The 72,089-nt window shown below is 46.4% G+C and overlaps 1 pseudogene; it reads right to left on the bottom strand.

The window, feature by feature from the left end:
- Positions 1–44,701: 44,701 nt before the first annotated feature.
- Positions 44,702–46,798, bottom strand: LOC128062541 (endogenous retrovirus group K member 113 Env polyprotein-like; annotated as a pseudogene).
- Between the last annotated feature and the right edge of the window lie 25,291 nt (positions 46,799–72,089).

The raw sequence follows: 72,089 nt of genomic DNA, 5'->3' as shown, positions 1-72,089 counted from the left end.
GCATTGGGGTGGTCGCTTTAAATCAGAAAGTGGTGGATAAATTTTTAAAGGTTTGTGTAGAGTGGGAGGGGGCTCGCCAGGGCACCCAGCCGCTGTGTCCTGTAAGCCCTCTCCTTCCTCAGGAGGTAGAGCACGGTCTCCCTCCTTTTCTTCATCAGTGGAAGAAAATATGATCTGCTTAGAAGGTGGAGAGCCACCATCATCCACCGCTATAGCCTCTCCCATAGGATATCTAACAGCCTCATGACAGGAGTCCAGAACACTTCTTATATTCCACAGAGCAAAAGCATCTAGAGGCCCATGCAAAGTATAATAAGTTTTCAGCTGTTTTCCTAGCTTCATCCAAGAATCTAAATTAACAGTGCCCTCTTTTGGAAACCAAGAATATTGTTCTTATACAAATGTAAAAAGGGATTGAATATTGGCTTTCTTAACTTTAATTCTATTTGGGCGCCACTTGCCAGGTCCAGCCCCAGTGGAACTAGGGTAATTTGAAACGGGGACAGAGTCGATGTCTAGAGGAAAATTGTTTAATTAAAGATATGGAGAAAGATTAGGGAAGAATAGTGTAGTAGGAAAATTAGTGGAGAAAAGATGCTGAATAACTTGGTATACACAGAGAACCAATAAAACCCTGGGATAAGGGGTTTGCACCACCTATGTAGGCCACAGGCATCTTCTCGGGCTCCCGGAGGAGTGGAGACACAACGTGCCTCCCCGTTCCGATCTTAGAAGCCCAGGTAAAATTAGTAGGCTCTGCGAGCTTCCACCCTCCAGATGGGAATTCAGCCAGAAAAGAAGAGAGCGAGAAAACATGACACGGGGGAAACCAGTCATTCCAGGAACTGGTCCTGTTTCTTTATTTTCCAGGGCCGCTTGTATACTTTAAGACATACATAGAGATAAATGGGAAATACAAAGTCACGTGGAGTCAGCATTCCTGACCCTTAATGAAACCACACTTTCTTTCTTCATTCCTTCTGATATACAAAGTTCTCAGGTGATTTACATCATCTTCTGGCCAAGAGGCCTGCCAACATTTTATGACCCTTTCTGATGATGATTAGTCAACCAGAAAACTTATTTTCTCCAAAGGTGATTTTTCTTAAGTCAGGCACCACCCTCCAAAGGCACCAGATAAAGTTGCATTCCTAAAGGGCAAAGGTGCAGTAGGCTATAATCAAGAAAATAATTTACTCAGACGAAAATTAGAGATACCAAGGGAACATTTCATGCAAAGATGGGCTCGATAAAGGACAGAAATGGTATGGACCTAACAGAAGCAGAAGATATTAAGAAGAGGTGGAAAGAATACATGGAAGAACTGTACAAAAAAGGTCTTCAGGACCCAGATAATCATGAAGATGTGATCACTAATCTAGAGCCAGACATCTTGGAAGGTGAAGTCAGATGGGCCTTAGAAAGCATCACTATGAACAAAGCTAGTGGAGGTGATGGAATTCCAGTTGAGCTGTTTCAAATCCTGAAAGATGATGCTGTGAAAGTGCTGCACTCAATAAGCCAGCAAATTTGGAAAACTCAGCAGTGGCCACAGGACTGGAAAAGGTCAGTTTTCACTCCAATCCCAAAGAAAGGCAATGCCAAAGAATGCTCAAACTACCGCACAATTGCACTCATCTCACACAGTAGTAAAGTAATGCTCAAAATTCTGCAAGCCAGTCTTCAGCAATTTGTGAACTGTGAACTCCCTGATGTTCAAGCTGGTTTTAGAAAAGGCAGAGGAACCAGAGATCAAATTGCCAACATCTGCTGGATCATGGCAAAAGCAAGAGAGTTCCAGAAAAAATCTATTTCTGCTTTATTGACTATGCCAAAGCCTTTGACTGTGTGGATCACAATAAACTGTGGAAAATTCTGAAAGAGATGGGAATATCAGACCACCTGACGTGCCTCGTGAAAAATCTGTATGCAGGTCAGGAAGCAACAGTTAGAACTGAACATGGAACAACAGACTGGTTCCAAATAGGAAAAGGAGTACGCCAAGGCTGTATATTGTCACCCGGCTAATTTAACTTCTATGGAGAGTACATCATGAGAAACGCTGGACTGGAAGAAATACAAGCTGGAATCAAGATTGCCGGGAGAAATATCAATAACCTCAGATATGCAGATGACACCACCCTTATGGCAGAAAGTGAAGAGGAGCTAAAAAGCCTCTTGATGAAAGTGAAAGAGGAGAGTGAAAAAGTTGACTTAAAGCTCAACATTCAGAAAACAAAGATCATGGCATCCGGTCCCATCACTTCATGGGGAATAGATGGGGAAGCAGTGGATACAGTGTCAGACTTTATTTTTTTTGGCTCCAGAATCACTGCAGATGGTGACTGCAGCCATGAAATTAAAAGACGCTTACTCCTTGGAAGAAAAGTTATGACCAACCTAGAGAGTATATTCAAAAACAGAGACATTACTTTGCTGACTAAGGTCTGTCTAGTGAATGCTATGGTTTTTCCAGTAGTCGTATATGGATGTCAGAGTTGGACTGTGAAGAAGGTTGAGAGCCGAAGAATTGATGCTTTTGAAGTGTGGTGTTGGCGAAGACTCTCGAGAGTCCCTTGGACTGCAAGGAGATCCAACCAGTTCATTCTGAAGGTGATGAACCCTGGGATTTCTTTGGAAGGAATGATGCTAAAGCTGAAACTCCAGTACTTTGGCCACCTCATGAGAAGAATTGACTAATTGGAAAAGACTCTGATGCTGGGAGGGATTGGGGGCAGGAGGAGAAGGGGACGGCCGAGGATGAGATGGTTGGATGGCATCACCGGCTCGATGGACGTGAGTCTGAGTGAACTCTTGGAGATAATGATCAACAGGGAGGCCTGGAGTGCTGCGATTCATGGGGTTGCAAAGAGTCGGACACGACCGAGCGGCTGAACTGAATTGAAGGTCTAACGTGATTAATATCAAGGTTAATACTTATTTCTCCTATATGCTAGTTATATCAATTGGTGTGTATAAGGGGCAAGGGATATGGAGGCTTAGCAGCAAATGTTGGCTCAACAATGAAACCCTCCACCGGTATAATTTCTAACTAACTTGCTAATACTGTTCTTATAATTTTCTGACTTTTCAAAAGAATCTGTAATTAGAAAGTTTATAGCATCTCGTGCCTCTCACAGTTGGGAGGCTATGAACAATCACATGTGGCCAGATAACCTGTCAAGTAGGCTAGAGAGCCATCAGAGGAGCTTGTGGACAGAAACACTCTTGTTACACCCAGGAGATTTATTAACTGGAGCTCTATGTTAGCTCCTTTTCAGAGAGAGGTGATGGGGGATAGCCCCCAGTAATGTCAGAAATGTAGGTGAAAGCATAATGCAGTAAGGTAGGCAGACTCTGGTTTGGGGGGTAGATGCTCGAGAATGTCCAGGGGGGACCCCTGAGGCCTGATCTGGCCTATGAGTATGTCAGGCCTCCAACTTCATGACCTTTGTTATGGGCGAGATTCCTTAGGTTGGCTCCTGGCAGAACTCCAGGGGTCGTACCACAATTCAAAAAGACTCTGATGTCCCAATCCACTCCAAATACACCTGATTCCCTGCACTGACTTGACTGTCATTCTGAGTATTGACTCCAAACACAATGGCAGGTGTGACAGCGCTGTGACACCTTGAGAGAAAGCCACCAATCACTATGCTAACACGACAGGAATCCTGAAACTACCTTTACAGGTCAAGAGGAAACCGGACTTGCATGTCTCCACACCAGATGAGGCCTGACTCCCCTGTTGGAACTCCATAGGAACCCCGAGATCCATGTAAGTAATGGAGAGGAACTCTGAGTTTCCAGCCTCAACTCCAGATGAGGACCTTGGCCCTGGCACCGACTGAACAAGAATCCTGAGAGGACCCTGGCAACTCACATGGAGTCTTGAATTTCCTGAGGCAACACAAGCGGGTCCCTGAGGTCCCAGTCGTACGTCGAGAGGAACTCCAAGTTTCCTGCTGCAACTCGAAAAACCAGGAGATTCTCACCTCAACATGAGATGAGGCCCTTATCCACTGCGGCATCTCAAGAGAAATCCCATCTTCCCTCTTGAGCCTCAAAAGGGTCCTTGACACCCTGGATGCAACCCAAGAAGTTTCCCAACATAACCGCCTCCACTCGAGAGGAACAGTGAGGATCCTGCCACAACGCAAGAAGAGCCCCATTGTTCCTTCCTCATCTCGAGATGAGGGTCCATTTCCCTGCTTCGTTGGGAAAGGAATCCCGGCGTTCCCGTCACACCTCAAGAGGAGGTGGTCTCACCTTGAAACTCGAGAGGAACTCCAGCGGTCATGCCAGAATACAAAGAGACCCCGATGACAAAATCCACTCCATATAAACCTGATTCCCCTGCACTGACTCGACTGTCACCCCGAGGATTGACTCAAAACGCGATGGCAGTTTTGAAAGCCCTGTGGCACCTCGAGAGAAAGCCACTGATCCCTATGCAAACTAGGCCAGAAGCCTGACACTACTTTGACAGCTCAAGAGGAAAATGGACTTTTATGTCTCTACACGAGACGAGCCCTGACTCCCCTGTTGAAACTCCATAGGAACACCAAGATTCACGTCAGCACTGGAGAGGAACCCTGAGATTCTGGCCTAAACTCCAGATGAGGACCTCGGCCCCTGCACCAACTGGAGAAGAATCCCAAGAAACCCCTCACAACTCGCAAGGAGACTGGACTTTCCTGAGGCAACACGAGCGGGTCCCTGAGGTCCCTGTCATAACTCGATAGGAACCCAAAGTTTCTTGCTGCAACTCAAGAAAAACCAGGAGATTCTCTCCTCTACATGAGATGAGGCCCTTTTCGGCAGTGGCGTCTCGAGAGAAATCCCACCTTACCTCTTGAGCCTTGAAAGAGTCCTTGACACTCTTGATGCAACTCAAGAAGTTCCCCGACATACCCATCTCCACTTGAGAGGAACACTGAGTTTCCCACCACAAGTCAAGAAGAGCCCCATTTTTCCCTCCTCCTTTTGACATGAGGGTCTGCTGGGAGCCAGCACCGGAGATCGCACCCATAACAAAGGTCAAGAGGACGAGGCCTTACAGGCAAAGGCGCCTCAGGACTTGAGGAATCCTCTGGACCTGCTAGAGCATCTACCCCAAAACCTGAATCTGTCTGTCCTGCCGCTTTTCACCAACACCTCTGTTACCAATGGATGACTGTCCCCGACCACCTTTCTCTGAAGAAAATTAACTTAGAGCTCTAGTTTATAGGTCTCCTGGGCATGTAATTGGAGTGTTTCAGTTCAAACAACTCTGATAGCTTTCTAACTTGCCTGACAGGTTTATCTGGACTTTTTCAACTCCGCATGTGATTGTTTACAGCCTCCCAAACACGAGAGGCACAGGAAGCTTAAAACATTCTAAGAATGTGGAGCCTTTTGAGGAGTTAAAAATCATTAGAATAGAACCGGTTAAGGATTTCATTGTTGAGCCAATACTTGCTGCCAAGTTTTCATGTCTTTTATTTGTTGATATAGTTGGTATATAGAAAAAACAGGTAGTAGCCCTGGCATCAGCAACATTAGATCTTTGAGTTAAGTACTTTGTTGTAACCCACTGCACCTTTGTTCTATAGGAATGTAACTTAACTTTGTTTAGTACTTTGAGGGTGATGCAGATTAAAGAAAAAACACTTCAAAGGAAAATGAGTTTTCTGGTTGATTAACATTCATCAAGGAAAAGAGCCATAAAATGTTAACAGGCCTCTTGGTCAGAAGATAATGTAAATCACCTGAGACGTTTTGCATAGGGAAAAGTATGCAGAAAGAAAGCCTGGTATCTAGAAGGGTCAGGACTGCTGCCCCTGCATGACTCTGCATCTTTCACTATGTACAACATAGGGTATAAAACCTCCTTTTGAAAATAAAGCTACAGGTCTTGCACAAGCTTGGCCTCCCCGTGTCATACTTTCTTTCTCTCTTTACTTCCTTTTCAGGCTGATCCCTTGGGGTGCAGGGGTCCTCCATGTTCACTTCTCTGCCTGGGCTTCTAAGACACAGGCAAGAAGGAGCCCAAGGCGGGGCACCCTCCTCTATTCAAGTGGGTGCCGATGGCCTATGTGAACAGTCTAAGTCCCTAGTCTTGGGACTTTATTGGCTTTCTGTGTAAACCAAGGTATATCAGCCTCTGTTCTCTCCTCTATTCTGTCAACTGCAAATTCTTTCCTTATCTTTCTCTATACTATATATGTCTCTCGCCTCGCCATCCATGCTTCGGATACCCTGGATCCAACTGGGGTTGGACCAGGGTAAGCATCCATTTCCCTGCTTCTTTGGGAAAGGAATCACGGCGTTCCCGTTGCAACTCAAGAGTAGGCAGTCTCAACGTGAAACTCGAGAGGAACTCCAGGGGTCGTGCCACCATTCCAAAAGAACCTGGTGCCCCAATCCACTCCAGATAAACCTGATTCGCCTGCACTGACTCGACTGTCACCCCGAGGATTGACTCAAAACATGATGGCAGGGGTGACAGCCCTGTGGCACCTTGAGAGAAAGACAGAGATCCTTATGCCTACTCAACAGGAAGCCTGATACTACTGTTACAGCTCGAGAGGAAAGCAGACTTGCGTGTCTCCACATGAGACGAACCCTGACACCCCTGTTGAAACTTCTTAGGAACCCCAAGATGCATGTCAGCCCTGGAGAGGAATCCTGAGGTTCCAGCCTCAAATCCAGATGAGGACATAGGCCCTGACACCGACTGGAGAGGAATCCCAAGAGGCCCCACGCAACTCTCATGGAGACTTGAATTTCCTGAGGCAATATGAGTGGGTTTCTGAGGTCCCCGTCGTAACTCGAGAGGAATCCCAATTTTCCTGCTGCAACTCGAGAAAAAACAGGAGTTTCTCCCCTCAAGGCAAGACGAGGCCCTTCTCAGCTATGGCGTCTTGAGAGAAATCCCACCTTCCCTCTTGAGCCTTGAAAGGGTCCTTGACGCCCTTGATGCAACTCAAGAAGTTCCCCGACAAACCCATGTCCACTCGAGAGGAACAGGGAGTGTCTCGCCACAACTTAAGAAGTTCCCAGTTTTTCCCTCCTCATCTCAAGACAAGGGTCCATATCCCTGCTTCATTGGGAAAGCAATAATGGCGTTCCCGTCTCACCTCAAAATGAGGTGGACTCAACTTGAAAGTCGAGAGAACTCCAGGGTTCATGCCACCATTCCAAAAGAACCTGATGTCCCAAACCACTTCAGATACACCTGATTCCCCTGTACTGACTCGACTATCCACCAGAGCATCGACTAAAAACACGTTGGTAGATGTGACATCCCTGTGGCACCTCGAGATAAAGCCAGAGGTCCCTATGTCAAATCGACAGAAAGCCTGACACTACTGTTACAGCTCAAGAGGAAAGCGGAGTTGCATGCCTCCACATGAGACGAGGCCTGACTCCCCTGTTGAAACTCCAAGGGAACCCCGAGTTTCATGTCATCACTGGAGAGGAAACCTGAGGTTCCAGCCTCAGCTCCAGATGAGGAACTAGGACCCGGCATGGACTGGAGAGGAATCCCAAGAAACCCCTCTCAACTTGCATGGAAATTGGACTTTCCTGAGGCAACACGTGTGGGTCCCTGAGGTCCTTGTTGTAACTCGAGAGGAATCCAAAATTTCCTTGTGCAACTCGAGAAAAATCAGGAGATTCTCCCCTCAACTCAAGATGAGGCCCTTTTCCATTGCGCCCTCTCGAGAGAAATCCTACCCTCCCTCTTGAGCCTCGAAAGTGTCTTTGACACCCTTGATGCAACTCAAGAAGTTCCCCGACATACCCCTCTCCACTTGAGAGGAACCCCAATTGTCCCGCCACAACTCAAGAAGAGTCCCGTTTTCCCCTCCTCATCTCAAGATGAGGGTCCGTTTCCCTGCTTCTTCAGGAAAGGAATTCCGGCATTCCCGTCGCACCTCAAGAGGAGGTGGTCTCCACTTGAATCTCGAGAGGAACTTCAGGAGTCGTGCCACAATTTGAAAAGACCCTGATGTCCCAATCCACACCAGATCAACCTGATTCCCCTGCAGTAACTCGACTGTCACCCAGAATATCAACTCATACACAATGGCAGGTGTGACTGCCCAGTGTCACCTCAAGAGAAAGCCACAGATCCATATGTCAACTCGGCAGGAACCCTGACAGTACTTTGACAGCTTGAGAGGAAAGCAGACTTGCATGTCTTCCATTAGAAGAGGCCTGACTCCCCTGTTGAAACTCCATAAAACCCCGAGATCCAAGTCAGAACTGGAGAGGAACTCTGAGCTTCCCGCCTCAACCCAAGATGAGGCTCCAGTCCCCTGTACCACTCAAGAGGAATCCCGAGAGGCCCCTCACAACTCGAAAACATTCCTGACTTGCCAGAGACAAGATTAGTGGCTCCCTCAGGTCCCCATTACAACTCGACGGAATCCAAATGTCCTGCCACAACTTGAGAAACATGTTGAGATCACCCCTTCCATGCGAATTGAAGCTTGATTCCCCTGCCGAGACTCCAGAGTGATCCCGCACTCCCCCTCGCAACTCGAATGGAGACTTGACTTCCCTGAGGCAACACGAGAGGCTCCCTGAATTTCCCAGGGTAGCTGCAGACGAATCCCAAGCCTCCTGCTGCAACTTAAGGAAAACAAGGAGATTCCCCAGTCCTTGTGATATGAGGCCCTTTGTTCCTGCACCACCTGGAGAGCAATCCCGAGTGCCCTCTCCAAACTTGAGAGGAGGCTTGACTCCCTTCATTCAACTCAGTTGGGCCCAGAGATCCCCGTCACACCTCGAGAGGAAACCCTAGCGAGTTTCCCGCCACAACTCGACAAGAGCCCCACGTTTCCCAGATCATCTGGAGATGAGGGCCCATTCCCTGCTTCAACTCAAGAGGAATCCCAACTTCCCCTGGCACCACCAGGCGTGGCCTGTATCACGTATTGAATCTCGATTGGAACCCCGCAGCTCCTGCTGCAAGGAGAAAGGACACCGAGTTGCCCCTCAACTCGAGATAAGTCCTGATTTCTGTGCACCGGCTCCAATGCAACACAGAGGATCCCCTCACAACATGATGGGAAGCCTGACACACCTGCTGATCCTCTTGAAAAAGCCTCGATTTCCTGCCTGAACTCGACAGGAGCCCTGAAAAACCTTTGACAACTCGAGAGGAAAGCCGAGTTCAATGCCTCGACACCAGACGAGGCCTGACTCCTAGTTGAACCTTGAGAGGAAACCTGAGATCCCTGTCGCCGCTGGACAGGAACGCTGAGTTGACCGACTGAACTCTAGACACGGCCCTCTTCTCTGGCATCGACTCAAGAGCAATTCCCATGTCCCTCTCGAATCTCAGAAGGAGACCTGAATTCTTGGAGGCAAAGCGAGCAGGTCCCTGAGGTCCCCGTCACAACTTGAGAGGAACCCCAAGCTTCCTGCAGCAACATGAGAAAAACCATGAGATTATCTCCTCAGAGCCAGATGAGGCCCCTTTCCAGAGCAGTGTCTCGAGAGGAATACCACGTTCCCTCTGAAACATGAAAGGGTACCTGACACCCTTTCTGCAACTCAGCAAATTTCCCGAGATACCCGTCCCAACACGAGAAGAACCCCGAGGTTCACGCCTTAACTCCACAAGAGCCGCATGTTCCCCCTCCTCAAATAGAGATGATGGTGGATTCCCCTGCTTCACTGGGAAAGGAATACCGACGTTTCTGTTGCACCTCAAGAGGAGGTCGGTCTCACCGCAAAACTCTAGCGCATACCTGGGAATCGAGCCTAAATTCTAAAAGACCCCGATGTCCTGATCCACTCCAGATCATCCTTATTCCCCTGCACTGACTCGACTGTCACCCTGATCATCGACTCAAAACACGATGGCAGGTGTGGCAGCCTTGTGGCACCTTGAGAGAAAGACACAGATCCCTATATCAACGTCGTTGCTGAAGAAGCAAGGAAATGGGCCCTCATCTCAAGATGAGGAGGGAAAAACAGGGCTCTTCTTGAGTTGTGGAGGGACCCTCGTGCTTCCTCTTGAGCGGAGACAGGTATGTCGGGGAACTTCTTGAGTTGCATCAAGGGTGTCAAGGACCCTTTTGAGGCTCAAAATGGAAGGTGGGATTTCTCTCAAGATGCTGCAGGGGAAAAGGGCGTCATCTCAGGTTGAGGGGAGAATCTCCTGGTTTTTCTCGAGTTGTGGCAGGAAACTTGGGGTTCCTCTCGAGTTACCACGAAGACCTAGGGATCCGCTCGTGTTGCCTTAGGAAAGTAAAGTCTCTATGAGGGTTGCCAGGTGCCTCTCGGGATTCCTCTCCAGTTGGTACAGGGGCCTTGGTCCTCATCTGGATTTGAGGCTGGAACCTCAGGGTTCCTCTCCAGTGCTGACTTGGATCTCGGGCTTCCTATGGAGTTTCCACAGGGGAGTAACGCCTCATCTCATGTGGAGACATGGAAGTCCATTTTCTTCTCGAGCTATAAGTGTACTGTCAGGATTCCTGTCGAGTTGACGTAAGGATCTGTGACTTTTCTCCAGGTGCCACAGGGCTGTCACACCTGCCATCATGTTTTGAGTTGATACTCGGGGTGACAGTCGAGTCCATGCAGGGGAATCAGTTTGATCTGGAGTGGATTGGGGCATCGGGGTCTTTTTGAATTGTGGCACGACCCGTGGACTTCCTCTCGAGTTTCTATTTGAGACTGCCTCCTCTTGAGTTGTGACGGGAACTCTGGGATTCCTTTCCCGACGAAGTAGGGAAATGGACCCTCATCTCGAGATGAGGAGGGAAAACCAGGGCTCTTCTTGAGTTGTGGTGGGACACTCAGTGTTCCTCTCGAGTGGAGACAGGTATGTCGGGGAACTTCTTGAGTTGCATCAAGGGTGTCAAGGACCTCTCGAGGCTCAAGAGTGAAGGTGGGATTTCTCTCGAGACACTGCAGCAGAAAAAGGCCTCATCTCGCGTTGAGGGGAGAATCTCCTGGTTTTTCTCTAGTTGTGGCAAGAAACTTGGGGTTCCTCTCGAGTTATGACGGGGACCTCAGGAAAGTCAAGTCTCCATGCGAGTTGCGAGGGGCCTCTCAGGATTCTTCTCCAGTTGGTGCTGGGGCTGAGGTCCTCATCTGGAGTTGAGGCCAGAATCTCAGGTTTCCTCTCCAGTGCTGACATGGATCTCGGTGTTCCTATGAAGTTCCAAAAGGGAAGTCAGGCCTTGTCTCGTGTGGAGACATGCAAGTCCACTTTCCTCTCGAGCTGTCAAAGTAGTGTCAGGCTTCCTGTCGATTTGACATAGGGATCTGTGGCTTCCTATCGAGGTGCCACAGGGCTGTCACAACTCCCATCTTGTTTTGAATTGATACGCGGGTTAACATTCTAGTCAGTGGAGGGGAATTAGGCTTATCTGGAGTGGATGGTGACATCAGGGTCTTTTCAAATAGAGGCACGACTCCCGGGGATGTGTTCGAGTTTCAAGGTGAGACTGGCCTCCTCTTGAAGTGCGACAGGAATGTTGGGATTCCTTTCCCCACGAAGCAGGGAAATCGACCCTCATCTCCAGTTGGGGAGGGGGAAAACATGGATCTTCTTGAGTTGTGGTGTGAAACTCGGTGTTCCTCCCGAGTGGGGACAGGTATCTCGGTGGACTTCCTAAGTTGCATAAAAGGTGTCAAATACACTTTTGCGTTTCAAGAGGGAACCTGGTATTCCTCTCTAGACACTGCTCTGGAAAAGGGCCTCATATCACGTTGAGGGGAAAATCTCCTGGTTTTACTGGAGTTGCAGCGGGATGCTTGGGGTTCCTCTCGAGTTGCGACGGGGACCTCACGGACCTGCTTGTATTGCCTCCAAGAAGTCAGGTCTCTTTCTGTGTTGTGAGGGGCAAGTCAGGATTCCTCTTCAGTTGCCGCCGGGGAATAGGGCCGTGTCTAGAGTTCTGTTGGTCAACTCAGTGTTCCTGTCCAGCTGTGACAGGGATCTCGGGCTTCCTCTCAAGGTTCAACAAGGGAGTCAGGCCTCGTCTGGTGTCGGGGCATGGAACTCTGCTTTCCCCTCGAGTTGTCAAAGGGGTGTCAGGCCTCTTGTCATGTTCATGCGGGGAATCTGGGCTTTTACAAGAGGATCAGCAGGGGAGTCAGGCCTCCCATCATGTTGTGAGGTGATCCTCGGTGTTCCATTGTAGCCGATGCAGGGGAATCAGGACTTATCTCGAGTTGAGTGGGAACTCGGTGTCCTTCCCTGCAGCAGGATCTGCAGGGTTCCACTCGAGATCAATAGGTGAGACAGGCCTTCTCTGGTCATGCAAGGGGAATTTGGGATTCCTCTTGAGTTGAAGCAGGGAATGGGCCCTCATCTCCACATGAGGTGGGAAACACGGGGCTCATCTCGAATTGTGGCTGGAAACTCGGGTTTCCACTCGAGGTGTGATGGGGATCTCTGGGCCCCCTTTAATTGCATGAAGGGAGTCAAGCCTCATTTCGAGATTGTAGAGGGCACTCAGGATTGCTCTCTAGGAGCTGCAGGAACAAATGGCCTCATGTCTCAAGGACGGGGGAATCTCCTGGTTTTTGGGGGTCACACAGAGTCAGACATGACTGAAGCAACTTAGCAGCAGAAGCAGCAGCGGCGGTGGTGAGAGGCTTGCGATTCTTCTCAAGCTACACCATGGAACTCAGGGAACCACTCGTGTTGCCTCAGGGAAGTCAAGTCTCAATGCGAGTTGCGAGGGGCCTCTCAGGATTCCTCTCCAGTCAATGCAGGGGCCTAGGTCCTCATCTCGAGTTGTGGCTGGAACCTCAGGATTCCTCTCCAGTGCTGACATGGATCTCAGGGTACTTATGGAGTTTCAACAGGGGAGTCAGGCCTCGTCTCGTTCGGAGTCATGGAAGTCCGCTTGCTTCTCGAGCTGTCAAAGTAGCGTCAGCCTTCCTGTCGAGTTGACATAGGGATCTGTGGCTTCCTATCGAGGTGCCACAGGGCTGTCACAACTCCCATCTTGTTTTGAAGCAATACCTGGGGTGACAGTCGAGACAATGAAGGGGAATTAGTTTTACCTGGAGTAGATTGGGACATTGGGTTCTTTTTGAATTGTGGCACAACCCTTGGAGTTCCTCTCAAGTTTCAAGTTGAGACTGCCTGCTCTTGAGGTGCGATGGGAACGCCAGGATTCCTTTCCCGACTAAGAAGGGAAATGGACCCTCATCTCGAGATGAGGAGGGAAAAACGGGGCTCTTCTTGATTTGTGGTGGGATACTCGGTGTTCCTACCTAGTGGAGATGGGTTTCTCATGGAACTTCTTGAGTTGCATCTAGGGTGTCAAGGACCCTTTTGAGGCTCATGAGTGAAGGTGGGATTTCTCTAGAAACACTGCAGTGTAAAAGGGCCTCATCTCAAGTTGAGGGGAGAATCTCCTGTTTTTTTCTAGGGTTGTGGCAGGAAACTCTGGGTTCCTCTTGAGTTACGATGGGGACCTCAGGGAACCGCTTGTGTTACCTCAGGAAAAGCAAGTCTCCATGTGAGTTCCGAGGGGTCTCTCGGGATTCCTCTCCAGTCGGTGCAAGGGCCTAGGTCCTCATCTCGAGTTGAGGCGGGAACATCAGGGCCTCTCCAGTGCTGACATGGATCTCGGGGTTCCTATGGAGTTTCAACAGGGGTGTCAGGCCTCATCTCGTGTGGAGACAAGGAAATGCGCTTTCCACTCGAGATGTAAAAGTAGTGTCAGGCTTTCTGTTGAGTCGACATAGGGATCTGTTGCTCTCTCCTGAGGAGCCATAGGGCTTTCACACCTGACATCGTGTTTTGAGTTGAAACTTGGGGTGACAGTCGAGTTAGTGCCAGGGAATCAGGTTTATCTGGAGTGGATTGGGACAACAGGGTCTTTTTTAATTGTGACACGATCCTTGGAGTTCTTCTCGAGGTTAAAGTTGAGACCGCCTCTACTTGAGTTGGGATGAGAATGACCGGATTCTTTTCCCTACGAAGCAGGGAAATGGACTCTCATCTCGAGATGAGAAGGGAAAAACGGGTCTCTTCTTGAGTTGTGGCGGGACTGTCAATGTTCCTCTAGAGTGAGGAGGTTTATATCGGGGAATTTCTTGACTTGCATCAAGAGTGTCAAGGACCTTTTTGAGGCTCAAGAGGGAAGGTGGGATTTCTTTTGAGACACCACAGAGGAAAAGGGACTCATTTCGCATTGAGGGGAGAATATCCTGGTTTTTTCTGGAGTTGAGGCAGCAACCTGGGCTTCCTCTCCTGTAACAATGGGGACCTCAGTGACCCGCTCGTGTTGCCTCCATAAAGTGAAGTCTCCATGTGACGTGCGAAGGGCCTCTCGGGATTCCTCTCCAGGCGGTGCAGGGGCCTAGATCCTCATCTGAAGTTGAGGCCAGAACCTCAGGGTGCCTCTCCAGTGCTGACAAGGATCTCGGGGTTCCTATGGATTTTCAACAGGGGAGTCATGCCTCATCTCTTGCGGAGACATGGAAGTCCACTTGCCTCTCGAGCTGTCAAAGTAGTGTCAGGCTTCCTTCGAGTTGACATAGGGATCTGTGGCTTTCTCTCGAGGTGCCACAGGGCTGTCACTACTCTCATCGTGTTTTGAGGCGATACTTGAGGTGACAGTCGACTCAGTGCAGGGGAATAAAGTTTACCTGGAGTGGATTTGTACATCGTGGTCTTTTTGAATTGTGGAAGGTCCCCTGGAAATCCTCTAGAGGTTCAAGTAGAGACCGCCTCCTATTGAGTTGTGAGGGGAACGCCGGGATTTCTTTCTCGACCGAGCAGGGGAATGGACCCTCATCTCGAGATGAGGAGGGAAAAACGGGGCTCTTCTTGAGTTGTGGTGGGATCCTCGGTGTTCCTCGTGAGAGGGGACGGGTATATCGGGGAGTTTCTTAAGTTGCATAAAGGCTGTCAAGGACCCATTTGAGGCTCTAGAGGGAAGATGGGATTTCTCTTGAGACGATTCAGCGGAAACAAGCCTCATCTTGCGTAGGGGAGAATATCCTGGGTTTTCTCGAGTTGTGGCAGGAAACTTGAGGTTTCTCTCGAGTTGTGAGGGGCCTCTCGGGATTCCTCTCCAGTCAGTGCAGGGGCCTAGGTCTTCATATAGTATAGAGGCTGGAACCTCAGAGTTCCTCTACAGTGCTGAGATGGATCTCGGGTTTCCTATGGACTTTCAAGAGGGGAGTCAGGGCTCACCTCACATTGAGACAAGGAAGACCACTTTCCTTTCGAGCTGCAAAAGTAGTGTCAGACTTTCTGACAATTTCCCTGACGTTTTCCTAGGTCCCAGAGCCCATCCAGGCCTGTTTCTGACCCATTCTGTGCTAGGTCAGCCATGTATTCAATCTTGCCTTTGGGAAGTCCCAGGGCACAAGCTCCATGTGATACCAGCCCCAGGTTGAAAGGCCTGTAGGTGTTGTAGGTTGACAGACCAAGGAAGTAGATGAGAGATTGACCCCACTCTGCAGATGAAGAGACTAGGGAAAGCCTGAGGGGCATATGGCTTGTCAAGGGCCACATCACAGATGAGAAGAAGGAGCCTGTCTGAAAGAGCTGTGTCCTCAGAGCTCAGGCCCTGGCTGCACCCAGGCCTGCCAAAGCTGTGGGGTGAGCAGTTGTGGGTGTCACTGTGCCTGCATATGGCCTAAGGGGGTGGGTGAACAGACAGAAATCCAGAGGTTCGCTTGGGGAGCTTTGTGTAAGGGACCTCAGCAAGGAACCCAGGAAATGACGTCACTTCCTGGCAACAGAACCCAACAGAACATGGAAACTGGATTTCCAGGCCTCACAGCAGAGAGGAGCCCCCAGCCAGTTTGCAGGCAGCCAGGATGTTTTGCTGTTTGCTCCTTCCCAGAGGCGGGGCCTCTAAGGTGTGTGGGAATGCAGTTAGTGCTGCCTAAGGATCCCCCCGAGAGGCCTCTGGCCCCTTGCCTGAAGAAACAGAAAGGTAACACGGGAGCTCCAGCCCAGGCCAGGTCCCCTCTCCCATCCCACCCGGGTAACCCTGAGTCCTTTCCCTGTGTGTGTGGATGGGGGTTTCCTGGGGTATCTCTGCCTCAAGCAAGCCCCTGCGGATGTGGCTCAGAAGTCTGTGGGCTGGGTGTGTCCACAGCCCAGGGGAGAGCAGGCTGGGTGGGATGGGGAGAGTCCAGGCAGCACCGGCTGCCCAGGAAGACCCCACGCGCTCAGGGGCATCTCCTTCATCCAGGGTGAGTACCTGAACAGACACATGTTTCTGTTGGCAGCAGAATTTCAAGCGGGCAGAAGCAGCCGCCATACTGGTCAGGTTCATCTCAGTAAACTCCAGGCAGGGCTGGCTGATGGTCAGTGTCATTTCAGAGCTTCCCAGTCGATGTGGCTGATTACAGGGGCACCCCGTTCACCTCCCTGAGGGAGGCGTCCAATCACCACCCCCTGCTGGTGAGGCCCAGTGCAGGCTCCAGGTGAGAGTGCCCATGGGGGATCAGCCCAACTAGAAATGAAGAGGAAGCGGGGAAGGCCTGGCCACACACACCACCCAGGACACACCCCGGGGCCCAGTCTCAGGCTGCCATGGAGCTCAGCACACCTGGCTCTGACCCTGAGCCCCGAGAAACCCTGCCTCTGAGGCAGCAGGAGGACCTGGAGCCCAGCACGACAGAGCACAGAGGTGAGGAGGCTGGAGTTATGCATGTGAGTGTGTGGGGAGGGGGTGCTGAGCTACACAGGGAGGAGTCCCACAGACCTGAGTCTGGGCCTGGAACAAAGCCTGGCCTCACACCACCCATCTTTCACACTGCAGTCAGAGTGCATCCTATGCTGGGTATTCTTTGCGATTCTCTGGGAAGCTTTCTGTCCCCGTATACACACATCAAAATGCTGGCGATGGGTAAACTTCTCTTCTCTCACAGCTCTAGCACTGGCCTCTCATTACAACCAGACTCCATATCCAAGTCCTGTCCCTACAGCAGTGGGTGCTATAGGTGGAGGACCCAGGGATCCACTGAGGGGAGATCGAGACCTAAGACTTCCCTTCCCAAAGACACTGGGCTAGCTGGGTACTGGCCAGCACACTGGGCATATCAGACCTCTGTGCCTGCAGGACCCCCAGCCACAGGCACTGATGTCCCACCCCCTCAGCGAGAACAACCACCTCCACCTGCACCTGTACCTGCTCGGGCTTTGGCAGGAGAACCCGAGTCATGGGATGAGTCACCACCTCTGCAGGGAGAGGCTGCCCTGCCTCCTGCCCCAAACCCAGATGCCCACGTCGACTAACCCACTCCTGCAGGGAGAACGGGCCCCCATTCTGGACAGAGACCCAGAGCCCTTTCTGGAAACACCTCGTCCAGCAGAGCAGGTTGGCTCTGCAGCCTCTGTCCCTGCCTGCTTCTCATGGATGCCATCAACTCGCTTCCCACCCAGGGCAGATTGAGTTCCCCTTCTCTGAGCTTATTTGCATCTGGTGTGTGTGTAGCTTTCTTGTGATATTTTATTTTTTTTATGGCTTTATATATTTTTTCTGTTAAGTTTTTGTTAATAAATTTTACTTTAATTTATGCAATTTGGGAACATTAAGGCCTGCACAATGTGTACCATCACCAATATCTACCTTCGCACCTTCTCATTCTATCCCCCCACTTCCCAGCAAAGGCTGGATTCTTGTCAAGCACTCCCTGTTCTTCCCTTCCCCACCTGACAACATTTAGTCTTCTTCTTTCTCCATTTCTTCCCATTATTTGGGTGTCCATAATCAATGCCAATCACTGAAATGATACAAAAATAGATTTTTTTTTTTCTGACAGAAAGGGAAAGTTACAGGCTCTTAGTCTTGTTAGACTCTTTGCAGTCCCATGGTTTTTACAGTCCATGGAGTTATCTAGGCCAGAAAACTGGAATGGGTATGTTTTCCATTCTCCAGGGGATTTTCCTGACTCTCCACATATTGTAAAATTAAACTTGAGAATTCTTGTTTTTATTTCATTTGAAGTAGCCTTGGGTAACTGAAAGGACAGTGTAGGTACTTTCAGGATGTCATCTGCAAAACCATACCCTTTCGGCAAATGTGGTCCGAACATTCCAGGTAGGCATTGCTGTTGTAAATGTGACATCTCAGCCAGAAGGGAGATGTGGAGCTCTTCCTGTTCCACAAACGAGTTCACAGAAGAAGCCAAAAGAGAGAGCTGGAAAATGAACAACACCAACAACCAAAAAACATTCCTCATTGGACAAAGCTAGAGAAAACCCAACATCCTATGGCCCAAAAGCCCTTTTGGAAATGAATGTTCAGTAAGGAAGAGAAGAAACATGTGAGAGTGGACAGGCCATGCCCATGGCCAGTGTAGTTTAGAGACAGCCTGACCTCTCAGATGAAGACACATGCCAGTGTAAACCCTTGGCAGAAAGCAGCGATGATCTTCACTGTGTAAGTGTTTAGTCTGGTGTCAACATGCCCCAGGTACCACACGAGGGAGCAGACCTGGGTCTCTTCCTCTGCCCCACATCCCACCCTCAGGAAGGCAGCTGGCTCAGCCATGAGCTGCGACCACCTCCAGGGTAGACTCCACATTCTCTTCTCCATGCACCATGAACCTGCACACAGTGGTCCTTCAGAACCTCAAGAAACTTGCCCCATCCCCACTAGAGCCAGAAGCCTCCCCTGGCATCCAAACTCCTGTGGAGTCACTTTGGCCCAAGCCCTAGTTCTGGACTGTTGGAGCCTACTTCCGCCTTTACACTGTGAATAATCAGGTCCTTTATACACAGATGCCCAGCTGTCAGATCTGAGCTTTGGATTCACAGTCAGCTCTGCCCCTCCCATGGCAGTCAGTTGGACTGCCATGCAGGGAAAGGAGCACATGAGCTGAGTTTCAAGGGAGGCATTGAAAGGACAGCAGTGGATACAACTTGTTGCAAAATGAGGGAGGGTCCCTGCATGTCTCAGAAAAGGCCTCTCATGTGCAAGTGTGGAGGAGGGCCTCGATGGTGCAAAGGAAAGAGAGATACTCAGGGCCAAAGGCTCTTGGACTCTCTTAGCAGCTCCAGTGGTAGCCTGTGAACATTGGACAGCCAATGTGGTCACATGAGCATGACTCTAATTTCCTCAGAAAGCAAGAGAAAGGGAGTAGGGTGTGGGAGGACACAGAGGGTGTGGCGGGGTGGATGAAGGGAGGTGCCATTCCTTTCTTCAGTGCAAGCTGATTTTGTGAGTCTCCGAGCTGCCAGATGACAGTTACCAAGTCAGGCCCCCACAGCACCCAGTGTGGGCTGGGTGCCTTGGCCCCTGCCACATGGACAAGCTTCACCATGTGGCCTCCCTGAGTTCTAACAGCAGGAACGGCGGGGTTTGTCTGGGTACACATTTCCTTGCTATAGCTGAGTTACCCTCTTCTTAGAGCCCCAGTTTTGTCCTCTAGAATAAGGACATCAATTGCTACCTTAGCAGGTTGCTAACTTAAACCTGTGAAGACTCTTTAGAATAATCCTACAGTTAGTAGCTGGTGTTAAGAGATATTGGGCTTCCCTGATACCTCAGCTCGTGACGTATCCTCCTACGTTGCAGGAGAGCCCAGTTAGATTTCTGTGTCAGGAAATCCTGATCTGCTGCAGAAGGGTCAGGCTACCCAGTCCAATTATCTTGGGCCTCTCTGTGGCTCAACTGGCAAAGAATCTGCCTGCATGCGGAGACCTGGGTTCGACCCCTGGGTTTGGAAGATCCCCTGGAGAAGGGAAAAGCTGCCCACTCCAGTATTTTTGCCTGCAGAATTCCATGGATCCTAAAGTCTAAGGGGTCGCAAAGAGTCGGACATGACAGAAGGACTTGTCCCTTCACTTTCAAGAGATATCCCCCGAATCCAAATTAGACTGAAGTCTCCCAGTGCCATCTGGCATTTCTTCCCTGAAGCCAGCCAAAGCCCACACACTTGCATTTGCAGGGTCTCCACATACCCGCTGGACAGAAAAACTAGCATGGTTCCACAAACTCACAGAGGCAGGAGAACTGACAGGCACATGGCTTCCCTCTGGTTTCAGGTGGAGCTTCGGGACCACAGCAGGAGCCAGCGCTCTCAAAACCTGGGCTCAGTAGTGCCCTCATTCTTAAGCCGGTGTCTCTGCCCTGATGGGAGCAGAAAGGTCACCAATCGCCCCAGGCTGAACTCATGCTTCTCCCACTGTGTTGACTGACCTCACCAGCCCTGCCCTTCCAGCAGAACCAGAGCTCCTCTTCCCCTTGATTGGAGCCTGAGTTCTGGCCCTGGGTCCCGATTGGTCACTGCCCAAGTCCTGAGCCTATCACAGTAGCCAGGGAGGATGGAACACACAGATTGGACAGATTCAGGTCGTGTGACCATACTCTCCAGGACACCTGTGAGGGCCTCACCATATGTCAGGGGTGGAGACAGTGCGATGCCCCAAGAGCAGGGCTGAGAATCAGGTCACTGTGTCCTTGTGCTCCATGTCCTGGGACGAGCTTGCACAACGTCTCTACACAGCACTTTGTTCTCTGCAGACAAAATATTCATGACACACCTCTTCCCTTCCTAGGAGTAGTTTCATGCAACACTATTCAAGGGAGCAAGGCCTCCTGTTTGAAGATAGGCTTGGAGATCCCCCTCCAAGCATCTAGGCTTCGTCTGTGTGTCATGGTAGAATAATTGATTCAGTGAAAAAATGCCCACTAGCACCACAACATGCTGCTCTGGGTTTTCAGGATTCTTGCCTGTTCTGAGTAGAAGACATGTTCCAGGGGCCCCTCAAATGGAGTGAGTTTTTTCCAAGGAAGCCCCTGAGACACTGAATCCCTCAATTACCTTGCTGTATGCCTTAAACTAACAAATCTTTAAAATGCATAATACCTTGATTTAAAGTAAGATATGCAGATGACACCACCCTTATGGCAGAAAGTGAAGAGGAGCTAAAAAGCCTCTTGATGAAAGTGAAAGAGGAGAGCGAAAAAGTTGGCTTAAAGCTCAACATTCAGAAAACCAAGATCATGGCATACAGTCCATCACTTCACGGGAAATAGATGGGGAAACAGTAGATACAGTGTCAGACTTTATTTTTTGGGGCTCCAAAATCACTGCAGATGGTGACTGCAGCCATGAAATTAAAAGACGCTTACTCCTTGGAAGAAAAGTTATGACCAATCTAGATAGTATATTCAAAAGCAGAGACATTACATTGCTGACTAAGGTCCGTCTAGTCAAGGCTATGGTTTTTCCTGTGGTCATGTATGGATGTGAGAGTTGGACTCTGAAGAAGGCTGAGCGCTGAAGAATTGATGCTTTTGAACTGTGGTGTTGGAGAAGACTCTTGAGAGTCCCTTGGACTGCAAGGAGATCCAACCTGTCCATTCTGAAGGAGATCAACCCTGGGATTTCTTTGGAAGGAATGATGCTAAAGCTGATACTCCAGTACTTTGGCCACCTCATGTGAAGAGCTGACTCATTGGAAAAGACCCTGATGCTGGGAGGGATTGGGGGCAGGAGAAGAAGGGGACGACCGAGGATGAGATGGCTGGATGGCATCACAGACTCGATGGACGTGAGTCTGAGTGAACTCCGGGAGATGGTGATGAACAAGGAGGCCTGGTGTGCTGTGATTCATGGGGTCGCAAAGAGTCGGACACGACTGAGCTACTGAACTGAACTGATTGACTCATCAAAAATTGTTATAAAATTTGTCAAGTTTTCCTTTCAAACTGTTTGTCCTTCGTATATGTCTTAATTGTTATGGTGGTGTTTTTTGAGGCAGGGATACTGGTTACTTTCCCAATGGGTGCAAAATAGCCCCAGTGGGCCTCCTCTCTTCCTTTACATATTCAGTTCAGTTCAGTTTAGTCGCTCAGTTGTGTCCGAATCTCTGCGACACCATGAATCACAGCACGCCAGGCTTCCCTGTCCATTACCAACTCCTGGAGTCCACTCAGACGCATGTCCATAGAATCAGTGATGCCATCCAAGCATCTCATCCTCTGTAGTTCCCTTCTCCCCCTGCCCCCAACCCCTCCCAGCATCAGGGTCTTTTCCAATGAGTCAACTCTTCGCATGAGGTGGCCAAAGTCCTGCAGTTTCAGCTTTAGCATCATTCCTTCCAAAACAATCCCGTGGTTTCCCTCATTCAGAATGGGCTGGTTGGATCTTCTTGCAGTCCAAGGGACTCTCAAGAGTCTTCTGCAACACCACAGTTCCAAAGCATCAATTCTTCATCACTCAGCTTTCTTCACAGTCCAACTCTCACATCCATGCATGACAAGTGGGAAAACCATAGCCTTGACTAGACGCAACTTTGTTGGCAAAGTAATTAATGTCTCTGCTTTTGAATATGCTATCTAAATTGCTCATAACTTTCCTTCCAAGGAGTAAGCATCTTTTAATTTCATGGCTGCAATCACCATCTGCTGTGATTTTGGAGTCTCCTCAAAATAATGTCTGACACTGTTTCCATAATTCCCCATCTATTTGCCATGATGCGATGGGACAGATGCAATGATCTTTGTCTTCTGAATGTTGAGCTTTAAGCCAACTTTTTCGCTCTCCTCTTTCACTTTCATCAAGAGGCTGTTTAGTTCCTCTTCACTTTCTGCCATAAGGGTGGTGTCATCTGCATAACTGAGGTTATTGATATTTCTACCAGGAATCTTGATTCCAGCTTGTGCTTCTTTCAACCCAGCCTTTCTCAGATTGTTCCCTGCATATAAGTTATAGAAACAGGGGGACAATATATAGCCTTGATGTACTCCTTTCCCTATTCGGAACCAGTCTGTTGTTCCATGACAAATTCTAACTTTTGCTTCGTGACCTGCATATAGGTTTCTCAAGAGGCAGGTCAGGTGGTGTGGTATTCCCATGTCTTGAAAAATTTCCAACACTTTATTGTGATCCACACAGTCAAAGGCTTTGGCATAGTCAATAAAGCAGAAATAGATGTTTTTCTAGAACTCTCTTGCTTTTTCGAGGATGCAGCCGATGTTGGCAATTTGATTTCTGGTTCCTCTGTCTCTTCTAAAACCAGCTTGAATATCTGGAAGTTCACGGTTCATGTATTGCTGAAGACTGGCTTGGAGAATTTTGAGCATTACTTTACTAGCATGTGAGATGAGTGCAAATGTGTGGTAGTTTGAACATTCTTTGGGATTGGAATGAAAACTGACCTTTTCCAGTCCTGTGGCCACTGCTGAGTTTTCCAAATTTGCTGGCATATTGAGTGCAGCCCTTTCACAGCATCATCTTTCAGGATTTGAAAGAGCTCCACTGGAAATCCATCACCTCCACTAGTTTCTTTGTTGTGATGCTAAGGCCCACTTGATTTCACATTCCTGAATGTCTGATACTAGGTGAGTGATCACATCATCTTGATTGTCTGGGTCGTGAAGATCTTTCTGGTACAGTTCTGTGAATTCTTTTCACTTCTTCTTAGTATCTTTTGCTTCTGTTAGGTCCATACCGTTTCTGTCTTTATCGAGTGTATCTTTGCATGAAATGATCCCTTGGTATCTCTAATTTTCTTGACGAGACCTCTATTCTTTCCACTCAGTTGTTTTCCTCCATTTCTTTGCATTGATTGCTGAAGAAGGCTTTCTTATCTCTCCTTGCTATTCTTTGAAACGATGCGTTCAGATACTTATATCTTTCCTTTTCTCCTTTGCTTTTCTCTTCTCTTCTGTTCACAGCTATTTTTAAGGCCTCCTGAGACAGCCATTTTGCTTTTTCGCCTTTCTTTTTCTTGGGGATGATCTTGATCCCTGTTCCTGTACAATGTCATGTACCTCCGTCCATAGTTCATCAGGCACTCTATCAGATGTAATCCATTAAATCTATTTCTCACTTCCACTGTATAATCATCAGGGATTTGATTTATGTCATACCTGAATTGTCTAGTGTTTTTTCCTACTTTCTTCAATTTAAGTCTAAATTTAGCAATTAGAAGTTCATGATCTGCTCCAGTCAGCTCCCCATCTGGTTTCTGCACACTGTATGGAGCTTCTCCACCTTTGGCTGCAAAGAATGTAATCAGTCTGATTTCAGTGTTGACCATCTGATGATGTCCAGGTGTAGAGTCTTCTCTTGTGTGGTGGGAAGAGGGAGTTTGCTATGACCAGTGCGTTCTCTTGGCAAAATTCTATTATTTTCTCTGCTTCATTCTATACTCCAAGACCAAATTTGACTATTATTTGAAATGTTTCTTGACTTCCTACGTTTGCATTCCAGTCCCCTAGAATGAAAAGGACACCTTTATTGGGTGTTAGTTCGAAAAGGTCTTGAAAGACTTCATGGAACCATTCAAAGTCAACTTCTTCAGCATTACTTTTTGGGGCATAGTCTTGGATTACCTGATATTGAGTGGTTTGCCTTAGAAAGGAACTGAGATCATTCTGTCTTTTTTGAGAGGGCATCCAAGTACTGCATTTCAGATTCTTTTGTTGACCATGATGGCTACTCCATTTCTTCTAAGGGATTTCTGCCCACAGTAGTAGATATAGTGGTCATCTGACTTAAATTCACCCATCCCAGTCCATTTTAGTTCACCAATTCCTAGAATGTAATGTTCACTCTTGCCATCCCCTATTTCACCACTTCCACTTTGCCTTGATTCCTGAACCTAACATTCCAGGTTCCTATGTAATATTGCTCTTTACAGCATTGAACCTTGCATGTTTCACCAGTCAGATCCACAACTGGGTATTGTGTTTGCTTTGGTCCATCCCTTCAGTCTTTCTGGCATTATTTCTCCACTGATCTCCAGTAGCATATTGACCACTTACCGACCTGGGAGTTCCTCTTTCAGTATCCTCTCATTTTGCCTTTTCAGACTGTTCATGGGGTTCTTAAGGCAAGAATACTGAAGTGGTTTGCCATTCCCTTCTCCAGTGGACCACATTCTGTCAGCCATCTCTATCATGACCCTTCTGCCTTGGGTGGCCCCTCATGGCGAGGGTTAGTTTTATTGAGTTAGACAAGGCTGTGGTCCATGTGATCAGATTGGCTAGTTATCTGTGATTATGGTCTCAGTGTGTCTGCCCTCTGATGCCATCTCACAACACCAACTGTCTTACTTGAGTTTCTCTTACCTTATTCGTGGGGTATCTATTCATGGCTGCTTCAGCAAAGCGCAGCCACTGATCCTTACTTTAGACCAGGGGTATCTCATCAGGGCCGCCCCTCCTGACCTTGAACGTGGAGTAGCTCCTCTTGGCCCTCCTGCACCCACACACAAACTTTAGTGGTGTTGAAACTTCAAATCTGAGTGCCAGCCACAAGTAAAGTGAAGTCGCTCAGTCGTGTCCGAATCTTTGTGACTCCATGGACTGTAGCCCACCAGGCTCCTCCATGCATGGAATTTTCTAGGCAAGAGTACTGGAGTGGGTTGCCATTTCCTTCTCCAGGGGATCTCCCCATCCCAGGGATCAAACCAGGGTCCCACACTGCAGGCAGACGCATTACTATTTGAGCTACCAGGGAATCAAGCTTTCACAAATCAAAAGGTAGTAAACTGAACATAAGAGACTACTTGCAAGTGATGTGTCTGATAAGCGGTTCTTATGTAAAATAGACTAAGAACAAACAGCACTCAAGTCTCCAAGAAAAAACACACTAGCCTTGTCCATCCCCCAGCATCAACTCCAACCTAAAGACTTGATCTCAGTCTAACCTATCCCTAAAATCTAACCCTAAGCTAACAATGTCCATGTGCATTAAAGGCATCCATCCATCCACAGGAGAGACAGAGAGAAAGAGAAAAAGGAAGACAGAGACAGGAATTCGAAAGGAAAAGAATGACATGTCTAGAGAGAGACACTGAACAAGAGAGATGAAAAGAGTAGATTTTACAGACCTCTTCATAAATCTATCTGGAAGTTAGAAGCAATGACAGTGTCCATCCACTGCAGAAGTGGGAAAATGACCCAAGCTTATGAGAGTAAAGAAGAATGCAGGGAGCCATTATAGGCTTAGCCACCCATGGAAGCCGAGATGGGACACTTGAACCAGAATCTCAGTGGAAAAAAGAGGACGAGAAACTTGGGTCCTCTTTTAAATAAGAGAAGTTGACCTTCCAGTCTCCCTTTCAGTCCTCCATTGGATGGGGTGGAGTCCCAAAATAGGCAGCAAAGGGAGTGCAGTCGAGTTTCCATAGGGATCTGTGGCTTTCTCTCGAGGTGCCACAGGGCTGTCACCCTTCCCATCGTGTTTTGAGTCGATACTCGGGGTGACAGTCATGTCAGCGTGGGGAATACGGTTTATCTGGATTGGACTTGGACATTGGGGTTTTTTTGAATTGTGGTATGACCCGTGGAGTTCCTCTCGATTTTCAAGTTGAGACCACCTCCTTTGAGGTGCGACAGGAATGCCGGGATACCTTTCCCAACGAAGCAGGGAAATGGACCCTCATCTTGAGATGAGGAGGGAAAAACGGGGCTCTTCTTGAGTTGTGGTGGGACCCTCTGTGTTCCTCTTCAGTGGAGACGGGTATGTCGGGAAACTTCTTGAGTTGCCTTAAGGGTGTCAAGGACCCTTTCAAGGCTCAAGAGGGAAGGTGGGATCTCTCTCAAGAGGCCACAGCAGAAAAGGGCCTCATCTCAAGTTGAGGGGAGAATCTCCTGGTTTTTCTCGAGTTGCGGCAAGAAACTTGGGGTTCCTCTTGAGTTATGACGGGGACCTCAGGGACCCATTCGTGTTACCTCAGGAAAGTCAAGTATTCATGTGAGTAGAGAGGGATCTCTCAGGATTCCTCTCCAGTCGGTGCAGGGGTCTTGGTCCTCATCTTGATTTAAGGCCGGAAGCTCAGAGTTCCTCTCCAGTGCTGACATGTATCTCAGGGTTCCTCTGGAGTTTCCACAGGGGAGTCAGGCCTCGTCTCATGTGGAGACATGCAAGGCTGCTTTCCTCTTGAGCTGTAAAAGTAGTGTCGGTCTTCCTGTCGAGTTGACATAGGGATCTGTGCCTTTCTTTTGAGGTGCCCCAGGGCTTTCACACCTCCCACCATGTTGTGAGTCGATCCTCGGGGTGACAGTCCAGTCAGTGTAGGAGAATCAGTTTTATCTGGAGTGGATTCGGACATCAGGGTCTTTTAGAATTGTGGTACCATCCCTGGAGTACCTCTCGATTTTCAAGTTGAGACCACCTCCTCTTGAGGTGCGATGGGAACGCCAGTATTCCTTTCCTGACGAAGCAGGGAAATGGACCCTCATCTAGAGATGAAGTGGGAAAACCGGGGCACTTCTTGAGTTGTGGCGGGACCCTCGGTGTTCCTCTCGAGTGGAGATGGGTATGTTGGGGAACTTCTGAGTGGCATCAAGGGTGTCAAGGACCCTTTCGAGGCTCAAGAAGGAAGGTGGGATTTCTCACAGACACCACAGCTGAAAAGGTCCTCATCTCACGTTAAGTAGAGAATCTCCTGGTTTTTCTCGAGTTGCGGTAGGAAACTTGGGGTTCCTCTCGAGTTACAACAGGGACCTCAGGGACCTACGCGGGTTGGCTCAGGAAAGTCAAGTGTCCATGTGGGTTGCAAGGGGCCGCTTGAGATTGCTCTCCAGTCGGTGCCCAGTCCTAGGTCCTCATCTGGAATTGAGGCTGGAACCTCAGGGTTCCTCTCCAGTGCTGACATGGATCTCAGGGTTCCTATGGAGTTTCAACAGGGGAGTCAGACCTCGTCTCATGTGGATTCATGGAAGTCCACTTTCCTCTCGAGCTGTAAAAGTAGTGTCTGGCTTCCTGTCGAGTTGACATAGGGATCTGTTGCTTACTCTCGAGGTGCCACCGGGCTGTCACAGCTGCATTGTGTTTTGAGTCGATACTCAGGGTGACAGTCGAGTCATTGCAGGGGAATCAGGTTTATCTGGAGTGGACTGGGGCATCAGGTTCTTTTGAAATGGTGGCACAACCCCTGGAATTCTTCTCGAGTTTTAAATTGAGACCACCTTATCTTGAGTTGAAATGGGAACTCCGGGATTCTTTTCCCTACGAAGCAGGGAAGTGGACCCTTATTGGGGTCCAGCCTCGGCTGGATCCAGGGTGTCCAAATCGTGGACGGCAAAGTGAGAGAGATATATAGAGAGATACGGAAAGATTTTGCAGATGAGCGAATAGAGGAGAGAAAAGAGGCTGATATTCCTTGCTTTACACAGAAAACCAATAATATCCCAAGGCCACAGGAGTCTGCTTGAATAGCAGAGGATGTCCCGCCTTGGGCTCCCTCTCACGTGGGTTTTAGAAGCCCGGGTAGAGAAGTGAACACGGAGGACCGTTGCACCCCAAGGGATCAGCCTGAAAAGGAAGTAAAGAGAGAAAGAAAGTATGACAAGGGAGGTCAATTTGTGCAAGACCCGTAACCTTGTTTCAAAAGAAGCTTATATACCCTAAGTTTTACATAATTGAAGATGCAGAGTCATGCAGGGGCAGCAGTCCTGACCCTTCTAGATACCAGGCTTTCTTTCTGCATACTTTTCCCTATGCAAAACGTCTCAGGTGATTTACATTATCTTCTGGCCAAGAGGCCTCTTAACATTTTATGGCTCTTTTCCTTGATGAATATTAATCAACCGGAAAACTCATTTTCCCTTGAAGTGTTTTTTCTTTAATCTGCATCACCCTCAAAGTACTAAATAAAGTTACATTCCTATAGGACAAAGGTGCAGTGGGTTACAACAAAGTACTTAACTCAAAGATCTAATGTTGCTGATGCCAGGGCTACTACCTTTTTTTTTCCTATATACCAACTATATCAACAAATAAAATATATGAAATCTTGGCAGTAAGTATTGGCTCAACAATGAAACCCTTAACCAGTTCTATTTTAATGATTGTTCACTCCTCAAAAGGCTCTACATTCCTAGAATGTTTTAAGCTTCCTGTGTCTCTCGCGGTTGGGAGGCTGTAAACAATCACATGCAGAGTTGAAAAAGTCCAGATAAACCTGTCGGGCGAGTTAGAAAGCTATCAGAGGTGTTTGAACTGAAACACTCCAGTTGCATGCTCAGAAGACTTATAAACTAGAGCTCTAAGTTAATTTTCTTCAGAGAAAGGAGGTCGGGGACAACTCCCCATTGGTAACAGAGAACTTGGTGAAAAATAGCAGTACAGGCAGATTCAGGTTTTGGGGTAGATGCTCGAGCAGGTCCAGAGGGTCCCTGAAGCCCTGACTCGTCCTTGCCAGTAAGGCTTCGCCCTCATGACCTTTGTCATGGGTGGGATCTCCTGTGCTGGCTCCAGGCAGACAGTCATCTCGAGATGAGGAGGGAAAAACGGGGCTCTTCTTGAGTTGTGGCAGGACACTCGGGGTTCCTCTCAAGTGGAGACAGGTATGTCAAAGAACCTCTTGAGTTACATCAAGGGTGTCAAGGACCCTTTGGAGGCTCAAGAGGGAAGTTAGGATTTCTCTCCAGACTCCACAGTGGAAAAGGGCCTCATCTCGCGGTGAGGGGAGAATCTCCTCGTTTTTCTCGAGTTGTGGCAGGAACCTTGGGGTTCCTCTAAAGGTAAAAAGCGGACTTCAGGGACCCACGCGGATTGGCTCAGGAAAGTCAAGTCTCCATGCGAGTTGCGAGGGGCCTCTCGGGATTCCTCTCCAGTTGATGCCGGGGCTTAGGTCCTCATCTGGAGTTGAGGCTGGAACCTCAGGGTTCCTCTCCAGTGCTGACATGATCTTGGGGTTCCTATGGAGTTTCAATGGGGGAGTCAAGCCTCGTCTCGTGTGGAGACATGCAGGCCCACCTTCCTCTCGAGCTGTCAGAGTACTGTCAGGCTTCCTGTCGAGTTGACATAGGGATCTGAGGCTTTCTCTCGAGGTGCCACAGGGCTGTCACACCTGCTACCGTGTTTTGAGTCAATCCTCGGGGTGACAGTCGAGTCAGTGCAGTGGAATCAGTTGATCTGGAGTGGATTGGAACATTGAGGTCTTTTGGAACTGTGGCACAACCCCTGGTGTTCCTCTCGACTTTCAACTTGAGACCACCTCCTCTTGATATGCGAAGGGAACTCTGGGATTCCTTTCCCAAAGAAGCAGGGAAATGGATCCTTGTCTCGAGAGGACGAGGGCAAAACGGGTCTCTTCCTGAGTTGTAGCAGGACATTCGGTGTTCCTCTCGAGTGGAGACGGGTATGTTGGGGAACTTCTTGAGTTGCCTCAAGAGTGTCAAGGACCCTTTCAAGGCTCAAGAGGTAAGGTGGGATTTCTCTTGAGATGTCGCAGTGGAAAGGGGCCTTATCTCACGTTGAGGGGAGAATCTCCTGGTTTTTTTTTGAGTTGCGGCAGGAAACTTGGGGTTCCTCTCAAGTTACAGTGGAGACCTCAGGGACCTGCTTGTGTTGCCTCAGGAAAGTCAAGTCTCCATGTGAGTTGGGAGAGGCCTCTCGTGATTCCTCTCCATTCAGTGCCGGGTCCAATGTCCTCATCTGGAGTTAGGGTGGAACCTCAGGATTCCTCTCCAGTGCTGACATGGATCTCGGGGTTCCTATGGAGTTCCAACAGGGGATTCAGGCCTTGTCTCGTGTGGAGACATGCAAGTCCACTGTCCTCTCGAGCTGGAAAAGCAGTGTCAGGCTTCCTGTCGAGTTGACATAGGGATCTGAGGCTTTCTCTCGAGGTGCCACAGGGCTGTCACACCTCCCTTCCTGTTTTGAGTCAATAGTTGAGGTGAAAGTCGAGTCAGTGCAAGGGAATCTTATTTAACTGCAGTGGATTGGGACATCAGGGTCTTTTTGAATTGTGGCACTATCCCTGGAGTTCCTCTCAAGTTTCAAGTTAAGACCGCCTCCTCTTGAGGTGCGACAGGAACACCGGGATTTCTTTCCCAAAGAAGCAGGGAAATGGAACCTCATCTCGAGATGAGGGGGGGGAAACTGGACTTTTCTTGAGTTGTGGCGGGACCCTCGATATTCCACTCGAGTGGTGACGGTTATTCGGGGAACTTCTTGAGTTGCATCAAGGGGGTCAATTACTCTTGCATGGCTCAAGAGGGAAGGTGGGATTTCTCTCCAGACGCTGTAGCAGAAAAGTGCCTCATCCCACGTTGAGGGGATAATCTCCTGGTTTTTCTCTAGTTGAGGCAGGAAACTTGGTGTTCCTCTCGAGTTACAATGCGGACCTCAGGGACCTGCTTGTGTTGCCTCTGTATAGTCAAGTCTCCATGCGTGTTGTGAGGGGCCTCTCGGGATTCCTCTCCAGTCAGTGCCAAGGCAGAATTCCTCATCTGTATTTGAAGCCAGAACGTCAGGGTTCTTCTCCAGTGCTGACATGGATCTCGGGGTTCCTATGTGCCTGGTCCAACCTCCGTGGGATCCAGGGTTACCCTCAAAAATAAGGCATTGGCGAAGAAAGATAGAGAGAGATTAAAAAAATGTTGCAAATAAGAAAATGGAGGAGAGAAAGAGGCTGACATTCCTCGGTTTCACAGAAAGCCAAAAAAGCTGCAAGAGTTGCTCTGTTCACGTTGGATGCAGGTGCCCTCCCATTCTCCCAAGGAAGTGAAGACACAGAGCACCTTCCCATTTAGGTCTTAGCAGCCCAGGCAGGAAAGTGAACGCAGAGAGCCTTGTGCTCCAAGGGATCAGCATGAAAAAGAGAGTAAGAGGAGAAAGAGAGAAAGAAAATAAGACATGGGGTGACCAAGCTTCATTGAGCAAGGTTTGTAACTTTATTTTCAAAAAGAACTTTTATAACTTGACTTTACATAGAGGGAAATAAAAGATGCAAAGTCATACAGAGTCAGCCCAAACATTACATCTGTTTTGTTTTTATCGAAATCATAATTTTTTTCTGCATACCTTTCCCATAAACAATGTTGTGTACATTATCTTCTGGTCTTGGAGGCCTGTCAACATTTTATGACCCTCTTTTGATAAAAGGCTGCTCAACCAGAAACCTCATTTTCCCTTGAAATGTTTCTTCTTTATATTTTTAATCTATGTCAGCGTCAGAAAGTATTAAACAGAATTGCATTTCCATGGAGCAAAGGTGCAGTGAGTTACAACAAAGAAAGAACCAATTAGTTCACAGTTCTGATATGATTTATTCCAAGGCTATTGCTTGTTGTTCTTAAATTCCAACGACATTAACTATTGCACTCCCAGGTGCACAGTGGAGAAGATATATGGGAACTTAGCCACAAGCATTGGCTCAACAATGAAATCCTAAACCAGCACTACTCTAATAGCTTTTAACTCTTTGAAAGGCTCTATATTTTTAGAATGTTTTAGGCTTCCTGTGCTTCTCACAGCTGGGAGGCTATGAATAATCACACGCGTAGTTGCAAGAGTCTGGATATACCTGTCAGACAAGCTAGAATGCCAACAGAGGGGGGTTGAATTTGAAAGATTCGTTTCATGTCCAGGAGACTTTTTAGCTAAAGCCCTAAGTTGATTTTCTCCAGAGAATGGTGGTTGGGGATAGTCCCCTGTTAATGTCAGCAGAGTTGGTGAAAGGCATAAAATAGTAAGACAGATTCTGGTTTTGGCGTAGATGCTCGAGCAGGTCCAGGGTGTCCCTCGAGTCCTTATCCGCCTTGCTCGTCAGGTCTCTTCCACATGACCTTCTCATGGGTGGGATCTCCTGTACCAGCTCCCGGCATCTCCCCCTTTTTTATTTTTTAAGACAGCCAGATGTAATTCAGTCGCAGGCTTCTGAGTGCTCTGTTGAAGGGTTTTAACAATGCAAGGAAGAATGATTATGAGAAGCAGAATTACAGCGGCCACAGCAGCATAGCTAAAAATAGTACACAGAATGTTCTTTCTTGAAATAAAGTTAGAAAATGTATGGAAAAAGTGACTTGTTACTCCTGTGGCAGTAAAATCTAATCGGGAGTGTTCCATGATCTCTACCTGACCATGAAGTTTTCCCAAATCCAAACCAATGCTGGAGCCATTCCATATCCCCGAAACGTGATTCCCGATTCCCTCCTAGCCACAATCCATCTTGTTTACCCTCGGGGGTGCCACACAAATCCACTGCAGTCGGCACAACAGGACAATGCCAACTCCACTTTCAAAGCCTACAATTCAGTGCCAACATGCATCACTGCCTCCCCCAGGGCATCCACCCCCACCTCTTGCTTCCCATCTACAACCTTCTGTGTTGCCAACGCCAAAGAAATATTCTCTGACGTAGTATCAACATACTGGGCAGTGTGTACCCGTTGAGCCAATGACATCGCTGCCATAGCAACAGTAACAGTAACAGTAGTAATTGAAGTAACAGAAGGAATTGCCGCTATTAAAGCTGACATTCTTAAGGTAAGTAAGCCCACAAATCGTCGTGATGGCATTAAACCTTGTAGTTGTAGCACAGCAAGACCATAGTTATCATACCAATAAGTAGTTACTGTTACAGACACCATAAGATAGGGTGGACGCTGTAACACCACAAAGGAGCAAACATATTGAGGGGTCAAATAAGATGAGAGCCTACACTGTTTACAAGATATTACATTAGGTCCAACAGAATAGTTTATTTGTACATTAGGTTTTTTCCAAGATCTCTGGTGTCGGTCGTTTTTAGAGTCTGTTGGACTTTCCAGGTGGGCAGTGGAGGCAGGAGCAGAGGAGTGTCTTTCTCCTTTTGTGGTCGGAGCAATGGGAGAACGGGATGCCTAGGGGCTGTGACGTGGCGAATCAGTCTGTCTGGGATCCAAACAGGAGAAGTGGAATCCTTTTGGGTCCCTGTTCGGGCACAACTTGCGGGGGACCAGCCCCCACAGGATACAGGGGTACCCTCAAGAGAGACGGTGTCAGCAAAGAGATTTAGAGAGAGATAAAGAAAGAATGTTGCAGATAAGAAAATAGACAAAAGAAAGAGGCTGATATTCCTTGGTTTACACAGAAAGCCAAAAAAGCCCCAAGACAAGGGACTTGCTCTGTTCACATAGGCCGTAGGCACCCTCCTGGTCTCCCGAGGGAGTGAAGATGCAGAGTGCCTTCCTGTTCAGGTCTTAGAAGCCCAGGCAGGAAAGTGAATGCAGAGAGCCTCTGTGCTCCAAGGGATCAGCCTGAAAAAGAGAGTAAGAGAGAGAAAGGAAGAAAGAAAAAAAGACAGACAGACAGACAGACAGACAAACACGGGCTGACCAAGCTTTGGTGAGTGAGGCCCATAACTTTATTTTTCAGGGAAGCTTTTATACCTTGACTTGTACATAGAGGGAAATGAAAGATGCAAAGTTATACAGAGTCAGCCCAAACATTACATCTGTTTTGTCTTTATCGAAACCAGGACTTTTTCTGCATACCTTTCCCATAAACAATGTTGTGTACATTACCTTCTGGCCTTGGAGGCCTGTAAACATTTTATGACCCTCTTTTGATAAAGGCAACTCAACCAGAAAAATTATTTTCCCTTGAAATGTTTTTTCTTTATATTTTTAATCTATGTCAGCCTCAGAAAGTATTAAACAGAGTTACATTTCCATGGAGCAAAGGTGCAGTGAGTTACAACAAAGAAAGAACCAATTAGTTCAAAGGTCTGGTATGGTTTATTCCAAGGCTATTGCTTGTTTTTCTTAAATTCTGACAACATTAACTATTGCACTTTCAGGTGCACAGTGGAGAAGGAATATGGGAACTTAGCCGCAAGCATTGGCTCAACAATGAAATCCTAAACCAGCACTACTCTAATAGTTTTTAACTCTTTGAAAGGCTCTATATTGTTAGAATGTTTTAGGCTTCCTGTGCTTCTCACAGTTGGGAGGCTGTGAAATAATCACATGCATAGCTGCAACAGTCTGGATAAACCTGTCAGCCAAGCTAGAATGCCAACAAAGGGGATAGGAATTGAAATATTCTTTTCATGTCCAGGAGACTTATTAGCTAGAGCCCCAAGTTGAGTTTCTGCAGAGAAAGGTGGTCAGGGATAGCTCCCTGTTAATGTCAGAAGAGTTGGTGAAAGGCACAAAATAGTAAGACAGACAGATTCTGGTTTTGGGGTACAGGCTCGAGGAGGTCCAGGGGGTCCCTCGAGTCCTGATATGCCTTGCTCTTAGGTCACTTCCACATGACTGTCTCATGGGTGGGATATACCGTGCTGGCTCCCAGCACCTATAGAGTTTCAACAGGGGAGTCAGGCCTTGTTTTGTGTGGAGACCTGGAAGGCCGCTTTCATTCTCAAGCTGTAAAAGTAGTGCCAGTTTTCCTGTCGAGTTGACCTAGGGATCTGTGGCTTTCTCTCGAGGTGCCACAGGGCTGTCACACATGCCATCGTGTTTTGAGTGGATACTTGGGGTGACATTCGATTCAGGGTAGGGGAATCAGGTTTATCTGGAGTGGATTGGGAAACCGGGATCTTTCTGAATTGTGGCACGACCCTTGGAGTTTCTCTCGAGTTTCAAGGGGAGACCACCTCCTCTTGAGGTGCGACGGGAATGCTGAGATTCCTTTCCCGACGAATCAGGGAAATGGACCCTCATCTCGAGATGAGGAAGGAACAACGGGGCTCTTCTTGAGTTGAGGCGGGACACTCGGTGATCATCTCGAATGGAGAAGTGTATGTCGGGGAACACCTTGAGCTGCATCCAGGGTGTCAAGGACCCTTTCGAGGCTCAAGAGGGAGGGTGGGATTTCTCTTGAGACATCGCAGCAGAAAAGGGCCTCATCTAGCTTTGAGGGGAGAATCTCCTAGTTTTTCACGAGTTGCAGCAGGAAACTTGGGGTTCCTCTTGAGTTACGACGGGGACCTCAGGGACCTACTCGTGTTGCCTCAGGTAAGTCAAGTATCCATGCAAGTTACGAGGGGCCTCTTGGGATTCGTCTCCAGTCGGTGCTGGGTCCTAGGTCCTAATCTGGATTTGAGGCCAGAACCTCAGGTTTCCTCTCCAGTGCTGACATGGGTCTCGGGGTTCCTATGGAGTCTCAACAGTGGAGTCAGGCTTCATCTCTTGTGGATACATGGAAGTCCGCTTTCCTCTCGAGCTGTAAAAGTAGTGTTAGGCTACTTGTCGAGTTGACATAGGGATCTGTGGCTCCCTCTCGAGGTGCCACAGTGCTGTCACACCTGCCATCGTATTTTGAGTCGATACTCGGAGTGACAGTCAAGTCAATGCAGGGAAATCAGGTGTTTCTGGAGTGGATTGGGTCATCGGGGTCTTTTTGAATTGTGGTACGATGCTTGGAGTTCTGCCGGAGCCAGTGTGAGGAATCTCACCCATGGCAAAGGTCATGAGGAAGGAGGCCTGACATACGCAAAGGTGGGATCAGGCCTCAGGGGTCCCCCTGGACATTCTCGAGCATCTACTCCCCAAACCAGAGTCTGCCTACCTTACTGCATTATGCTTTCACCTATACTTCTGACATTACAGGGGTTATCCTCCACCACCTCTCTCTAAAAAGGAGCTAACTTAGAGCTCCAGTTAATAAATCTCCTGGATGTAACAAGAGTGTTTCAGTCCACAAGCTCCTCTGATGGCTCTCTAGCCTGCCTGACAGGTTTATGTGGCCACATGTGATTGTTCACAGCCTCCCAACCATGAGAGGCACGAGATGCTATAAACTTTCTAAGGACAAATTCTTTTAAGAAGTCAGAAGATTATTAGTATAGTATTAGCGAGTTAGGTGGAAATCATACCAGTGGAGGGTTTTATTGTTGAGTCAATATTTGCTGCTAAGCTTCCATATCCCTTGCCCCTTATACACACCAATTGATATAACTAGCATATAGGAGAAATAAGTATTAACCTTGATATAATCACTTTAGACCTTAGGCTAAGTAAATTCTTTTCTTGATTATAGCCCACTGCACCTTTGCCCTGTAGGAATGAAACTTTATCTGGGGCCTTTGGAGGGTGGTGCCTGACTTAAGAAAAATCACCTTTGGAGAAAATAAGGTTTCTGGTTGACTAGTCATCATCAGAAAAGGTCATAAAATGTTAGCAGGCCTCTTGGCCAGAAGATGATGTAAATCACCTGAAACTTTGTATATTGGAAGGAATGCAGAAAGAAAACGTGGTTTCAGTAAGGGTCAGGACAGCTGACCCTGGGTGACTTTGTATTTCCCATTCATCTCTATGTATGACTTAAAGTATAAAAGTGAACCAGGAAAATAAAGAAACAGGACCAGTTCCTGGAAAGATTGGTTTCCCCCGAATCATGTTTTCTTGCTCTCTGCTTTTCTGGCTGAATTTCCATCTGGAACGAGGAAGCTCGCCAAGCCTACTAATTTTGCCTGGGCTTCTAAGATCTGAACGGGGAGGCACTTTATGTCTCCACTCCTCCAGGAGACCGGGAAGACGCCTGTGGCATAAGTAGGCAGTGCAAACCCATTGTCCTTGGGTTTTTTTGGTTCTCCGCATAAACCAAGCTATTCACCCTCTTTTCTCCACTAATTTTCCTACTACACTATACTTCCCTAATTTTTCTCCATATCTTTAATTAAACAATTTTCCTCTATACGCTGACAATACCAGGCTTCGAATTACCCTGGAACTACCGGGGCTGGACCCCGACAGAATTCCTCTCGAGTTTCAAGCTGAGATCGCCTTCTCTTGAGGTGCGATGGGAACCCAGGATTCATTTCCCAATGAATCAGGGAAATGGACCCTCATCTCGAGATGAGGAGGGAAAAACGGGGCTCTTCTTGAGTTGTGGCAGGACACTCTGTGTTCCTCTCGAGTGGAGACGAGTATGTCGGGGAACTTCTTGAGTTACATCAAGGGTTTCAAAGACCCATTCGAGGCTGAAGAGGGAAGGTGGGATTTCTCTGGAGACACCGCAGTGGAAAAGGGCCTCATCTCGCGTTGAGGGGACAATTTCCTGGCTTTTTCTCCAGTTGTGGCAGGAAACCTGGGGTTCCTCTCGAGAACGACATGGACCTCAGGGACCCGCTAGTGTTGCCTGAGGAAAGTCAAGTCTCCATGTGAGTTGCCAGGGGCCTCTCCGGAATCCTTTCCAGTCATTGCCGGGGCCTATGTCCTCATCTGGAGTTGAGGCCAGAAACTTAGGGTTCCTCTCCAAGGCTGACATGGATCTCGAGATTCCTATGGAGTTTCAACAGGGGAGTCAATCCTCGTCTCGTGTGGAGATATGCAAGTCTGCTTTCCTCTCGAGCTGTAGTAGTAGTGTCAGGCTTCCTGTCGAGTTGTCATAGAGATCTGTGGCTTTCTCTTGAGGTGCGACAGGGCTGTCACATGTGCCATCATGTGTGGAGTTGATTCTCGGAGTGACAGTCGAGTCAGTGCAGGGGAATCAGGTTTATCTGGAGTGGATTGGGACATCGGGGTCTTTTTGAATTGTGGCCCGACCCCTGGAGTTCCTCTCGAGTTTCAAGTTGAGACAGCCTCCTCTTGAGGTGCGACGGGAATGCTGGGATTCCTTTCCCGACGAAGCAGGGAAATGGACCATCATGTCGAGATGAGGAGGGAAGAACGAGACTCTTCTTGAGTTGTGGAGGGACTCTCGTTATTCCTCTTGAGTGGAGACGTGTATGTCGGGGAACTTATTGAGTTGCATCAAGGGTGTCTAGGACCCTTTCAAGGTTCAAAAGGGAAGGTGGGATTTCACTCGAGAATCTGCATTGGAAAAGGTCCTCATCTCACGTTGACTCAACAATCTCCTGGCTTTTTGTCGAATTGTGGCTGGAACCTTGGGGTTCCTCTGGATTTACAACGGGGACCTCAGGGACCCAATCATGTTGTCTCAGGCTTTCTAGTCTCCATGTGAGTTGTGAGGGACCTCTCGGGATTCCTCTCCAGTTGCTGCTGGGGCCTAGGTCGTCATCTGGAGTTGGTGTTGGAACCTCAGTGTTCCTCTCAGGTGGTGACATGGATCTCGGGGTTCCTCTGGAGTTTCAACAGGGCAGTCAGGCTTCGTCTCGTGTGGAGACATGCAAGTCCCCTTTCCTCACAAGCTGTAAAGTAGTGTCAGGCTTCCTGTCGAGTTGGCATAGGGATCTGTGGCTTTCTCTCAAGGTGCCACAGGGCTGTTGCCGGGTCCAGCCCCAGTGGATCCAGGGAATTCGAAGTGGAGACGGAGTCAGCAAGGAGAGAGTTATTTATAAACAGAGACTAGGAGAGAATAGTGTAGTAGGAAAATTAGTGGAGAAAAGTGGCTGAATAACTTGGTTTACACAGGAGACCCATAAAGCTCAGAGACAAGGGGCTTGCACCATCTACATAGGCCACTGGCGCCCACTTGAATAGCAGAGGGTGTCCTGCCTTGGGTTTCCTCTTGAGTGGGTCTTAGAAGCCAGGGAAAATACATAGACACAGAGGGCCTCCGTGCTCCAGATTGGAATTCAACCAGAAAAGGGGAGAAAATAAGGACATGGGGAGCCTAGCATTGGTGCCAGACCCACAACGTTATTTTCAAAAGCAACTTATATACCCCAAGTGGTGCATAAAGAAATAATGGAATATGCAGAGTTATCCAGGGGCAGCAGTCCTGACCCTTATTGAAACCAGGCTTTCTTTTTTCATACCCTCTCGTATACAAGAGGTCTTAGGTAGTTTTACATCATCTTCTGGCCAGGGGGCCTGTTAACATTTTTATGGCTCTTTTCCTAGATAAATGTCTATCAACCAGAAAATTCATTTTCCCTTGAAGTGTTTTTTCTTTAATGTGCATCACCATTAAACTACTAAGTAAAGTTACATTCCTGTAGAACAAAGATGCAGTGGGTTATAACAAAGAAAGTACTTAACTCAAAGATCTAATGTGGCTAATTCCAGGGCTACTACCTGTTTTTTCTATATACCAACTATATCTACAAATAAAAGATGTGAAAACTTGGCAGAAAGTATTGGCTCAACAATGAAACCCTTAATCAGTCCCTTTCAAATGATTTTGACTCCTCAGAAGCCCCTGCAATCCTAGGATCTATTAAGCTTCCTGTGCCTCTCGTGGTCCAGAGGCCACAATCAGATGCAGAGCTGTAATGGTCCGGACGCACCTGTCAGGCAGGCTAGAAAGCCATCAGAGGGGTTTTTGGATTGAAACACTCTTATTATGCCCAGCAGACTTATTATCTAAAAGCTTTAAATTAACTTTTTCCAGAAAAAGGTGGTGGGGTGACAGCCCCCTGTTACTGTCAGAAGAATAGGTGGAAAGCATAACACACTAATGCAGGCAGACTCTGGTTTTTGTTGTAGATGCTCGAGAAAAACCCAGGGGATGCCTGAAGGCTGATCCTGCCTTTGCGTTTTATCAGGCCCCTTTCTTCATGACTTTTGTCTCGGGCGGATTCCCAATGCTGGCTCCGGGCAGGGTGTCACACCTGCCATCTTCTTTTAAGTTGATACTCAGGGTGACAGTCGAGTCAGTGCAGGGGAATCAGGTTTACCTGGAGTGGAATCGTGACATCAGGGTCTTTTTAATTGTGGCACGACCCCTGGAGTTCCTCTCGAGTTTCAAGTTAAGACCGCCTCCTCTTGAAGTGTGACGGGAATGCCGGGATTCCTTTCCTGATGAAGCAGAGATAAGGACCCTCATCTTGAGGTAAGGAGGGAAAAGTGGGGCTCTTCTTGAGTTGTGGAGGGACCCTCTGTGTTCCTCTAGTGGAGACGGGTATGTCGGGGAACTTCCTGAGTGGCATTAATGGTGTCAAGCACCCTCAAGAGGGAAGGTGGGATTTCTCTCGAGACGCCTCAGTGGAAACGGGCCTCAATTCGCCTTGAGGGAAGAATCTCCTGGATTTTCTCGAGTTGCGGCAGGAAACAAGGGGTTCCTCTCGAGTTATGACGCGGATCTCAGGAACCCGCTCGTGTTGCCTCAGGGATGTCAAGTCTCCATTGCGAGTTATGAGGGGCCTCTCGGGATTCCTATTCAGTCAGTAACGGGTCCGAGGGCCTCATCTGGAGTTTAGGCTGGAAACTCAGGTTTCCTTTTCTGTGCTGACATGGATCTCGGGGGTCCTATGGAGCTTCCACAGGGCAGTCAGGCCTCATCTCGTGTGGAAACATGCAAGTCCGCTTTCCTCTTGAGCTGTAAAAGTAGTTTCATGCTTTCTGTTGAGTTGACATAGGGATCTGTGGCTTTCTCTCAAGGTGCCACAGGGCTGTTGCTGGGTCCAGCCCTGGTGGATCCAAGGAATTCGAAGCAGAGATGGAGTCGGCAAGGAGAGACTTATTTATAAAGAGAGATTAGGAAAGAATAGTGTAGTAGGAAAATTAGTGGAGAAAAGTGGCTGAATAACTTGGTTTACACAGGAGACCTATAAAGCTCCGAGACAACAGGCTTGCACCATCTACATAGGCCACTGGCGCCCACTTGAATAGCGGAGGGTGCCCTGCCTTGGGCTCCCTGTCGCATGAGTCTTAGATTTCAGGGTAAATAGGTAGACACAGAGAGTCTCTGTGCTCCAGATGGGAATTCTGCATGAAAAGAACAACATGGGGAGAGAAAAGAATGACATGAGGGAGCCTATCATTGGTGCCAGACCCACAACTTTATTTTCAAAAGCAGCTTATATACCCCAAGTTGTACATAAAAAATAATGGAATATGTAGAGTTATGCAGGGACAGCAGTCCTATCCCTTATTGAGCCCAGGATTTCTTTTTGCATACCCTCCCGTATACAAAAGGTTTTAGGTGGTTTTACATTATCTTCTGGCCAGGGTGCCTGTTAACATTTTTATGGCTCTTTTCATAGATAAATGTCTATCAACCAGAAAACTCATTTTCCCTTGAAGTGTTTTTCTTTAATGCACATCATCCTAAAAGTACTAAATAAAGTTACATTCCTGTAGAACAAAGATGCAGTGTGTTGTAACAAAGAAAGTACTTAACTCAAAGATCTAATGTTGCTAATGCCAGGGCTACTACCTGTTTTTTCTATATACCAACTGTATCTACAAATAAAAGATATGAAAACTTGGTAGCAAGTATTGGCTCAACAATGAATCCCTTAATCAGTCCTTTTCTAATGATTTTGACTCCTCAGAAGCACCTACAATCCTAGGATCTATTAAGCTTCCTGTGCCTTTCGCGATCGGGAGGCTGCAAACAATCACATGTGCAGCTGTAAGGGTCTGGACAAACCTGTCAGGCAGGCTAGAAAGCCATCAGAGGGGTTTTTGGATTGAAACACTCTTATCATGCCCAGGAGACTTATTATCTAAAATCTCTAAATTGACTTTTTCCAGAAAAAGGTGGTGGGGGGACAGCCCCTGGTTACCGTCAGAAGAGTAGGTAGAAAGCATAAGACAGCAAAGCAGGCAGGCTCTGGTTTTGGGGGTAGATGCTCGAGAAAATCCAGGGGGACACCTGAGGGCTGATCTCACCTTTTCATTTTGTCAGGCCCCATTCTTCATGACCTTTCTCATGGGCAGTATTCCCCATGCTGGCTCCTGGCAGGCTGTCACACATGCCATCTTCTTTTGAGTTGATACTCGGGGTGAGAGTCGAGTCAGTGCACGGGATAAGGTGTATCTGGAGTGGACTGGGACATCGGGGTCTTTTTGAATTGTGGCAAGACCCCTGGAGTTCCTCTTGAGTTTCAAGTTGAGACCGCCTTCTCTTGAGGTGCAGGGAAATGGACCCTCATCTCAAGATGAGGAGGGAAAACCGGGGCTCTTCTTGAGTTTTGGCAGGACCCTCGGTGTTCCTCTCGAGTGGAGATGGGTATGTCGGGGAACTTCTTGAGTTGCATCCAGGGTGTCAAGGACCCTTTCGAGGCTCAAGAGGGAAGGAGTGATTTCTTTCGAGATGCTGCAGTGGAAAAGGGCCTCATCTCACGTTGAGGGGAGAATCTCCTGGTTTCTCTCAAGTTGCAAAAGGACACTTTGGGTTCCTCTCAAGTTTCGACAGGGCCCTCAGGGACCCACTCATGTTGCCTCAGGAAAGCCAAGTCTCCATGCCAGATGCGAGGGGCCTCTCGGGATTCCTGTCTAATTGGTGAGTGTCCTAGGTCTTCATCTGAATTTGAGGCCAGAACCTCAGGATTCTTCTCCAGTGCTGACATGGATCTCAGGGTTCCTATGGAGATTCAACAGTGGAGTCAGGCTTCGTCTCATGTGGAGACATCCAAGTCCACTTTCCTCTCGAGCTGTAAAAGTACTGTCAGCCTTTCTGTCGAGTGGACATAGGGATTTGGGGTTTTCTCTTGAGGTGCCACAGGGCTGTCACACCTGCCATTGTGTTAAAGTCGATACTGAGGGTGATAGTCGAATTGGTCCATGGGAATCAGTTGTATCCGGAGTGGATTGGGACTTTGAGGTCTTTCTGAATTGTGGCACAACCCCTGTAGTTCCTCTCAAGTTTCAAGTTGAGACCACCTCCTCTTGAGGTGTGATGCGAATGCCGGGATTCCTTTCCCAACAAAGCAGGGAAATAGACCCTCATCTCGAGATGAGGAGGGAAAAACGGGACTCTTCTTATTTGCGGTGTACACTCGTTGTTTCTCAATTGGAGACGGAGATGTTGGGAAACTTCTTGAGTTGCCTCAAGGGTGTCAAGAACCCTTTCGAGGCTCAAGAGTGAAGGTCTGATTTCTCTAGAGATGCTGCATCGTAAGACGCCCTCATCTCGCGTTGAGGGGGAGAATCTCCTGGTTTTCCTCGGGTTGTGGCAGGAAACTTGGTGTTTCTCTTGAGTTACGTCAGGGACCTCAGTGTCCCGCCTGCTACCCAGGACCAGTCCCGTTGGATCCAGGATACCGAAGCATGAATGGCGTGGTGAGAGAAATATATAGATATAGAGAGAGATAAAGAAAAAAAAATTTCAGTTAAGAGAATAGGGGACAGAAAAGAGGCTGATATTCCTTGGTTTATGCAGAAAGCCAATAAAGCCCTGGACAAGGGACTTGCACTGTTCACGTTGGCTGCTGGGGCTCTCTTGAATAGCAGAAGGTGCCCCCACCTTGAGCACCTTCTCGAGTGGGTCTTAGAAGCCCAAGCAGGACAGTGAACTCAGAGGGCCCATGTGCTCCACGGAATTAGCCTGAAAATGAGATAAAGAGAAAAAGAAATTATGACAGGAGACCAAGCTTGTGCAAGACCCGTAACTTTATTTTCAAAAGGAGTTTATATACCCTAAGTTTTACTTAATGGAAGATGCAGAGTCATGCAGGGGCAGCAGTCTTGACCCTTCTTGATACCAGGCTTTCTTTCTGCATACCTTTCCGTATACAAAAGGTCTCAGGTGATTTACATTATCTTCTGGCCAGGAGGCCTCTTAACATTTTATGGCTCTTTTCCTTGATAAATGTTAATTAACCAAAAAACTCATTTTCCCTTGACGTGTTTTTTCTTTAATCTGCATCACCCTCAAAGTACTAAATAAAGTTACATTATTATAGAACAAAGGTGCAGTGGGTTACAATAGAGAAAGTACATAATTCAAGGATCTAATATTGGTAATTATTTTTTCTATACACCAACTATATTAATTAATGCACTTTATTTACACAACAAATAAAGGATATGAAAACCTGGTAGCAAGTATTGGTTCAACAATGAAATCCTTCACCAATACTATTTTAAGAACTTTTAACTCCTCGAAAGGCTCTACATGCCTAAAATATGTATCTTGCAGTTGTGAGGCTGTAAACAATCACATGCGTAGTTGTAAAAGTCCCGATAAACCTATCAGGCAAGTTAGAATGCTATCAGAGTGGTTTGAATTGAAATACCCCAATTATGCCCAGGAGACTTAATAACTAGAGCTCTAAGTTAATTTTCTTCAGAGAAAGTTGGTCGGGGACAGCACCACATTGGTAACAGAGGAGTTTGTGAAAAATAGCAGGACAGGCAAATTCTGGTTTTGGGGTAGATGCTCGAGCAGGTCCAGGGGTTCCCTTGAGTCCTGCCTTGCCTTTGCCTGTCAGGCCTTTTCCTCATGACCTTCGTCATGGGTGGGATATCCCAAGCTGGCTCCCTTTTTTATTTCTTAAGACAACCAGATGTAGTTCAGTCACGAGCTTCTGAATGCTCTGTCGAAGAATCCTGACAATACAAGGAAGAATAATTATGAGAAGCAGAATTAGAGCAGTCAAAGCGGCATAGCTAAAAATAGTAGACAGAATGTTCTTTTCAGAAATAAAGTTAGAGAAATTTTGGAAAAAGTCACTTGCTACTCCTGCGGCAGTAAAATCTAATCGGGAGTGTTCCATGGTCTGCATCTGACTATGAAGTTTCCCTAAATCTAAACTAATATCTGAGTTATTCCAAACACCTGAAATATGATTTTTAATCTTCTCCCAGTCATAATTGGTCTCGTTTACTTTCAGGGGTGTTACACATATCTACCGGTAGTCAGCATGACAGGACAGTGCCAATTTTACTTTTAAAGCCTGTAATTCAGTCCAAATATATATTATTGCTTCTTCCAGGGCATCTACCCTCATTTCTAGTTTCCTGTCTATAACTTCCTGTGTTGCCAACATTAAAGAAACATTGTTAGACATAGTATCAACACATTGGGCAGTATGCATTGGTTGAGTTGATGATATTGCTGCCACAGTAACAGAAGTAATTGCAGTTATTAAGGCTGATATTCCCAAAATAAGTAAGCCCCAAAATCGTCATGATCGCATTAAATCTTGTAGTTGTTGCAGCACAGAAAGACCATAATTATCATACCAATGAGTGGTTACAGTCACAGGTACCATAATATAGGGTGGACGTTGCAACACCACAAAAGAACAAACATTATATTGAGGGGTCAAACAAGATGAGAGCATACATTGTTCACAAGATACTACATTAGGTCCATCTGAATAATTCATTTGTATATTGTCTTCTGGAGTCATTAGTGAAAAGAAAAACATAAGGAGAGGGTAGACAAGCTAAAATAGAATAAATATAATTATTTTCTGGTGGGGTTAAAGTAATAGGGACAGTAGCGGCAAGGGCTCTCCAAATTTCTGGCTGCCAAAATGTTTTACCCTTAGCCGTATAAGACAGCATAGGGTGAACAAATTGATTATGATGCCATCTAGTGGTGCCTAATGGCCAAGGAACTGAATATTCTTTCCAATTGCCCAATCTATCGATAAAATCACCATTGGACAGTGGGTCCAGACTTGGATTTCGGTTGCTCCAGTCCTGAATTGTATAATTTCCTCCTCCTGATATTCCATAATCAGTTCTTGAATTATAAGTACAAGATTTCCAAATTGGATACCCTAAATGATCATCTATAGTTTTCCATATGACATCTGAGGGAGCAACATTGTCACAATTTGGATATTCTGGTGGAGCTTTGAGAAACAAGGATCTATAGGGGTCAAGGACTCCAGGCATATCAGCTTGTAATATCCAAACTGACCGATCCCCTTTAAATGCAATTTTTGAGGTTGGGGAGTCTATTCAGAACTGCTTTTTTAGAGGCTCCAACACATCCTTTTTGGCGGGAGTAATAAAGTTTTTTGTATGACCAGAGGGAAAATTAAAGAAAACAGGAAGATCATCTGTTAGTCCCCTAAAGGTATAACTGAAATTAATAGGGTATTGGTCTTTTACATAGGAAATATAAGATCCTCCCAGAAGGTGAGGTTGGTTTGTATTAACCCTTATAGGGTCACTACTCCACGTGACTACTTGAAAAGTTGGAGGACCAGGAAAATATGCCCAATAATTTTCTGGAGTGGGAGCGGAGACACCTACCTGACAAGATAGTACGGCAAGCATAGCAATAACCACTTTCTCAGGGGAGGTTGAAGATCCCTGTAAAGAAGCTATCCCTGTGCCAGGCGACAGAACATTTTAATCTGTCCCCAGGTGGGTATGGAGGCTTGCTGAGTTGCCTGAGTAGGACGTCCTGACACCTCCCTGCAGGGTAAAGGATTAGGGGGAGCAATATCTCGTATATGGAGTTGTGACATCTGTCTGGTGGGTGGGTCCACTCCCTGCTCATCTGGGATTTCTGATGTCAGTCGTCCTGAGGTCAGCGGCATTTCTCATACTGGTGGAGGGAGTGGAGGTAGAGGAGGCTGCTTCCTTTTTTTAGGTCATGACAGTGGAGGAACCAGGTGTCTGGGAAGCTGCGACATGATGAATCAGTCTGTGCGAAATCCAAAATGGTGAAAATGCGTCCTGTGGAAAAATACAAGCATATCCTCAGCCGCTAGTTAACAATGGATCGGGACATTTCCATTGTCTGGAGAGTAGGTCCTTCCACTTTACCAACGGCTTTACATTTTGTTCTGGACACCAATGATGAAGCATTGCAGTGGTTCTGGACGAATCAGCATTCAGGTTATTTATTACAAAAAGAACATGTTGTAAAATCTGATGGGGGGAACTATACTTAAACTCCCCTTCCTTTAATTTTTGAATTTGTATTTTTAATGTTTGGTATGCTCTTTCTACTATAGTTTGTCCCTGGGGATTATAGGGGATGCCTGTGTTATGTTGTATTTGAAACTTTGTACAAAATTCCTGGAAAGACTTAGAAGTGTAAGCAGGGGCATTATCAGTTTTTAAAGCCCTAGGCAGACCCAAATATGGAAAACAAGTAAAGAGATGTTGTATTACATCCCTATATGCCTGTCCAGTGTGAGCAGTGGCAACAATAACATGAGAAAAGGTATCTATGCTTACATGAACAAAATACAATTTTCTAAATGAGGAGACATAAGTTACATCCATCTGCCAGAGTGCATTAGGTCTGAGACCACGAGGGTTAACTCCTATATACAAACTATTTATAGGAGTGGGACAATGTGAACAGGAACGAATAATCTCTCGAGAAGATACTTGAGGAATCAGAAATTGATATCTTAATGCAGTAGCATTTTGATGATGAAGTGACTGAGAGGCTCGGACATCTTCAAAAACAGAGGCCACCGTAAACCTGGTAAGTGAATCTGCCAAATCATGTAAAGAATTTAAAGGTCCAGGCAGTCCGGAATGAGCTAGAATGGGGCCAATAAAAAATGCTCGGTTACATTTGCAAATTTGCTGCTGCAATTTAGTTAACAAGTGAAAGATAGTAGCTTTGTTTTCGGGCAGAACTGCAGTCTCAATGTGCGTAAACAGCCCGACCACATACTGAGAGTCAGAGTAAAGGTTAAATTCCTCGTCTGCAAACATAACAAAAGCGTCTATGCCCCAATCAGTAACGCTGAAGAAGCTGAAGCTGAACGGTTCTATGAAGACCTACACAACCTTTTAGAACTAACACCTAAAAAACATGTCCTTTTCATTATAGGGGACTGGAATGCAAAAGTTGGAAGTCAAGAAACACCTGGAGTAACAGGCAAATTTGGCTTTGGAATGCAGAATGAAGCAGGGCAAAGACTAATAGAGTTTTGCCAAGAAAGTGCACTGGTCATAGCAAACACCCTCTTCCAACAACACAAGAGAAGACTCTACACATGGACAGCACCAGATGGTCAACACCAAAATCAGATTGATTGTATTCTTTGCAGCCAAAGATGGAGAAGCTCTATACAGTCAGCAAAAACAAGACCAGGAGCTGACTGTGGCTCAGATCATGAACTCCTTATTACCAAATTCAGACTGAAATTGAAGAAAGTAGGGAAAACCGCTAGACCATTCAGGTATAACCTAAATCAAATCCCTTATGATTATACAGTGGAAGTGAGAAATAGATTTAAGGGCCTATATCTGAGAGATAGAGTGCCTGATGAACTATGGAATGTGGTTTGTGACATTGTACAGGAGACAGGGATCAAGACCATCCCCATGGGAAAGAAATGCAAAAAAGCAAAATGGCTGTCTGGGGAGGCCCTGCAAATAGCTGTGAAAAGAAGAGAGGTGAAAAGCAAAGGAGAAAAGGAAACATATAAGCATCTGAAGGCAGAGTTCCAAAGAACAGCAAGAAGAGATAAGAGAGCCTTCTTCAGCAATCAATGCAAAGACATAGAGGAAAAGAACAGAATGGAAAAGACTAGAGATCTCTTCAAGAAAATTAGAGATACCAAGGGAATATTTCATGCAAAGATGGGCTCGATAAAAGACAGAAATGGTATGGACCTAACAGAAGCAGAAGATATTAAGAAGAGGTGGCAAGAATACACAGGAGAACTGTACAAAAAGTATCTTCACGACCCATATAATTACGATGGTGTGATCACACATCTAAAGCCAGACATCCTGGAATGTGAAGTCAAGTGGGCCTTAGAAAGCATCACTATGAACAAAGCTAGTGGAGGTGATGGAATTCCAGTTGAGCTATTTAAAATCCCGAAAGATGATGCTGTGAAAGTGCTGCACTCAATATGCCAGCAAATTTGGAAAACTCATCGGTGGCCACAGGACTGGAAAAGGTCAGTTTTCATTCCAATCCCAAAGAACGGCAATGCCAAAGAATGAGCAAACTACCACACAATTGCACTCATCTCACACAGTAGTAAAGTAATGCTCAAAATTTTCCAAGCCAGCTTCAGCAATAGGTGAACCGTGAACTTCCTGATGTTCAAGCTGGTTTTAGAAATGGTAGAGGAACCAGAGATCAAATTGCCAACATCCACTGGATCATGGAAAAAGCAAGAGAGTTCCAGAAAAACATCTATTTCTGCTTTATTGACTATGCCAAAGCCTTTGACTGTGTGGATCACAACAAACTGTGGAAAATTCTGAGAGAAATGGGAATACCAGACCACCTGACCTGCCTCTTGAGAAATCTGTATGCAGGTCAGGAAGCAAAAGTTAGAACTGGATATGGAACAACAGACCAGTTCCACATAGGAAAAGGAGTACATCAAGGCTGTATATTGTCACCCTGCTTATTTAACTTATATGCAGAATATAACATGAGAAACGCAGGACTGGAAGAAACAAAGCTGGAATCAAGATTGCCGGGAGAAATATCAATAACCTCAAATATGCAGATGACACCACCCTTATGGCAGAGAGTGAAGAGGAGCTAAAAAGCCTCTTGATGAAAGTGGAAGAGGAGAGTGAAAAAGTTGGCTTAAAGCTCAACATTCAGAAAACTAAGATCATGGCATCCGGTCCCATCACTTCATGGGAAATAGATGGGGAAACAGTGGAAACAATGTCAGACTTTATTTTTGGTGGCTCCAAAATCGCTGCAGATGGTGACTGCAGCCATGAAATTAAAAGACACTTACTCCTTGGAAGAAAAGTTATGACCAATCTAGATAGCTTATTCAAAAGCAGAGACATTACTTTGCGACTAAGGTCTGTCTAGTCAAGGCTATGGTTTTCCCAGTATTCGTGTATGGCTGTGAGAGTTGGACTGTGAAGAAGGCTGAGCGCCGAAGAATTGATGCTTTTGAACTGTGGTGCTGGAGAAAACTCCTGAGAGTCCCTTGGACTGCAAGGAGATCCAACCAGTCCATTCTGAAGGAGATGAACCCTGGGATTTCTTTGGAAAGAATGATGCTAAAGCTGATACTCCAGTACTTTGGCCACCTCATGAGAAGAGTTGACTCATTGGAAAAGACTGTGATGCTGGGAGGGATTGGGGGCAGGAGGAGAAGGGGACAACAGAGGATGAGATGCCTGGATGACATCACTGACTCGATGGACGTGAGTCTGATTGAACTCCGGGAGTTGGTGATGGACAGGGAGGCCTGGCGTGATGCGGTCCAGGAGGTCGCACAGAGTCAGACACGACTGAGTGACTGAACTGAAGTGAACTAAACTGATAACAGCTGTGAGTTCAGCTCTTTCAGCTGAAGTTTCCTGTGTTTGTGGAACCTTATGCTGATTTTTTGTAACTATAGAAGCTTTACCAATAGCCGACCCATCAGTAAAGGCCATTTGAGCATTGGGAAAAGGAAATTGTTTGCACCTAATAGGAAAAATAACTGGGTGTCTAGACATAAAATTTAACAAAGCTTGTGAGGGTAAATGATGCAGAATTTGACCAAAATAGTTTCCAGTAGCAATCTGCCAATTTTCATCAAACATTAGGAGAGCATCAAGTTTTTCTTTGTTATATGGAATTACAATTTGTGATGGCTCCTTACCAAATAATTCAATGCTCCACTTTCTTCCTTTTAATATCAACGTAGCTATCAACCCTGGATAAGAAGCCACTACTTTTTTAGCTTGAGCAGGAAGATGGACCCACTCTAAGGGGCCGTTTTGCCATAAAACTCCCATAGGTGAAGTTGGTGGTAGCCAGGCAAAGGAATTGCCAGGCAGCTGCCAATTGAATTCTTTTTACATAACTATCAGATAAAGCCTGTTCTACTTGCGTAAGGCTTCCTGAGCCTCAGCGGTTAATTGCCATTTTGCAGTTGGGTCAGGATCCCCATGCAGAATGTTAAAAAGAGGTTTTAGCTCAGCAGTGGTTAGTTTAAGATTAGGCCTTATCCAATTAATATCACCGAAAAGTTTTTGATAATCATTCAGAGTAACAAGATGGTCCTTTCTTAATTGTAGAGGGGCATGAGTCACTGTTTCTGAATTTATAACCCTTCCTAAATAAGTTATGGGTGGGTTAGTTTGAATTTTCTCTGGGGCAAGTTTTAAGCCTCTAGCTGATCTGGATGAGCTATTAAAATATCATCCATGTAGTGAATCATATATGCTTGTTCATATTTAGCCCTAATATCCTCTAAAGCAGCATTGACAAATTTTTGACATAAGGTAGGGCTACTTTTCATTCACTGAGGTAACACTTCCAATTGAAACCTCAAATAAGGCTGTTTAAAATTTTCTGATGGCAGACTAAAAGCAAATTGCTTTTTATCTTCAGCACTTAAGGGAATGGTGAGAAAGCAGTCTTGTAACTCTATTACAATTATGTTATATCCCTCCAGAACGGCTACTGGGGAAGGGAGCCCAGGCTGTAAAGCCCCCATGTCCTCCATAGTGGCATTAATTGCTCTCAAATCTTGTAGAAGTCGCCAATTGCTGGATTTTTTCTTAATGACAAAAACAGGAGCATTCCAGGGGCTATTGGAAGGCTCAATAAGTCCCAATTGTACTTGTTCAAAGATTAACACTTTAGCTGCCACTAATTTTTCTTTAGGCAGAGGCCATTGTTCTACCCACACTGGATCTTGAGATTTCCATGTAATGGTCGGCAGCAAAAACAATGGCCTCCATTATAAATTTGGATACCCCAATCCAGTTCGTAGCTGTTGAGGAGTTGGGCAAATTGGCTCAGTTATTCCTGTCTGTTGTTTACCTAATCCTTTTGATGGATCATAGCCCATCTGGAGCATTTGGGAGGTCACTTTGTCATCAGGGCTGAAAAGTAGCACTCCCATTTGAGACAGCACGTCCCTCCCCCATAGGGTAAAGGGGAGCGAAGGAACTACATAGGGTTGAAAAATTCCACAGGTATCTTCAAACTGCCAATCTAACATTTTTGCACTCTTAGCTACCACGGGGGCTCTCCCTAATCCCACCAACTCATTTTCTGTAGTATGTGTTGGCCAGGAGCTGGGCCAGTCTTTCCCAGCAATGTGAGAAACATCTGTTCCTATGTCTAATAACCCCACAATAGACTTGCTACTGACCAGAATAGTTTTCATAGGGCGTTTCTGAGTAATTTCTGTTATCCAAAAAACCGTATCACTAGACCCAAATCCTTTCTCTTGCCTTTCACTTTGAGTAGCTGTGTGCTCTATGGCAGTGTGGTAAGGCAAAAGTAAAAGTTGAGCTATTCTTTGTCCCTGATGAATTTGTATAATTTAGTTGGGGGTGAAGTCATTATCTGAATTTCTCCTGTATAATCTGAGTCAATCACTCCAGGGATAATTGTGAGACCTTGCATAGCTAAGGAAATTCTGCCTAATATAATTCCCACCAAGCCTGTCGGTAATGGACCTTTAACCCCTGTAGGGATTTTTATAGTGGGGTTATCTGGTGTTAATATTGTTGAGGTGTGGAACTGAGGTCCAGTCCTGCGCTGCCTGGGCTTGCCCTGATGAGTTCTGTGATGAGATGAAGGGTATGAATGGGTTCAGTGTCATTGCCCCAATCGTTGTCTGGGCCTGTGGCTGGCCCCGCAACCCGTTTCCCAACTGCTGGTCAGGAACTAGCAAGGTTCCGTTTTTGCGGAATCTTGACCTGCAGTTCTTTACCCAATGATATCCTTTCTGACAACGAGGGCAAGGAGACCTAGGGAGATTAGCAGACACAGCCAGGGAGGCAGAATTTGGCAGATAAGAACCGGCTGCTTTTTTGGGGCAAGCAGGCATAAGGTGCCCCTCCCATCCGCAAGGGAAGCAGGTCTTGGATAAACCAGTATTCTGGCCTGGACTCCTGGAATGACTCTCTGACGGGTTATTCCTGTTTGTAAAAAAGGATTGTACTGCCTGTTGATAAGAATTTCCCTTTCTAGCCGCAGCTATGGCAACACCCTGCATCATTGCAGGTCCCATGTCTGTACATTGTCTGATATAATCTATTATTTGCCTAGATTTTTTAATAGGGCATAGGATATCCTGGCAGGTAGAGTTAGCATTTTCAAATGCCAGTTCTTTTATCAGTATTCCAGCTGCCTCAAAATTGTAAATTACTCTGTGAACTGCCTCTGTAAGTCGTGAAATAAAGTCCTTATATGGCTCCTCTGGTTTTTGTTTGATGTTTGAAAAAGAAGAGGTTGATTCTTTCCCTTGAGGCAAGAATTGCCAAGCCCCTAGGGCACAGACGGTTACTTGGTCTAGAGTCCTTCTGTCTAATCCCATCTGTCCTCTAAGTGTTCCAAATTCATTAGTCCCGACTCAGGCCATATTTTTGGTTGGTATCAGCCTGTTTGTTGGCAAGGTCATCATATTCAGCTCTCCAAAGTACATATTGCCCTCCAGACAGGCAAGCTTATCGACTGTCTTCCAGTCATGGGGTGACATCCATCTGGCCACTAAGGCCTCTACCAGTGATACAGTGTATGGGGCTGTAGGCCCATATGAAGCACAAACCTGTTTGAGTTCTTTAATCATTTTCATTGGAATGGGTTCCCAGTGGGGGGCTCTTCCCCCACTGTTTCCATCAAATATTATGGGAAAACAAGCCTCAAGGTGGAGATCAAATTCATCCTCAGAGCTAGAGAGAACCCTTCTCCAGGGAACTTTTAGTGGAGGCCCCTCACCCCTATAGGGAGGGGAGACAGGGGGACAGGGGGGACAGGGAGGACCGTAGCTTCCTATGTCTTTCTTTTCCTACTCTGGAGATCATTTAACTGTTTGATGTTTAAATCTTACAGATGGTCTAATTGGGGATGTTTCCCTTAAGTTCCTGGGAGCGGATGGCCTGATTGGGGACATTTCTCTTAAACTCCTGGGAGCATCTGTATCTAAAAGGGAGCAGTCCTCGTCAGAATGGTATCGAGCTGCTCTTCCCTCTAAATCTTCCTCATCCTGAGGGGAAAGCTGATCTTTCTTTTCATTGCTATCTTCTGCATGCTCTTGGGCAGTCATAGCAGCTAGCCATTCATTCAGCTGCCGACAAGTAGGTATTGCCTCTTTTCCTCATCTTCCTCTTTTACATGTACCTTTTTTTCCCTTCACTTTCCTCTTTAACAAGTACCTTTTCAGATTCAGGAGCAGGGCCTAAAGCATCTCTAATCATATTCCATAAGGAAAAGGTATCAGTAGGCACCTTTTCCAGATCATGCTGAGTATAATAAGTTTTTAGCCGTTTTCCTACTTTTTCCTAAGTATCTAAGTTAACAGTGGACATTGCTCTTGTACAAATGTAAAAAAAGAATGAATATTGGCTTTCTTAACTTTAATTCCTCTTTTATTTAACAATTGCAAGATTACTCCTATAAAAAGTTGTCATTCTTTTGACTCACTGTTAACCATGTCAGAGATTTAAGTCTTGTAAAGAAGGTTTCATTTCAACCTTTGTAACGGGGGGTTACTTTTCAACCCTGATAGAGAAGGATTCTTTTCAACCTTTGTAAAGGGGGTTTCGTTTCAACCCTTAGAAAGAAGGTTTCTTTTCAACCCTTAGAAAGAAGGTTTCTTTTCAACCCTTAGAAAGAAGGTTTCTTTTCAACCCTTAGAAAGAAGGTTTCTTTTCAACCCATTAAAGAAGGTTTCGTTTCAAACCTTTTCAACACTTCCCACTCCTACTCACCCTACCTATCTTATGCAGGGGGGTCTGCGACACCCTGAGTAGGGTCCTAGCCATCCTGAAAACTGAGCAATGGGGGAGATCTACCTTCGAATAGCCTGTTCCTGGTGCCACTTATCGAGGACCAGCCCCGGTTGGATCCAGGGTATCCAAAGCATGGACGGCATGGCTAGAGAGAGATATAGAGAGAGATAAGGAAAGAATTTTCAGTTATGAGAATAGAGGATAGAAAAGAAGCTGATTTTCCTTGGTTTATGCAGAAAGCCAATAAAGCACCAGACAAGGGACATGCATTGTTCACAGAGGCCACAGGTGCCCTCACGAATAGCGGAAGGTGCCCACACTTTGGGCACCTTCTCGAGTGGGTCTTAGAAGCCCAGGCAGGACAGTGAACTCAGAGGGCCCCTGCACTCCACGAAATTAGCCTTTAAAAAGAGATAAAGAGAGAAAGAAAGTATGACATGTAGAAGCCAAGCCTGTGCAAAACCCATAACTTTATTTTCAAAAGGATCTTATATACCCTAAGTTTTACATAATGGAGATGCAGAGTCATGCAGGGGCAGCAGTCCTGATCCTTCTCGATACCAGGCTTTCTTTCTGCATATCTTTCCATATACAAAAGGTCTCAGGTGATTTACATTATCTTCTGGCCAGGAGGCCTCTTAACATTTTATGGCTCTTTTCCTTGATAAATGTTAATCAACCAAAAAACTCATTTTCACTTGATTTGTCTTTTCTTTAATCTGCATCACCCTCAAAGTACTAAATAAAGTTACATTCTTAAAGAACAAAGGTGCAGTGGGTTACAACAGAGAAAGTACTTAACTCAAAGATCTAATGTTGCTGATTATTTTTTCTGTACACCAACTATATTAATTAATGCAATCCCAGTAACACAACAAATAACGGATATGAAAACTTGGCAACAAGTATTGGATCAACAATGAAATCCTTCACCAATACTATTCTAATAATTTTTAACTCCTCAAAAGGCTCTAGAATGTGTCTCGTGCTGTGGGAGGCTGTAACAATAACATGCATAGTGGAAAGATTCCGGATAAAGCTGTCAAGCAAGTTAGAAAGCTATTAGAGGTGTTTGAATTGAAACACTCCAATTACACCCAGGAGACTTAATAACTAGAGTTCTATGTTAATTTTCTTCAGAAAAATGTGGTTGGGGATAGCCCCCCATTGGTAACAGAGGAATTTCTGAAAAATAGCAGGACAAGCAAATTTTGGTTTTGGGGTAGATGCTCGAGCAGGTCCAGGGGGTCCCTTGGTTTTTGACTCTCCTTTGCCTGTGAAACCTCTTCTTCATGATCTTTGTCATGGGTGGGATCTCCCGTGTTGGCTCCCAGCAGCTCGTGTTGTCTCAGGAAAGTCAAGTCTCCATGTGAGTTGCGAGGGGCCTCTTGGGATTCCTATCCAGTCAGTGCTGGGGCTGAGGCCCTCATCTCTAGTTGAGGCCTGAACCTCATGGTTCCTCGCCAGTGCTGACTTGGATATCGGGGTTCCTCTGGAGTTTCAAAAGGGAGTAAGGCCTCGTCTTATGTGGAGACATGGAAACCCGCTTTGCTGTCGAGCTGTAAAAGTAGTGTGAGGATTACTGTCGAGTTGACGTAGGGATGTGAGGCTTTTTCTCGAGGTCCCGCAGGACTGTCACACCTCCCATTGTGTTTTGAGTCGATCCTCGGGGTGACAGTCGAGTCAGTGTAGGGGACTCAGGTGTATCTGGAGTGGATTGGGACATCGGGGTCTTTTTGAATTGCGGCAAGACCCCTGGAGTTCCTCTTGAGTTTCAAGTTGAGACAGCCTCCTCTTGAGGTGTGACGGGAACTCCGGGATTCCTTTGCTGACTAAGCAGGGAAATGGACACTCATCTCGAGATGAAGATGGAAACAAGGGGCTCTTCTTGAGTTGTGGCTTAACCCTCGGAGTTCCTCTCGAATGTAGATGTGTATGTCGGGGAACTTCTTGAGTTGCATCCAGGGTGGCAAGGACCCTTTGGAGGCTCAAATGGGAAGGTGGGATTTCTCTCGAGACACTGCAGCAGAAAAAGGCCTCATCTCACTTTGAGGGGAGAATCTCCTGATTTTTCTCTAGTTGCAGCAGGAAACTTGGGGTTCCTCTTGAGGTAAGATGTGGACTTCAAAGACCCGCTCGTGTTTCCTCAGGAAAGGCCAGTCTCCATGCGAGTTGCGAGAGGCCTCTTGGGATTCCTCTCCAGGTGGTGCCGGGTCTTAGGTCCTCCTCTTCAGCTGAGGCCAGAACATCAGGGTTCCTCTCCAGTGCTGACATGGGTCTCAGGGCTCCTATGGAGCTTAAACAGGGGAGTCAGGCGTCATCTCTTGTGGAGACATGCAAGTCTGCTTTTCTCTCGAGGTGTACAGTATTGTCAGGCTTCCTGTACAGTTGACATAGGGATCTGTGTCTTTCTCTCGAGGTGCCCCACGGCTGTCACACGTACCATCGTGTTGTGAGTCGATACTCAGGGTGACAGTCAAGACAGTGCTGGGTAATCAGGTGTATCTTAAGTGGATTGGGACATCGGGGTCTTTTGTAATGGTGGCACGACCACTGGCATTCCTTTTGACATTCAAGGTGAGACCGCCTCCTCTTGAGGTGCAACCGGAATGCTGGGATTGCTTTCCCAACAAAGCAGGAAAATGGACCCTCATCTCAAGATGAGGAGATAAAAACAGTGCTCTTTTTGAGTTGTGGTGGAACCCTCGCTGTTCATCTCGAGTGGAGACGGTTGTGTCGGGGAACTTCTTGAGTTGCATCAAGGGTGTCAAGGACACTTCTGAGGCTCAAGAGGGAAGGTGGGATTTCTCTCGAGACTCCACAGCAGAAAAGGGCCACACCTCACGTTGAGGGGAGAATCTCCTGGTTATTTTCGAATTGCGGCAGGAAATATGAGGTTCTTCTCGAGTTACGACGGGGACCTCAGGGATCTGCTTGTGTTGTCTCAAGAAAGTCAAGTCTCTATGCAAGTTGCCAGGGGCCTCTCAGGATTCCTCTCCTGTCGATACCAGGGGCTAGGTCCTCATCTGGAGTTGAGGCCAGAACCTCAGGTTTCTTCTCTAGTGCTGACATGGATCTCAGGGTTTCTCTGGAGTTTCAACAGGAAAGTTAGGCCTTGTTCTTGTGTGGAGACAGGCAAGTCCGCTTTCCTCTTGAGCTGTAAAAGTAGTTTCAGGCTTCCTTTCGAGTTGACATAGGGATATGTGGCTTTCTCTCGAGGTGCCATAGGGCTGTCAACCTTGCCATCATGTTTTGAGTCGATACTCAGGCTGACAGTCAAGTCAGTGCAGGGGAATCAGGTTTATCTGGAGTGGATTGGGACTTTGGGGTCTTTTTCAATTGTGGCGCAACTCCTGGAGTTCCACCGCCTTCTCTTGAGCTGCGACGGGAACGCTGGGATTCCTTTCCCTAAGAAGCAGGGAAATGAACCCTTACCGGGGTCCTGCCCCAGTTCGATTCAAGGTATTGAAAGCATGGAAAGTGAGGAGAGAGAGAGAGAGAGAGAGAGAGAGAGAGAGAGAGAGAGAGAGAGAGAGAGAGAGAGAGAGAGAGATAAGGAAAGAATTTGCAGTTAAGAGAATAGAGGAGAGAACAGAGATTGATATTTTTTGGTTTACAGAGAAAGCCAATAAAGTCCCAAGACAAGGGACTTACACCGTTCACGTAGGCCACTGGCACCCACTTGAATAGCAGAGAGTGCCCCTCCTTAGGCTCCCTCAGCCTGGGTCTTAGAAGCCCGGGCAGAGAAGTGAACACGGAGGACCCCTGCACCCCAAGGGATCAGCCTGAAAAGGAAGTAAAGAGAGAAAGAATGACATGGGGAGGCCAAGCTTGTGCAAGACCCGTAGCTTTATTTTCAAAAGGAGCTTTTATACCCTACGTTGTACATAGTGAAAGATGCAGAGTCATGCAGGGCCAGCAGTCCCGACCCTTCTAGATATCAGGCTTTCTTTCTGCATACTTTTCCCTATGCAAAACGTCTCAGGTGATTTACATTATCTTCTGACCAAGAGGCCTGTTAACATTTTATGGCTCTTTTCCTTGATGAATGTTAATCAACCAGAAAACTCATTTTCCCTTGAAGTGTTTCTTCTTTAATCTGCATCACCCTCAAAGTACTAAATAAAGTTAAGTTACATTCCTATAGAACAAAAGTGCAGTGGGTTACAACAAAGTACTTAACTCAAAGATCTAATGTTGCTGATGCCAGGGCTACTACCTGTTTTTTCTATATACCAACTATATCAACAAATAAAAGATATGAAAACTTGGCAGCAAGTATTGGCTCAACAATGAAACCCTTAACCAGTTCTATTCCTCCTCAAAATGCTCTACATTCCTAGAATGTTTTAAGCTTCCTGTGCCTCTCGCGGTTGGGAGGCTGTAAACAATCACATGCAGAGTTGAAAAAGTCCATATAAACCTGTCAGGCAAGTTAGAAAGCTATCAGAGGTGTTTGAATTGAAACATTTCAGCTACATGCCCAGAAGACTTATAAATTAGAGCTCTAAGTTAATTTTCTTCAGAGAAAGGAGGTTGGGGACAACCCCCCGTTGGTAACAGAGGAGTTGGTGAAAAATAGCAGTACAGGCAGATTCAGGTTTTGGGGTACATTCTCGAGCAGTTTCAGAGGATCCCTCAAGTCCTGAGTTGTCTTTTCCTGTAAGGCCTCGTCCTCATGACCTTTGTCATGGGTGGGATCTCCAGTGCTGGCTCCCGGCAAACCCTCATGTCGAGATGAGGAGGGAAAACCAGGGCTCTTCTTGAGTTGTGGCGGGGCACTCGGGGTTCCTCTCGAGTGGAGACGGGGGTGTTGGTGAACTTCTTGAGTTGCATCAAGGGTGTCAAGGACTCTTTGGAGACTCAAGAGGGAAGGTGGGATTTCTCTTGTGATGCCGCAGTGGAAAAGGGCCTCATCTCGTGTTGAAGGGAGAATCAACTGGTTTTTCTCGAGTTGCGGTGGGACACTTGGGGTTTCTATCGACTTACAATGGAGACCTCAGGGACCCAATCATGTTGCCTCAGGAAAATCAACTCTCCATGTGAGTTATGAGCGGGCTCTCGGGATTCCTCTCCAGTGGGTGACGGGTGTTAGATCCTCATCTGGAGCTCAGGCCAGAACTTCAGGTTTCCTCTCCAGGGCTGACATGGATCTTGGGGATCCTATGAGGTTTCAACAGGGTATAGAGGCCTCGTCTCTTGTGGAGACATGAAAGTCCACATTCCTCTCGAGCTGTAATAGCAGCGTCAGGCTTCCTGTCGAGTTGACAGGGATCTGTGGCTTTCTCTCCAGGTGCCACAGGGCGTCACACATGCCAACATGTTTTGAGTTGATACTCAGGGTGATAGTTGAGTCAGTGCAGGGGAATCAGCTGTATCTAGAGTGGATTGGGACATCGGGGTCTTTTGGAATGGTGGCATGACCTCTGTAGTTCCTCTCGACTTTCAAGTTGACACCACCTCCTCTTGAGGAGCGATAGGAACGCTGGGATTCCTTTCCCAATGAAGCAGGGAAATGGACCCTCATATCGAGATGAGGAGGGAAAAATGGCGCTCTTCTTGAGTTGTGGTGGGACACTCGCTGTTCCTCTAGAGTGGAGAGGGGTATGTCAGGGAACATCTTGAGTTGCATCAATGGTGTCAAGTATCCTTTTGAGGCTCAAGAGGGAAGGTGGGATTTCTCACGAGACGCTGCCGAGGAAAAGGTCCTCATCTCGCATTGAGAGGAGAATCTCCTGTTTATTCTCGAGTTGCTGTGGGAAAATTGGGGTTCATCTCGAGTTAAATCAGGGCTCTCAGAGACCTGCTCGTGGGGCCTCAGGAAAGTCCAGTCTCCATTTGAGTTGCAAGCGGGCTCTCGGGATTTGTCTCCAGTTGGTGCCGGGTCCTAGGTCCTCATCTGGATCTGAGTTCAGAACCTCACGGTTCCTCTCCAGTGCTGACATGGATCTCGGGGTTCCTATGAAGTTTCAATAGGGGAGTCAGTCCTTGTCTCTTGTGGAGACATTGAAGTCCGCTTTCCTCTTGAGCTATAAAAGAAGCATCAGGATTCCTGTCCAGTTGACATAGGGATCTGAGGCTTTCTCTGGAGATGCCACAGGGCTGTCACACTTACCATCGTGTTTTGAGTCAATACTCGGGGTGACAGTCGAGGCAGAGCAGGGGAATCAGGTGTATCTGGAGTAGATACGGGCATCGGGGACTTTTGGAATGGTGACATGACCCCTGGTGTTCTCGACTTTCAAGTTGAGACTGCCTCCTCTTGAGGTGCGACAGGAATGCCGGGATTCCTTTCCACACGACGCAGGGACATGGACACTCACCTAGATGTGAGGAGGGGAAAACTTCTTGAGTTGTGACAGGATAGTCGGTGTTCCTCTACAGTGGAGACGGGTATGTAGGGGAACTTCTTGAGTTCCATTAAAGTGCCAAGGACCCTTTGTGGCTCAAGAAGGAAGGTGGTATTTCTGTTGAGATGCTGCAGTGGAAAAGGGCCTCATCTCGCCTTGAGGTGAGAATCTCCTTATATTTCTCGAGTTGTGGGAAGAAACTTGGGGTTGCTCCCTGGTTATGACGGGGATCTCAGGGACCTGCTCTTGTGGCCTCAGGAAAGTCCAGTCTCCATGCGAGTTGTGAGCGGCCCCTCAGGATTCCTCTCCAGTCGGTGCCCGGTCCTAGTTCCTCATCTGGAACTGAGGCCAGAACCTCTGTGTTCCTCTCCAGTGCAGACATGGATCTCGGGGTTCCTATGGAGTTTCAACACTGGATTTGGGCCTCATCTCTTGTGGAAACATGCAAGTCCGCCTTCCTCTAGAGCTGTAACAGTAGTGTCAGGCTTCCTGTCGAGTTGACATAGGGATCTGTGGCATTACCTCGAGGTGCCACAAGGCTGTCACACATGCCATCGTGTTTTGAGTCGATATTTGGGGGTGACAGCTGAGTCAGTGCAGGTTAATCAGGTATATCTGCAGTGGATTTGGAAATCGGGGTCTTTTGGAATGGTGGCATGACCACTGGCGTTCCTCTCGACTTTCAATTTGAGACTGTCTCCTCTTGAGGTGCGACGTGAATGCCGGGATTCCTTTCCCAACGAAAGAGTGAAATGGACCCTCATCTCGAGATGCAGAGGGAAAAACGGGGCTCTTCTTGAGTTGTGGCAGGACCCTCGGTGTTCCTCTGTAATGGAGACGGGCATGTCAGGGAACTTCTGGTGTTGCATCAAGGGTGTCAAGGACCCTTTCGAGGCTCAAGAGGGAAGGTGATATTTCTCACGAGACAATGCTGCAAAAAAGGGCCTCATTTCACGTGGAGTGGAGAATCTCCTGCTTTTTCTCGAGTTGCAGTGGGAAACATGGGATTCCCCTCGAATTACGCCTGGGACCTCAGGGACCCGCTCGTATTGCCTCAGGAAAGTCCAGTCGCCATGCGAGTTGCGAGGGGCCTCTCAGGATTCCTCTCCAGTCGGTGCTGCGACCTAGGTCCTCATCTGGAGCTGAGGATGGAACCTCATTTCCTCACCAGTGCTGACACGGATCTCGGGGTACCAATGGAGTTTTCACAGGGGAGTAAGGCCTCGTCTTGTGTGGAGACATGCAAGTCTGCTTTCCTCTCAAGCTGTAACAGTAGTGTTAGGCTTCCTGTCGGGTTGACATAGGGACTGGTGGCTTTCTCTCAAGCTGCCACAGGGCTGTCAGACTTGCCATCATGTTTTGAGTCGATACTCGGGGTGTTTGCCACACTTGATGCAAATCGAGAACTTCCCCGACATACCTGTCTCCACTCGAGAGGAACACCAAGGGTCCCACCACAACTCAATAAGAACCCCATTTTTCCCTCCAAATCTCGAGATGAGGGTCCATTTCCCTGCTTCGTCAGGAAAGGAATCCTGGCATTCCCATCGTCAAGAGGAGGCGGTCTCAACTTGAAAGTCGAGAGGAACTCCAGGGGTCGTGCCACATTTCAAAAGATCCCGTGTCCCAATCCACTCCAGATACCCCTGATTCCCCTGCACTGACCCGACTTTCACCCCGAGTATCGACTCACAACACAATGGCACATGTGACAGCCTTGTGGCACCTTGAGAGAAAGCCACAGAACCCTATGTCAACTAGACAGGAAACCTGACACTACTGTTACAGCTCGAGAGGAAAGCAGACTTGCATATCTCCACACGAGATGAAGCCTGACTCCCCTGTGGAAACTCCATAGGAACCCCGAAATCCATGTCAGCAGTGGAGAGGAAGACTGAGGTTGCGGACTCAGCTCCAGATGAGGACCTAGGACCCAGCACCGACTGGAGAGGAATCCCGAGAGACATTTTGCAACTCGCATGGAGAGTGGACTTTCCTGAGGCTACATGAGCATGTCCCTGAGGTCTCCATCATAACTCGAGAGGAACCCCAAGTTTACTGCCACAACTCTAGAAAAACCAGGAGATTCTCCCGTCAAGGCGAGATGAGGCCCTTTTCCGCTGTGGTGTCTTGAGAGAAATCCTATCTTCCCTCTTGAACCTCGAAAGGGTCCTTGACACCCCTGATGCAACTCAAGAAGTGCACCGACGTACCTGTCTCCACTCGAGAGGAACACCGAAGGTCCCGCCACCACTCAAGAAGAACTCTGTTTTCCCTCCTCATCTCGAGATGAAGGCCCCTTTCCCTGCTTCGTTGGGAAAGGAATCCAGGCATTCCCGTCATACCTCAAGAGGAGGCACTCTCAACTTGAAAGTCGAGAGGAACTCCAGGGGTCGTTCCACCATTTCAGAAGATCCCAATGTCCCAGTCAACTCCACATACACCTGATTGCCCTTCACTGACTCGACTCTCACCCTGAGTATCAACTCACAATATGGTGGCACTAGTGAAAGCCCTGTGGCACCTCGAGAAAAAGCCACAAATCCCCATGTCAACTCGACAGGAAGCCTGACTCTACTATTACAGCTCAGGAGGAAAATGGACTTGCATGTCTCCACACGAGTCGAGGCCTGACTCCCCTGTTGAAACTCCTGAGGAACCCGAGATCCATGTCAGCAGTGGAGAGGAACCCTGAGCCTGCGGCCTCAGTTCCAGATGAGGACCTAGGACCTGGCACCATCTGGATACGATTGCTGAGAAGCCCCTCACCACTAGCATGGAGACTGGATTTTCCTGAGGCCAGACAAGCGGGTCCCTGAGATTCCCGTCGTAACTCGAGAGGAACCCCAAGTTTCCTGCTGCAACTTGAGAAAAATCAGGAGATTCTCCCGTCAATGCATGATGAGGCACTTTTTTGCTGTGGCGTCTCGAGAGAAATCCCACCTTTCCTCTTGAGCCTCGAAAGTGTCCTTGACACTCTTGATGCAACTCAAGAAGTTCCCTGACATAAACGTCTCTACTCGAGAGGAACACTGAAGGTCTCGCTGCAACTGAACAAGAGCCCGTTTTTCCCTCCTCATCTCGAGATGGGGTCCCTTGCCCTGCTTCATCGGGAAAGGAATCCCGGCGTTCCCGTCGCACCTCAAGAGGAGGCTGTCTCAACTTGACACTCGAGAGGAACTCCAGGGGTCGTCCCACCATTCCAAAAGACTCCAATGTCCCAGTCCACTCCAGATACACCTGATTCCCCTGCACTGACTCTATTGTCATCCCGAGTATCGACTCACAATCCGATGGCACGTGTGACAACCCTGTGGCATCTCGAGAGAAAGCCACCAATCCCTATGCCAACTCGACAGGAAACCTGACTCTACTCTTAGAGCGCAGGAGGAAAGCGGACTTGCATGTCTCCACATGAGATGTGGCCTGACTCCCCTGTGGAAACTCCATAGGAACCCCGAGATCCAAGTCAGCACTTGAGAGGAACCCTCTTGCCTGGATCCAGCTCCAGTGGATTCAGGGAATTTCAAAGAGGGGATGGCGTGTCGAGGAAAAACTTATTTATTTAGAAATATAAGATTAGATTAGGAAGAAATAATATAGTAGGAAAATTTAGTGCAGAAAAGAGGCTGAATAACTTGGTTTACGGGGAAAGCCAATAAAACTTCAGGACAAGAAGTTTGCACCATCTATGTTAGGCCACCAGCACTCGTTTGAATAGTGGAAGATGCCATGCCTTGGGCTCCCTCTCTCACAGGACTTAAAACCCAGGGCAAGTAAGTAGACATGGCGAGGCTCCTCGGTCCAGATGGGAATTCAGCCAGAAAATAGAGCAAAGAGAAGACTCGGGGGAAACCAGTCCAGCGACTTGCCCCTCCTCTATTGTCCAGAAAGGCCTTTTATACCTTTTTTTGTACATAGAGATCAATGAATAATATAAAGTTATGCAGCATCAGCAGTCCTGACTGTTATCAAGACCAGGCTTTCTCTCTGCATACCTAGTTGTATACACAAGTCTTAGGTGATTTACATCATCTTCTGGCCAGAGGGCCAATTAACATTGTATGGGACCTTTTCTGATAAGGGTTGACAACCAGAAGACTTATTTGCCCTAACAGTGTTGTTCTTCCCAAAGTCTGGTGTCACTCTGAGAAAGCACTGAATAAAGTTACATTGTTACATAGCAAAGGTACAACAATTTATAACAATGAAAAGGAGTACATTGATTTATAAAGGGAAAAGTAATTAACTCAAAAGTCTAGTGTTGCTAACATCAAAACTACTATATTCCTATTTCTATATTGCAATTACATTGATTAATATCCTTCAGGTGTCTAAAAGATAAAGAATATGGAGGCCTGGCAGCAGTCATTGAGTCAACAGTGAAAACCCATCACCAATCTGAGTTTTAGCTCTTACAAAAGGCTCTGTATCTTTAAGATGCTTTAAGTTTTGTGCCTCTCTTGGTTGGGGGACAGTAAACAATTCACAAGTTGTAAAAAGTCTGGGGGAACCTGTCAGGCAAGTTAGAGAGCCATCCAAGGGGGTTCAGACCGAGACATTCTTTTCATATGCAGGAGACTGTTAACTGGAGCCCTAAGTTAATTTTTTTTTAGAGGCAGAAGAGTGGAAAGCACAGTACAATAAGGTAGGCAGACTCTGATTTTTTGGGGGTAGATGTTCAGGAAAATCCAGGGGTAACCCCTGAGGCCTGACTCGCCTTGCCCATCAGGCCTCTCCGCATGACCTTGTCATGGGTGGGATCTCCCATGCTGGCTCCTGGCATCTCCCCCTTTTTTAAATTTTTTAAAACAGTCAGGTGTAGTTCAGTTGTGAGATTCTGAATGCTCTGCTGAAGAATCCTGACAATACGAGGAAGAATGATTATGAGGAGCAAGATTAGAGCATCCACAGCAACATAGCTGAAGACAGTAGACAAAGTAGTCTTTCCAGGAAGGAAGTTAGAGAAGGTGTGTAAAAAGTCATTGGCTGCTCCTGCGGCAGTAAAATCTAATCGGGAGTGTTCTAATGTCTGAATCTGATTATGAAGTTTCCCCAAATCCAAACCAATGTTGGAGCCTTTCTATACCCTCGCAATGTGATTCCCAATTCCCTCCTAGCCACAATCTATCTAGTTTACCCTCAGGGGTGTCACACAAATCTACAAGACAATGTTAACTCTACTTTCAAAACCTACAATTCAGTCCCAACATGCATCATCACCTCCTCTAGGGCATCCACCCCCACTTCTCGCTTCCCTTCTACAACCTCCTGTGTTGTCAACACTAAAGAAACATTTCTGGGCATAGTATCAACACATTGGGCAGTATGCACTTGTAGAGTCAATGATATTGCTGCCAAAGTAACAGAAGTAATTGCAGTTATCAAAGCTGATATTCCCAAAATAAGTAAGCCCACAAACCGTCATGTCCGCAATAAATCTTGTAGCTGTTGCAGTACAGCAAGGCCATGGTTATCATACCAATACGTGGTTACAGTTACAGGTACCATAAGATAGGGTGGACGTTTTACACCACAAAAGAAAGAACATTATTCTAAGGAGTTAAACAAGATAAAATCATACATTGTTCACAAGTCACTACATTAGGTACATTTGTACATTATGTTTTCTGGAATCATTGATGAAAAGAAAAACATAAAGAGAGGGTAGACAAGCCAAAATAGAGTAAATAGATTCATTTTCTGGTCGGAGTTTGCACTGTAGCAGCTCTGTCAGTCCTGCCGGGATCTTGATGTTTATCTTGCCTCTCCTGCCGGCAGGCGCAGCGGCCCTCACCCCGCCTTCTGCTGAACCGGCCTGGGCTCAGCGACAACCAAGCGAGACAAAAATTTGAGCAAATAGTATACAGCTTCCATATATCTCCATTCCCCATCAACCCTCTATCCCATAGTTTTGCAGACGGATGCTGGCGCTGCTACCAGCTGCGAGTGCGGCGCACTGGGTCCCGTCAGTCAGGCTGGTCCCGCCCGCGGCTTCCGGCGTGTGGCTGTTCCGGGCGGCGGTGGCAGAGGAACCAGGTGCCTGGGGGACTGCGACATGACGAATCAGCCTGTCCAGGATTCAAATTGGCGAATCTGCATCCTGTGGAAAAAATATAAACACCTCCTCAACCGCTAGTTAATATTGGGTCGGAACCTTTTTATTGTCTGGAAAGGAGGTCTTTTCACTTTACCAATGGCTTTACATTTTATAGTTCCAGACAAATCAGCATTTAATTTATTACAAAGAGATCATGTTGTAAAATCTGATGGGGAAAAACTATACTTAAATTCTCCTTTTTTTAATTTTTGAATTTACAAAGCATCTGAGGGTAATTGATGCAATATTTGACCACAATAATTTCCTATAGCAATCTGCCAATCATCATCAAACATTTGAAAAGCATCAAGTTGTTCTCTGTTATATGGAATTAAAATTTTTGATGGCTCTTTACTAAACAATTTAATAAATCAATGTACTTGAATTAATCTGTATAATTAATATATTAATTAATATGTATATTGCAGCAATACAACATGCACACAACTAATACCAACCAACACAAACAAGTGCATTGTAATAATACATGTCTCACACACACAATATAATTATACAGTATATATAACATGTTATCACAGCATGCCAATCTATACCAATTAATATTAGCCACATACATATTATATTACTGCAATATACATATTATGTTTATATATTATACAGTATATATTCAATATGTGTATATATAATATACATATTAATTTATATATGAATTAATTAAGTATAGATCTATAAATAGAATTAGGTATACCCCCTTTCTTTTTGCACAGTGTAATTCCTTCATTTTCTGCATACTAGTGCTTTACCAACACTACAACCATAAAGAACACAATTTCAAGTACTGTACATTTTAGTTTGGGGAGACCACAGTCTATAGACTCATTTACTTATATTACACAAGATTAACCCATTCAACTTACTGCAGTTTATAAATGCACATAAAATACAGAAATTGATGCAATTTAACAAAATCTGCAGGATCTTATTTTTTTTTAATTCTTAGATTGTAATTTTTTTTTCCCTGCAGGTTTAATTACCAGTCCCCGTGGTCACTAATGGTTATGGCTCAATTTAACTACACCAATTTATCAACCTTTCATATCCTTAAAGTAACATAAGTGAAAATTACAATTTCTTATCAAAATGTTTAGGGTTTTCCAAATTTTAAATATTTGCTCTCCCTCTTGCCCTCACCTTAAGATATTTCAAATAAAATAAAAATAACCACATCTCACCTGCAACATTCCTTAGCAATCATTTTATGTATAAAATTTTGACTATGCCCCCAGTTATTTTAAGACACAAAAATGGCTGCCTACCAATCTGTCTTGTCACAAGTTACAAATACTACATTTAAGAATTAACATGAGGGTTTCAAGTTTCTTCCAGTTTAGATATTTATACCTTTGTGCTTGTCTCTTCCAGATGTTACTGTAACATTGATATTTGTATAACCCATGTTTATGTACCTTATATGTAATCCTTTAAAACACTAGTAATTTAAAACACTAGTAGGTATTCCTTTATTATATTTTATTTATTCCCATATCCAATGAGGCAAACTGCAATTAGGCAAATATATTTATATTATGTATTTATAACAATATATGAAGTATTGTTAATTGTACCCCCTATTGATAACTAAGAAATTGAGAAATCCCTTTTCCAAGCAACTCCTATTTGAAACAGCACGTCCCTCCCCCATAGGGTAAAGGGGAGCGAAGGAACAACATAGAATTGGCAAGTTTTACAGGTATCCTCAAACCGCCAATTTAATATTTTTGCACTTTTAACTACTGTGGGGACTTGAGGGCAAATGAAACAAAAGTTGACCCCTGAAATCTATCAGAGCAACTTGCCAATCATCACTATTTTGTAAAAGACTTGCAGTTGATCCTTATTGAATGGAATTACCTTATTTGTTACTTCTTTTCCAAAAAGTTCAACACTTTCTTTTCTTCTTTTTGAAATTAATTGTGCCACCAAGCTGGGATAAGATAAAACTATTTTTCTTGGGGTCACTGGTAGATGGAACCAATGGGCCTTCTTGTCACGAGTATCTTGTTTTGTGGCAAGAATAATTTAATCTCATCTTTTGGTAATATTAATCTTAATTAACTGATCATTTAAAGCCTCATCTATTTTAACAAGAGTCAACTCTGTCTCATTAGTTAACTTTTTCTTAGGACTGGGATTGGGATTGTTTTTTAAGCAATCAAACAAAAGGCTTTAAATCTGCAGTAGTCAGTTTTAAATGTGGGCATATCCAATTAATATCCCCTAATAATTTTTGGAAATCATTTAAAGTTAGTAAACAATCTCTCTGCAGCTTTAAAGGGCATTATCAGTTTTCAACACTTTTGGCAGACCTAAATATGAGAATCAAGTAAAGTACTGTTACACTATGTCTTTATAAGCTTTTCCAGTTATCCTTCTATACCTAAATCTGGTCTATAGCTCTTTAGGTGACAAGTAACCATCTAGTCTTTGATTGAATACCTCCAGCAACGTGGAGCTCACTACTCGCCAAGGTTTTAAACTCTTTCTCACCTTTCCCTCCACAGCATTCCCATCCTGCATACCACTTTCTCTAATCCCACCAACTCATTTTCAGTAGTGTGTGTTGGCCAGGAGCTGGGCTAGTGTTTCCCAGCAATGAAAGAAACGTCTGCTCTAGTGTCTAACAGCCCTGACATTTTATTTCCTTGAATTAAAAGATCTTTTAAAGACCTAGAAGCTGTAATTTTCTGCACCCAAAAAGCTACATCTAAATCCTCTAGCTTGAGAAGTCAAGGTTTTTCTTATTTGATAATACGGTAAAAGCAAAAGCTGTGCTATTCTTTAACTTTTATTAATTTACACAGTTTTAGTAGGTGGCAAGATTAAAACTTTAATTTTCCTCAGTATAATCAGAATCTACTACACCAGACAACACTGAAATTCCTTGAAAAGAAAGCAAGCTACGCCCTAACAGAAATCTTACAATGTCCTGAGGCAGGGGGCTAGCCACTCCCATTGGAATTGGAGTAACCAGCACGTCAGGGGTTAATACTGTTGCCAAGTCTCCTTTTCGCTCTGCTTTTTTCCTAGCCTGGGGTTAATTGGCACAACTTGTTGTCTCGGTTTAGCAAGACATTGCTGATAAAAATCTCCCATTTGGCTACGAGAGAAACATATTTATTTGTAGAATCCTTCGTATTACGATTAATTCTCTCTCTCTCTCTCTCTCTCTCTCTCTCTCTCTCTATTTTTCTCTTTCCCTATGTCAACACGACAGGAAGCCTGACACTACTGTTACAGCTCGAGAGGATTGCGGACTTGCATGTCTCCACAGGAGACGAGGCCTGACTCCCCTGTTGAAACTCTGTAGGAACCCCGAGATCCATGTCAGCACTGGAAAGGAACACTGAGTTGCTGGCTTCAGCTGCAGATGAGGACCTAGGACCCAGCACAGGCTGGAGGGGAATCTCGAGAGGCCCCTCGCAACTCGCATGGAGACTGGACTTCCCTGAGGCAACATGAGCGGTTCCTTGAGGTCCTCCTCATAACTTGAGAGGAACCCCCAAGTTTCCTGATGCAACTCGAGAAAAATCAAAAGATTCTCCCCTCCACGCAAGATGAAGCCGTTTTCCACTGCAGCATCTTGAGAGAAATCTCACCTGCCCTCTTGAGCCTCAAAAGGGTCCTTGACACGCTGGATGCAACTCAAAAAGTTCCCCAACATACTCATCTCCATTCGAGAGGAATACCGAGGGTCCCGACACAACTCAAGAAGAGCCCTGTTTTCCTTCCTCATTTCGAGATGAGGATCCATTTCCCTGCTTCGTCGGGAAAGGAATTCTGGCCTTCCCATCACACTGCAAGAGGAGATGGTCTCAACTTGAAAGTTGAGAGAAATGCGAGGGGTCGTGCCACCATTCCAAAAGACCCCGATTGCTGGGAGCCAGCACAGGAGATCCTACCCAGGACAGGGTCATGCAGAGAGACCTGACAGGGCAAGGCAAGTCAGGTCTCAAGTGATCCTCTGCCTGAGCATCTACCCCAAAACAAAAATCTGTCTGTTTACTGTCTGATATACTATAATCTTCTGACATTACAGGGGGCTATCCCCAACCACCTTTCTCTGGAAAATTTTAACTTACAGCTCCAGCTGGTCTCCTGCATATGAAAGGAGTGTCTCAGCTCAAATCCCTCTGATGGCTCTCTAACGTGCCTGACAGGTTCCCCCGGACTTTTACAACTTGTGAATTGTTTACAGCCCCACAACCACGAGAGGCATGCAGCTTAAAGCATCTTAAAGATATACAGCCTTTTCTAAAAAGCTAGATTGGTGATGGGATTTACTGTTGAGTCAATAACTGCTGCCAGGCCTTCATAATCTTTATCTTTTAGGCACCTGAAAGATATAAATCAATGTAATTGGGATATAGAAAAAGGAATACAATAGTTTTAATGTTAGCAACACTAGACTTTTGAGTTAATGAATTTTCTCTTTATTATAAATCACTGTACTCCTCTTTCCTTGTTATAAATTGTTGTGACCTTGTTATGTAAGAATGTAACTTTATTTAGTGCTTTCTGAGAGTGGCACCAGACTTTGGGAAGAGCAACACTATTAAGGCAAATAAGTTTTCTGGTTGACAGACCCATATCAGAAAAGGGCCATAAAATGTTAATTGGCCTTCTGGCCAGAAGATGATGTAAATCACCTAAGACTTGTGTATACAGTTTGGTTTGAAGAGAGAAAGCCTGGTCTCAATGAGTCAGGGCTGCTGATGCTGGATAATTTTGTATTATCCATTGATCTCTATGTACAACCAAAAGTATAAAGAG

Source organism: Budorcas taxicolor, chromosome 17, assembly GCF_023091745.1.
Source record: "Budorcas taxicolor isolate Tak-1 chromosome 17, Takin1.1, whole genome shotgun sequence".
In the NCBI taxonomy this organism is placed as follows: Eukaryota; Metazoa; Chordata; class Mammalia; order Artiodactyla; family Bovidae; genus Budorcas; species Budorcas taxicolor.
The sequence above is the reverse complement of the archived record's forward strand: the minus strand, read 5'-3'. Positions and strand labels throughout refer to the sequence as shown.